We start from the raw sequence: 72,089 nt of genomic DNA on the forward strand, positions 1-72,089 counted from the left end.
GTAGTATCAAATCAATTGAGAAGAAATGGAGAGACTCTCAACAATGAGAGAATTTGCAAGAAAATTTTGTGATCTTTGGATCCAAAATATGATTATATATTTGTAACCATGGAAGAAACAAAAGATTTGAAAACCATGTCCGTAGTGTAACGCCCCGGACCCGCCACATGGGACCCGAAGTGTTATGCGACCAACACGCGTCTCTGATACCATTCACGCAGTGGAAATAATTTAAACAACCTCAAACATAATACCAGCGTTCAATATTCATATAAGCAAACCCATAAAGTACAACCATGTCCTCCATATCACATGACCAGGATAATTAAATATAAAACTATACATATCTATTTTATTTATTTATTTATTTACTCACAAAACTACCCCGCCCTGGAACTTTCTAAGCTCGATCAATTGGAAGACCTGAAAAGATTGATAAATCGACAAGGTGAGACACCTCTAAGTAAGGAAGAAATAAGTTACAACAGTGTGTGGCTGAAGTGCTTAATATATAATGAAAATATACACACAGTTGTACTCCACTATCCATATTTGCCAAGTAAACCATTCATAAACACATCATCGTCAACTTCTTCTCTGTCACCCAATCACATACGCACAAACATAAGTATTTTTATTGATAATTCCCCAGAATAGGGAAGTCTACCCACCCATACAAGTAGATTCCCTCTACTCTAGTGCTAAAACTAAGGCACTCACCTTTCTCAGTAAGCCCTCTGGTTATGTATCCAGATAAAGTCTCCGAGAATAGGGAAGGTCACCTGCCCATACAAGTAATTTTTCTCTACTCTAGTATCCACAAATAATTACCAGAGTACTCGCCTTCCTCAGCAAGCCCTCAGCAAAGTTATCTACTTTACCATAAATACTTAAGTAGTTAAAATTACACGCAACCAATGCCAATCATTTCACACAGTTCCACACATATACGCATACCACAATCAATCCACACAGGATCTACACATCATCCATTCTCACCCACACAGGGTCCATATCCACACAGAATGCAACGTCCACATAGAACTCTAGTACACACAACATACATGTTCACATAGGACTGGTCCACATAGGACAAATCATCACACAAATTACAGCACAAACACCTTATTCATGGTAAATAGGTAAACAAACTCCTCATATCACTGTCAATGTTTACCCCTCCAATATAAATGCTCATATAACGACTTCCTCATACCACTGCCAATGTTATATGACGGTTATATCAAGTATGATATAACGACCTCCTCATACCACTGACAACACTATATTGCAATTTACATGAACCACAACACGAATCAAAAGTAAATCCAACCACTCAAGCACATCCACACAATCCAACCATAGTATACACAATCCAACAGTATCCACAACCAACCAGTATTTCCAACCAAACAAAAATCGCTGTCCAAATAGTATTCACAATCACAATAATTCATCATCCATAGTACTCGCAACCATTTAATTTTTAAAATTATCTTCATGCCACACAATTTTCCTTATATATTATATATTCAAAAATAGTATTTTCAATACCTATACGTTTAGAAAATTATATCTAAATAGGTAGAATTTATACCCAAAATTAGCCGATTTAAAATTAATAAAAATGTTGTTATAAAATATTTCCCCTTGCCAATTCCTCGGCATTCCTGCTTAAAACGAACAAAACGAGGCCCTGTATTCCAAAAATCTCAACTTTCTCAAGTCTCAGAAAAATACCCATTTAGTACTTCCTAGGCTCCAAATAACTATATTTATTAAAAGAAATTCTAAAATAACTCACTTACCCTGATTTTGGGATGTTTCCCAAACTTCTCAATCGAAATTCTACTTTGCCCATGTTGTAGAGAATCTTTCTAGGAGTCTCGTGGTAGCTTCCGATCGTCGAACCAAGCTAAATCCGAGCCGAATTCGAAGAGAGAAGGCAGAGGGGCCATTTTTAGAGAGAGAAACTAAAGAAAAAATGAAATCCTCCGCTAAAATTCTAAGTTTTGCTTATTTATAAGCAACTTGCCATGTGGCCTCGTCGACGAAACATCTGTACTCATCGACGAGCCCAAGAACACTGCTCGTAGACGAAATTGGGAGTTCATCGACGAAATTTAGATATATGAGAACCTCTCTCAGTAAACCCTCGTCGACGAGACATGCATACTTGGCGACGAGGCTCAGAAAATTGCTCGTCGACGAGAAAATCCAATTCGTCAAAGAGTGCCTGCTTGTTACCCTTTTAAAATTTCTTTTCCCTTTTCTTCTTTTTCCGCTTTTCCTCTTATTATCTTTCTTATTATTTTAAATAGTTAAAAATTTTCGGGTCGTTACACGTAGAAGAACTTGTGGGCTCACTCCAAGCCCATGAGCATGAAAGTCAACAGAAGGAGTGATGATAAAGCACTGGAGCGAGCCCTCCAAATGAAGTTATCTCTCACTATAGATAGATACAACAAAATGGGGACGTCACAACGAGGAAGAGGATGAGGCCGAGGATCTCGTGGAAGAAATTATGAAAATTTTGACTCCAGATAAAGTGGCAGAGGCGGAAGAGGTCCCAATAGAGAATGACGTAATAAACAGAACTATGTCCCACAAGATAGAGGATAAAGAAGAAGAGAGGGATACAATAACCATCCGAACGCAAACAAAAGAAACGTTCAGTGCTACAACTACCACAAGTACAGACACTATAGGAATGAGTGTAGAGGTAATCCAAAAAATCACGAAGTAAATGAAAATGCTAACTTTTCAGAAAAGGAGAAAGCCAAAAGAGAATCGTTGATGCTACTGGCACACAATTCAACCTGTAGTGATCCAAAATAAAATAAATTAAATTAAATTAAATTAATTAATTAAAATTTAATTTAATTAATTTTTAATTTTAAAATAATTATTATTATTAATTAAATACTATAATATTATAATAATATACATATATATTATATATAATATGATAAGATTCAATCCTGAAATTGAAATCTCAGGATTGAATATACAGAGTCGCCCACTTCGTCTCCTCCGTCTCTCTCTCCCACTCTTCTCAATCTCTTTTCCAATATTCGGCTGATCAGAAATCTGAAGATACAACTGGGTTCCTATCACCGCCACTGACAATCCTATTGGAGCGGAATTGTCGAGGGAGCGGCGTAGGCATATCTCTTATGGTAAGGCCAATTTTCACTCTTACCTCAATTTTTCTTAAATCTAAAGCCCAATTAACAAATGGAAATTGTCAGGAGATTCGTGGGAGAAATTCTCTACAATCTAGTCGGAGCAGGTTTTTGAGTTTGAGCTCTGGGGCACCAACCTTAAATTAAGGGTAAGTTTAACAATTTAGGCTTTTATAGGCTATTTAGGGTACTCAGAACCTAGGCAAATTTTAGGAAAAGTTACTCTGAGATTGTGATGAATAATGTGGTAAAGTTTGAATTTTAGGATTTTAGGGGTTTTGACCACCGTGGGGCGTAGGTCGGGGTTTTATCGGGGAATCAGGTAAGGGGATTAAGTTAAGTCAGTAATTTTATCGAAATTGAATCAATTTAATTGTTATGTTTAAATATATATATATATATATATTTAATAATTTAAAGGTTATTTTGAAAACCAACCGTTCGAAATGGATTTTACAAACTTAGGATATATGGTATGGTATTTTTGAATAAATGAACGCTGGATAGCTTATTTGTTTATATGGTTGTGTTAAAATGTGGAAATCATGTGGAAAATGATTTAATTGGTATGGATTATTGTATATCTGGATTTGGGATTTTGAAATACTAAATTGTTTGTGAAATACTGAAATTGTTTGCAAAATACTGGAAATGCTTGTAAATAATGCAGGGATTTGATGTGACGGCCGATGACTAAGGTTTTATTTAAATGGCTGTGAGTCGAATTGTATTTGTGGCCAGGAGCCGGGTTTTTGGAATAACAGGAAATATATGTGAATTGATGTTTTAAATTGTGATTTCTATTATCTAAATTGCATGATATGCTTTAAGAATCCTAGGGACTATTGTATTGTGAGCACAGTACCGTTGTTAGGGATCTGTTATGTGGCCGTGTGCACCCACACCTGTGCTGAGAGGTGTAGGGTTGCGTTATTCGATTTTCCTACTCGAGATGAATGTACCCCCTAGGGTGAGGGCAATCGGACCAGCAATTGGAGCTGCATAGACCCGCGGAGTATATTAGCGGAGAGTACGGATGACTATTGTCTGGGTGGATTCCTCAGGACAATAGTCCAACCTTCGGGCTGCACAACCCATGCCATGGGGAAAGTAAATGGTGTGTTGGTCACAAGGAGTGTCTTATATGCATATCTGTTAGTTTATGTGAATACAAATATTTAATAAGATAACTTCGAGGGCTTGCTGAGAAAGGTGAGTGCCCTAGTAGCAGTAATGGTATTAAAGCGGAGGGAAGATACTTGTATGGACGGGTAATCTTCCCTATCCTCGGCTAATTGTGTGTGTGAGTGTAAAACAAGAATGATTTCATAAATGTGTTTATCTATGTAGTGAACTTGTTATTTTCTGTACACTAAATGCATACTTGCCACACACTGACATTAATTTAGTCTTTCCCTTACTGAGTTGTGCCTCACCCCTACTTTACAAATTGTCTTTTTAGGAAATCCTAGAGATCGGGTCTAACAGGCTAGAGGAGCCGGGCTAGGGGTGTAAATTTATGTAGGTGGTGTGCATGGACAGAGATGTTATTTTTGTATAGTTTTGTGGGATGTAATGATGTGAAAGTGGTGATATTTGTATATAAAGATAGTTAGAACTTTGGTAATGTAATTTGAGGATTGTATCTTTTATTTATGCTACATTTTATATGATGAGTTTGGGTATCAGGTACACAGACATCACTAAAGTAAAGCTTCAAGCCCACGTTGCGGGTTAGGGTCATTACAGGTGGTATCAGAGCCTAGGTTTGCTAGGTTCTGCAGACTTTGAGGATTGATAATTACCAGCGTATAGGTTGAGATAAGATAAGGATAGGAGTGGGTAGGTTAAGATAGATTTTGATCTGGAAGCTTGGAGGCAAAAATCTTTTGATGGACTTCTGTGATTTTCTGAATCAGTCGCGAGTTTCAGAAAACCATTATAAATCCATCGATGGTTTCGTTTCTAAGTTGAGGGATTGGAAATCAAAAAATTTAAGTTGGAATGTTAGGGTGAGTGGGTATGTGTGTGAAGTTAATGTGAGGATGGAGATTTTTACCTCAATGGTTTTGTGATAGAATTAGAATATGAATTATTAAATTAGAACCTGTATATTATATCAATTCCATTATTCCATATTTGCATTAATTATATTAAATGTAAAATTTCTAAGTCAGGTTATATCCTATTTACAAGATGGATTCTAGGGGAAAAGATATTGTGATTGGAGGGGATATCTCTAGTGAGGATGATGCTGATGCTTCAGCAGTGCTGCGAAATATAGCGCGGCAGGTTAGAAAAAAGAACAAGAGTGACTCTAGAGAGCTGGATCAGCTAGTGGTTGCTAGGGGTTGCACATTTCAACAGTTCACCCAGGCAAACCCACTGACTTTTGCGGATGGACCGAACCCGATCGCAACCGAAGATTGGGTTCAGGAAATAGAGGAGCGGTTAGCGGTGTTGGAGTGCACTGAGGAGCAAAAAGTGAAGTATGCCACTTACAAACTAGTGGGGGAAGCAAAGAGATGGCAGTGATCGGCGAAATGGGTGAAGGAGCAACGCCAAGGGCTGGCGGCTATCACTTGGAACCAGTTCAGGGAAGTTTTCTTCAACAAGTATTTCCCCATTGCTACTCAAACCGCTAGGGTAGAGGAATTCATGTTTCTAACTTAGGGGCCCATGACTGTGCAACAGTATGCATCCATGTTTGTGGAGTTGTCCCGCTTTGCTCCACACATGGTCCTGAATGAGCTACTGAAGGCACATATGTATGAGAGGGGACTTAGATAGAGCAAACGCGCGCAGGTGGTGGCGTTGTTGACTCAAAGTTTTTCTGAGTTGGTGGATCGGGCCATGGCAGTTAAGGCTAGTATCTAGGAATAAAAGAGAGTAGTGAACCAGAAGAAGAGGCCCTTGCCTCAGGGGTTTCAGACCAGCATTAGTCAGGGCTCATGGAAGCGGCCTAATAAATTCTCGGGCTAGCGACAGGAGATAGGGTACCGAGGCCATCAAGGGGGTCCCCAACATCCTATCTATTCCATATGTCATCAGAGGCATTAGGGTGAGTGCAGGAGAGGACTAGTTGTCTCCTACGGATGCAGTGGGGTAGGAAATTTGGCGCGGGACTGCCGCGCGACATTGAACTGTGCACCTCCATAGCCTCAGTATCTGGGAGGTAACCAAGCACCCCGATGTGGTCACCAGAGGGGCACCGCCCAAGTGCGGGTATACTCACTTATGTCGGATGGTGCAGAGAACACGGGCGATGTGGTGACAGGTACTATTTCCATACTGACAGATAGTGCCATTGTATTATTTGATTCAGGCGCAACCCACTTATTTGTGTCTCAGGAATTTGTTAAACTATGTGGGTTAGGGGCTCAACTATTAGAGACTGAGTTAGTAGTGGGTACACCGACAGGGTCCGTGTTAATATGTACTAAGGTGATTAGGGATTATCCAGTTAAGATTCAGGGAAGAGTGTTGCCTGTGTAACGACCTACTACTTATAAAATTTATATATAATATAAATACCATTTGTCTTAAATACTACTGAAAATATCTCAAGCTCAAAGGAGCACTGAGGAAACTCTGTACGTCACACATACTTAAGCAGCGGTATACAAGAAACCTAAATTGTTATTTACAATACTAGAAAACTATAAATCTTATATTGTATGTAAATATTACAAAATACCCAGTGACATCACCAAAATCTGGAATCTACCCCAAACCACTGGTATCATAAAAACACCTACGCTTCCAGTAAAGGTAGCGTCAACAATCCTCTACCTGCGAGTCTGATCTGCTCGCCTAGTTGGATCTCTTGAAAAAATAGTAAGTCACTGGGATGAGACAATGCTCAATAAGAGAAAATATGTTATTACTAGTGTGTGGCGGCTAAGTTACACATTTAATATACAAATATAATATTGATACTGTAAAACAAATATGCTGGTATAATATGCTGGTATACTATACAAAATTCTCGTAATATAATTTAAAATATAACTACGTATTTGAGTTTTCTACGCATACATACTTCTAATATTATAATATATCTGCTGCTGTGTGATATATCTGTACATAGGAACTTCTGCTAATACCTTGGGATCTGTATGTCATGATTTAACCCCTCATGACAGGGTTGTGCAGCCCGTAGGTTGGACTTACTCTGGTTGGCGTACCAGGCAAGTCAATCTATATCTCTATCATTCACCATTCTGACCCACTGCAATTTATCTGGGCAATCTCAAAATCTAACTCGTCTAACTGGCCACCTCAACCCAGCTTGCTAGGGAGACTGGAATCTCTCCTGACGCAATTAGACGGAATCCACATTCTATCTGAGTTATGTGGTTGCACTCTATCTGTAATAGCAACGGTACTATGCTCTGCTGTCTGTATCTGTCTGTAATATCCTTAGGGATCTGATACTATGTAATATTCACTACAAAAAATCAGGGTATTAGTGACGGATAAAATCCATCACTAATAGTCATAAATTCGTCACTAATAGTATTAGTGACGAATTTATGAGTAGTAGTGACGGTTTTCAAATAGTTGATATATGTGCCGTCACTACTAACTTTTTGTAACGAATATAATTTTCGTCACTAATAATGGAGTATTAGGGACGGATTAAATCCGTCACTAAAACCCTAACATCGTCACTATATAGTATATAACGGCTCAACTCAAATTCGTCACTAATAGTAGGGGTATTAGTGACGAATTATAAATTCGTAACTACTAGTAGGGTATTAATGACGACTTAGATATTCGTCACTACTAGTACGGTAATATTGACGAATTAGAAATTCGTGACTACTAGTATGGTATTAGTGACAAATTAGAAATTCGTCACTACTAATATGGTATTATTGGCAAATCAAAATTCGTTATTAATAGGAGCTGTATTAGTGACGAATTTGAAGCCTTCACTAATAATTAGAAAAATTACTTTTATACTAATTTTATTTAATCATGAATTCTTATATAAAAATCTATAATTAAATTTTCAAATACATAAACTAAAACCATAATTACTACAAAATTCATAAATCATTCAAAATTTCGAATTTAAATACAAATTCAATTAAAATGAAGAAATAACATATGTTCAGATAACAAAAATTATGTAAAAATATTCAACATTCAAATACAAATACTAATACAAATTCAAATTAAAATACAAAAACTTCATTTGTTCAAATAACAATAAAAATTATAAAGAAATAGTCAAAAGTTGTATCTGACAACTGTAGTGCATGCATGCATAGCATCATGCTGATATTATGATAGCTGTGAATCCTATAAATTAAGAGTCATTAAAAAAAATTAAGTATACCAAATTGAGGAGAGCTGACGCTAAGTATAATTAGGAAAAATAATTACATAATATAACAAATTGGCAAAGATTTCATAATCATGCATATTACATAATTTGTACGGTAGTAATATCAATAATGAAAAATGAAACGTTGTGTTCAAGAGCATAGATTTTGAAAATTTGAATGGATTTGGAAAAATTTTAATATAATTTAATATTACATTTTATTTAAATTCAATGTAAATTCAAGTCCAAAGTGTCTCGAAACACGAGGAGCATAAAATTATATTGAAATTTATTAAAGTCTATTTAAATCTAAACTTAAGATGTAAAATGCATGCTCTGGAACGCAGCATGAGATTAGTTTATGGGGGATTTGTACAATGACTTAATGAGGTATTAGCATTGCGTGGGGAAGGGGATGCAGCGAATAAATCCAGCCGGGGACACGTGTCCAATTAGCATGCTTTACTGTTTCGTAGACAAGCATTATTGCTCTACTTGAAATAAAACTCTAAACAGTGATTGTGGGATTTGTAGAGGAGGGAAATGGGAAGATTCATGGAGAAAAAGGTCATGAACTGTCATGAGCAAGTGTGTATCTTTTCAAGCCTTAATGAGAAAATATTAGAACTAAGTAAAATATGTCAGTCAAATGGACATGAAATTGGTCATTTGTTTGGTAGCTGAGAAAATTATGGAAAATAAAATATACCCTAGGCGCTTTCATCGGTGATCTCATGCATGGACCATTTTTTTCCACTTTTTTTTTGTTCTTTTTTACAGTGACATTGCAACCCATATGTCCAGACGAATCCCTAATTATGTTTTTTTCAAATAATTATGAAAGTGATGCTCCCTGTGAGTTATGTATATATTCAACTTATGCGTTTTTCAAATTTTCAAATCCTCAGCCAAGTGTATATAATATTTTCAATGATTTCGGCACGGTAATGAATGCTTTAAGCTTATTGGACCAAAAACATATAAATGAATATCCGTTCTAAATGAACTAAGTCTACATTGCCTCATTTATTATAATTCCTAAGTTTCACTCATCCTTTCAAAAATAGTTTAACGTTAAACTAAGCCTATCTTTTGTTTAGGACTTTGGAAAATTTTAACGCAATTTCGGCAGCATGCTGGTCTGTAAATTGGACTTTTTCCTATAAAACTTGCACCTGATAGGTTCAAATAGATCATTTATAAGAAGTTGAAGGCACACAAGAACCTATATCCACTACCAGCATGCAATACACATCAACTACATCCGCCTTGTAGGGGGCATTCTAGACTAGCATGCAATCATGTAGCATATTCACGATAGTAATACATGTAACCATATCTTAAATTCAGAATTTAAATAAAAATTGTTATCTCGAGTCATCCGATAATATGCTCATTGAAAATATTTTAAATGACTTAAACATATCCTGAAAAATCGATGTGAGACCCAAATAGAGCATGACAAGAACACATCTCATGTCAAATTTACCCACATAAGACATGAATCTGCTTTGCCACTATCGTACTATATACAAAATAACATGCCTCCGAATCATCTGATTCATTCCTCTCGTATCATATAAGATCTATACCCATATAAGTATAAAAACATAATTTAACATGAAACTCAATTTGTGATCATAATACCTTATAATTAATCAGAGGAGCCACCCGTATCATCTAGTCCAGATTGGCGCATCCTTTCCTCTAACCACATTTGCCTATCCATCATGGCTTGCATCTGGGCTCGAAAGTTGGAGACCTCCGATCTCAATTCCACGTTCTCCATTTCCATCATCTGCATCCATCGAGCCATCTCCTGCTTATCATACTCGGCCTCTCGACGATGTTGTTCCATCTCTGCACGAGCCGCCACAACCATGGATGATGATGCTGTTGGGGCGATGTAACCACTTCCAAGACCTTTCACCCAGCCCCCCACTCGTTGCCCAAGCACTTGGGAAGTGATCTCGAAATCTGTCATATGCTGACTCCCCTCTAAAACAGGTGCATCCCTTAGCTCGACCATCCGTGCCTAATTTCAATTATGAAAATGATAAAAAGGAATAAGTGTGACAACCCGAATAATAATGGGATTTAAAAAATAGAAAGGAAGGGAAATGGAAACAGTAACATAATGAGGAAGTCGACGACATTGTACTTTGGAAGGAATAACCGAGGGGAAACATCAGGGCTTCGTCGACGAATACAAGGGATTCGTCGATGAGGGTTTTAGAGAATTCATCGACGAATACAGGGGATTCGTCGATGAGGGTTTTAGAGAATTCATCGACGAATACAGGGGAATCGTCGACGAAGAGTTACCGAGAGAGGTTTTGAATTGACTGAATTTCATTGAAGAGGACTGAATTTTGTCGATGAAATTATTGAAGGACTCGTCGATGAATGACGTGGCTCGTCGATGAATCCAGTTCTATAAATATGAAAAATCCGGTTTTTAACTTCTCAACTAAGCAACACTCGCCTCTCTCTCTCCCCTTCGGTTCTCTCTCCCTCTTTCGTTGATTTTGGGTCAGATTTATGCCGAATCGACAATCCAAAGTCACCACGACACTCCTGGGGAAGTCTCTCCAAATTTTCCAGAGCGGATCATTGGTGAAAGCAAGTTGGAAATCATCCCTGAGTTAAGGTAAGGCTTTTGAAGTCAAATTTGGTCTTGTGATAGTTATAGGAAATGATATACACGCGAAAATACTGAGGTTTAATACTGGGAATTTTCAGTTTCAGGGTATTGATCAGGAAATCCTACGGGGGTTAGACCAGAAAATTTTAGGGGCTTTCTTAGTAGTCAAGTAAGGGAATAAACTAAAACAGTTATTTTTCATGCAAATTATTATTAATTATGAGTAAATTTATTTTTAGAAAAGCATATGTTATATTTGTATATTATGGATGAAATGTACGTTTGGGAAATACTGCTATTATGTTGAAATGTATATGTATGTATGAGATGCCAGAAAATTATGATTTTAGAATAAGAAGTATGATTTTATACAGTGCATGTGTGGCATGAATATTATTTTACGTTAAACGTATTATGATATGAAAGATTTTATGAGCAAAGTATGTTTTCAGGTATTATGAAAAGATATGTTATGTTATGATAATTTTGACGAATACATGATAATTGATTTATTTTTAGAATGTATATATCTAAAATGAATCCGGCGCGAGGCCATAATTATGATATGTTCGGCACGAGGTCGTAATTATGTTATGCTCGGCACGAGGCTGTAATTACGATATGTTCGGCACAAGGTCATAATAATGTTATGTATAATCATGTATTATATGTTATCAGAACCCGGATGTTAGTTTAGTTCAGTTCAAGGGCTCGATATCGTAGCTATATATAGATCAAATATCTATGTTCAGATTAGTGCTATCCACCCCACGAGGGGGTGAGAGATGGATAGTCGATGTGGCTTTCAGTAGAGTGTGGACGTCTATCTGGTAGTCCAGACCAAGGTGTGGCGGGCCCATCACACTTGCAGACATATTTGACTCGGTTGTGGTCGACCAACCATTGTCGGGTCCCGCCTTCAAGCTACACAACCCGTCATAGGGGGTAATACATGACACCAGCTAGCTATTCATCTTGGGTATGTTTTCAGTATAATCAATATAACAGATGTTTACGTACGATATTATTTATCAGCAATTATGAAAGTATATGATTATTTAGTATGTTATGATAAATGTCTACAGATATATGAAATGTACCGTATATGTATAATTACATTAAATATTCATGTTGCCACACGGTTATGTTTAGTTTATTTTCCCTTACTGACAAGTGTCTCACCCCCAAACATTAAATGATTTTCAGGAAACCCAAAGAGACCGGTGGGTTAGGGCCGCCATTGAGTGATTGGAGCTTCCCTACTAGAAGGGTAAGCATTGAACTAGGATCGGGAGATTTTTGTTATACGATCCTAGTGTTATTTTGACTTTTTGGAGGTTGTATATAGTAATAGTACTTTGATGATATAGTAAACTCTGGTATTAGGTTTTATGGTTGGATGTTCGAGATTTTATGTTTGCTGTTGCTTAGGTTTCCGCTGTGATTGACAGGTGTCCTCGTTACCCACGGGTTTGGGTTGACTTTTTCATTTAATTTGTTACATTATATATTGAGAATTTGAGGTTGTTACAATAAGTAAGACTACAACTTTGATGTTTTGAATAAAGTAATAAACTAAATTTTTTGCTTCACGTACATGTCTGTCCTACGCACCCTCGCACCACTCCCCTGATCGTCATTGGTGTGTTCTCTGATACAGATCCGGCAGCGGCTCTTCTACGCTAGTCTCAGGATCACGTTACATTATCATATAAGATATCATTAGTTTTATGTCATGTAATGGTCAGATAATTTTATATATAGTAATTACCTGGCGATGATTTACGAATAGCCTCGATCCATTGCAATGCGTCATAAGGAGTTTGCTACGGTTCGCAGCATTTGTTTCATATATGCCCTACAATGAAGATGTAATGACGACTTATTAGCGACATCATTGTGAAAAATTAGTGATTATAATACAAATACATCACTTGATAGTGCGGGTCGCGGAAATGGCAACACACCACGTCCCAATCCTCTTGGGATATCTTATCATATGACCGTGCTTCTGCTTCATCTCCCATCGCTCGAAAATAGGAGCGCATTTTTTAGCGATAGCTCTTAAATTTATTACACAATTGGACGTCGACCGCCCTCCTCACATAGTCATCCTCGAGGATGTCCATATCAAACTCCTCCTACATATATAGGTAATACAATTACAATGTTAGACAATTGTTAATTGGCTAGTATATTAAAAGTTAAAAAAAACATTTAAATTAAAAACAGCTTTATAGGGTTAGGGAACTTACCAAAATGCATATGTAAAGAACCATGCGCTGCTCCTGAGTCACCTACAGCCAGCTGAATATGGTGACTGGAGCATACTGTTAGCATATAATGTCGAGCTCCCTCGTCTACACGGTGCACCAATTGTTCAGCAGGGCAGTGTATCCTGGAGGAATGTCAATCCAAATGCACTGTTTAATCTTATCCAGGTGCTTCTTCAACAATATGTTCTTCGCTGCACCACAGCCTGACCTAACCATGGATGTAGATGCTGAAAGTAGAGTTAATTTAAGAACAAGATTATAATCATACACGTGAATAACTATCATCAACAGTTGACATGTAAATAAATTAATCGCATCCATACCAACACTGCTCATGACAGTCGGCAACTCACCCTGCGTATTAGTTGCGTAAGTGGTATCCATGTCTGGCCGAGGTGCCGATGGCTCAGACAATGGTGCCGCTGCATTAGGATCGACAGGGTCCACTGGTCTGGAGGATGTCGAATCATCCTCATGCAATTTACTCGTGTGCCTGAAAGGATTTCTCCAACGTCGGCCTCCTGGTGCCATATCTGCAAATTAATAGACAAGTAAATATAAGAAGTACAAATATTAGATAGATGCAGCATACTTCTATTTTTAAGTTATTTACACATGTCAGATACATAGTGACAAAAATAGACAAGTAAATATAAGAAGTACGAATATTAGATGGATGCAGTGTACATCTATTTTTAAGTTATTTACACATGTCAGATACATAGTGACAAAAATAACATGCTTACCCCCTATACATCCTCAATATCGGTATAATCCTCACTTTCTAAAGTGTTTTCCTCTTCACTACAGTACTCGGCCCCTATTTCATCTTCCCCATCAATTTCCTCATCGTCGATGAAGTGACCGTCTACAGAAGGTTCAATTGTAATGTCAGCAGTCCCTACGTGTTCTGCCCTGGAACCATCCCTATGTAATGGTATAGGATCGGCGCCTTCTTCGACAACATCTACAACAAATTGCGCTACTGCATGGACAGATGGCTCATCTTCTTAGAATGCAGTCTCACTGGCATTCATCTCACTATTTACAACTTCTGCAATAGCGTACAAACTTCGAGGAGGAATCTTTTGGGCAACATGTCATTCACCCTTCAATTTGGTGTCTTTAAGGTAAAACACTTGTTCTGCCTATGTCGCAAGCACGAAAGGGTCATTTTGATACCAGGTCTTGCTAAAATTGACACTGGTGAAATAGGCATCGGTGTTTATCTCAGTCTTTTTTACTGCCGATGTCCCTTCAAGTACACTTGAACAGGTGGGCGACTCTGTTTGCTCCATAGCTAAGCTTTATAATGTCATCCAACACAACAAAGTAGTCAATTTCTTCTTCTCCTTCTGTGCCTAGCACCGCAACCCCACAATTTTTGGTTCTTCTATGCAGTTTGAGGGACTTTGTATGAAATCATAACCTGTTGACAGTGCAACCGCTGTAGCGGTTAACTCATTGATCAGGGCCACATGCCAACACGTACAAATATTTACTTGTCGTTGGTTCCTTATTGTAATACATGAATTTCATCTATTAAATAAACAGAAGTTTAGAATAATAAACCGTCAATAGTGAAAACATACATTGCTTCTCACTCAAGCAATTTTTGTTACTTACTCGACTCCCAAACCAGTTGATAAATTCCTTCTTATGTCTTTCATCAACATTCCGTTCATTTTGGGCCAGGAGTTTAGCTTTATGTTCACTATATGCAACAGTGGTACATGTTAATGTCAAGTAAGTATATAATTATGCATATGTAAATACAATGCAAAGTAAGGAGTTTGAAACCACGTACTCGATATATGGAACAATTTCATCACAATTGTTGAGGACGTAAAAATGAGCATTTTCTAGGTAGTCCATATCAATAAAATCGTAAACTCGTGCACCGAGAGGCCGAACATTTTCTCAAAATATAAAGCTCATGGGTTCTTCATCTTCGACATTAATAGCATGAACGTCTGCATTTCGCTCATCACGAGTGAACATTGTGTCAATATTATGTAGATACATTGAGCAAAATGCAAGACATTCACTGTCAATATACGCCTCAATGATTGAACCTTCCAGTTGTGCCTTATTGCGCACGTACCCCTTCAAAGTGAACAAGAATCTGTGCATTTTACATAGCATTATAGACTTGTAGACACAATAAAGAAAAATAAAAATAAAAACAAGGAAATCGCGTGACCATTATATAAGGACTTTATACTTTACCTCTCAATAGGGTACATCCAACGATATTGAACTGGTCCTCCAATTATGGCCTCCCTTGGTAAATGGACAGTTAGGTGGACCATCACATCGAAGAATGCTGGTGGAAAAATTTTCTCCAGCTTGCATAGTATGATCACGATGTCATTCTCTAACCATTCAAGTATGTATACTCAATTTTTTTTAGCACAAATGCCAAAAAAAGAATCCCAGCTCAATCAGCACCGAGCGAACATCTTCAGTCAAGTGTCCATGAAGGAAAACAGGTAGAACCCATTGTAGAAGGACGTGACAGTCATGACTTTTCATTCCTAGCAACTTCCCTTCCTTCGTGTTTATGCATTGAGCTATGTTCGATGCATATCCATTGGGAAAGTTCACTGATTTCAACCATTTGAAGAATTTATTCTTCTCATCCTTTGAAATGTGTAACAAGCTGATGGCATGAGAATTTTGTCCTCATCAAGAAACAGGTGCAGTTTCCTTGTAAGTCGTGTCAACGGACTTGATAAACTGGAGAAACTGTCAAGAAAAACATTGGTAGTAGCCTGCCAATCCCAGAAAACTCCTGACTTCTTGAACATTCCCTGGCCTTACCCAATTCATTACTGCCTCTATCTTACTCGAATCAACTGATACACCTGCCTCGGAGATCACATGACTGAGAAAAGAAACTTGCCTTAGCCAGAATTCACATTTCTTGAATTTCGTATACAACTTTCTCTCTCTCAATGTTTATAATATCAGCCTTGAATGATGCTCATGCTCCTCAAAACCCTTTGAGTAGACTAGTATATCATCAATGAATACAACTACAAACTGGTCCAAGTACTGATGGAACACTCAATTCATTAAATCCATAAATACTGTTGGTGTGTTAGTCAACCCAAATGGCATCACTAGGAACTCGTAATGCCCATATCTCGTTTGAAAAGCCGTCTTTGAGATGTCTTCTGCCCTCACTTTCACCTGATGATAACCCAACCGCAGGTCAATTTTAGAATAAACCTGGATCACTTGAAGCTGATCAAACAAATCATCAATCCTGGGAAGAGGATATTTATTCTTAATTTTTCGTTTATTTATCTCTCTGTAATCTATACACATCCTCATGGTCCCATCTTTCTTCTTCACAAATAGAACTGGTGCTCCCCTGGGTGACACGCTGGGCTTGATAAATCCCTTATCCAAAAATTCTTGCAATTGATCTTTTAGTTTTTTTAACTCAACTGGGGTCATTCGGTAAGGTGCTTTAGACACTGGCGCTAACCCTGGAAAAAGATCCACAGTAAATTCAACTTCACGATTTGGTGGCAAACCAGGTAATTCTTCTAGAAATACATCTGAGAATTCTTTGACCATAAAAATATCAGCTTGTTCCAATTCTTCTACTGGCAATTCATTTATGTAGGCAATAAATCCCTGGCAGCCTTCTTGAATCAGTTTCCTCACCTGAATGGCTGACGCAAGCTGTGGTAAAGAACGGATATATGAACCAAGAAATCTAAATTCTTGCTCACCTGGAGCTATAAAAAACACTTCTTTCAAGTGACAATTGATACTAGCATGGTTAATTGTCAATCAATTCATACCCAGAATTATATCAAACCCCTGCATATCTAACATCACAAGATCAGCTAGCAATACCTTTCCCTGAATAATCACTAGAAAGCTCCTGAGTACTCTCCTACATCTCACCACTGATCCAATTGGCGTAGCTACAGCCAACCCAACGTCCAACAAGTGTGCCTCATATCCCATTAACTTAGCATATACCGATGAAACAAAAGAATGGGTAGCACTTGTACCAAATAAAACAACAGATTTATATGAAAAAGCAATAAGGGTACCTGTAACTACACCTCACACCTATCGTGAGGCCTCCACTATCCCTTTGTGGAAGATTGCAACTAAAGAGGAACTTGATGCATTATCTAAGAGTTATACTTGGGATTTGGTTACTCTCCCTCCTAGACAGTATGTTGTTGGTTGTAAGTGGATCTACAAGATCAATACTCGCTCTGATGGGTCCATTGAGCACTATAAGGATCGTCTTTTTACAAAAGGTTTTACACAGGAGTATGTGATTGATTATGAGGAGACCTTTGCTCCAGTTGCTCGTATCTCATTTGTTTGTGCCCTCTTAGCTATTGCTGCCGCTAGTAAGTGAGACCTTTTTTAGATGGAAGTCAAAAATGTCTTCCTTAATGGGGAGTTAGTGAAGAAGTTTATATGCAACCTCCACCTAGTCTCTCTGTTGAACCAAACAAGGTTTGTCAACTTTGACATGCACTTTATGGTCTTAAACAAACTCCACAAGCTTGGTTTACCAAGTTCAACTCCACCAAATTTCGCTTGGGTTACACTGTCAGTCCTTTTGATTCTTCCTTATTTCTTCGTTGAACTGATAAAGGCACCATTTTGCTTATCCTATATGTGGATTATATGATCATAACTGGTGATGACCTCAGTGGCATTCAAGAACTCAAGGATTTTCTCAATTAGAAGTTCGAGATGAAAGATCTTGGTCATCTCAGCTACTTCTTAGGTCTTGAAATCACTCATTCCACATATGGTCTTTACATTTCTCAAGCCAAGTATGCATCTAAACTCTTGTCTCAAGCTAGACTCACTAATAGTAAGACTATTGACACTCCAGTTGAACTTAATGCGCATCTAACTTCCTCAAGGGGGAAATCATTGTCTAATCCCTCTCTTTATAGACACTTGGTTGGCATCCTAGTTTATCTCACTGTCACCCGTTCAAACATCTCCTATGTTGTTCACTAGGTGAGCCAGTATCTGTCTACTCCACGATCGACACACTATACTTTTCGATATTTGAAGGGGACTCTCTTCCATGACCTTTTCTACTCTGCTCAGTCTTCCCTTGTTCTCAATGCATTCTCTGATACTGATTGGGCAGGAGATCCCACTGATCGCAGGTCCACCACTGATTATTGTTTTCTTCTTGGCACTTCTCTAATTTCTTGGCAAAGTAATAAACAAACCCTTCTGGCCCGCTCTAATACTGAAACAGAATATCATGCCCTTGTTGATACCACATCAAAGCTCCTTTGGCTACGATGGCTTCTCAAAGACTTAGGTGTGTCCACATCCTCTGCTACTTCTCTTTATTGTGACAATCAAAGTGCCATTCACATTGCTCACAATGACATCTTCCTTGAAAAGAGTAAACACATCGACATTGATCCGTCATCATCTTGTCCATGGTACTCTCAAGCTCTTCTCAATTTCTTCTAAAGATCGGTTTGCAGATATCTTCACCATGTCACATCTTAAGGGACGTCATCGTGCTTTGGTTGACAACTTCAAACTGGTCTCCCATCCACCTTGAGTTTGAAAAGGGTTATTAATGTGTATTCGACTTTGAACTAAAGCTCAATCCTTATTTACTTGTACTACGCTTGTAGTGTACTCCTATTATACTACACTTATAGTGCACTCCTATTTACTTTTACAGGCTATATAAATAGGTAATATAATAATATGCTTGTTCATTATTTCTAGCACTCCACAATTCCATAGTAAGAACTTGACTTATAGAGAGAACCCATAAAATTCATTCTTACGCTTTTTATGCACGGAGTGCCTCCTATATAAATAGGCACTCCTATATAAATAGGCACCATGTATACTCTTTTACATAAGAAATACAATAATACTAGTTCATTATTTTTAACACTCCACAGGTCCATTTACAAAATCCTAATTAGTAAAAGTTCTCTTACGACTTGTTGAGAGAACCCACAAAGTTCTTGCGCTTTTTATGCATGAAATTTTCTTATTTAAAAACTCAATTAATATTAACGATTTGTAGAGAGAGAATCAACAAAGTTCTTGCGCTTTTTATGCATGACATTTTCTTATTTATTTAAAAACTACTTCTATGCATATATGCCCATGCATGTCCAATAAAATTAAAATCATAAACATAACATTGATATTAATCGACAGTGTGGGCTGTAGCTCGATAAGTAGAACTAGCTAGAAAAGAAGCAAACTTATTCATAACGTTTCCACCCATTTATTCAAACAGTACGTCCCCTCATTACATGCATGCCAAAACGCTGCGGAACACATAAACCTCCATACAAAAACAGGTAGGAGTTTTGACTCTTGGAACTACAAACATGTACTCACTACTATTAAGTACCGGCTCAACATAAGCTTAAGAACTACCACCCTATCTACGCCCCCAGCAATGTGCCGACCCAAAAAAAAAAATTTGGAGTACGTCTACGAGACAGCATGCATATTCCTGAGCTCTATATTGTATAGATATAAATATTATATGGTCTCGTTTAGCCTGGCAGCTGTAGTCACAGTCTCCGCCACTCCTCCTGGGTAAGTGGTAACAGTGGGTTTGTTCCTGAGCTCCGCAGTCAGCACTCCCTCCGCATCCTCCCGCGTCGCCACCTTGTCCAACGGCAGCTTCATAGTCGCATCCTGCATGCATATGCATGCTCCCAAATTTCAAAACCACATATATGCTCTTGCGTGTGTGTATATATATATATATATATTAATGATACGTTAATCTTATCTTACCGCTAAGACCTCAGTCAGCATAACCTTGTCCTCCTCCAGAACCACTTCATCGTTGAGAGAAGCTGCCGCTTGAGCTGTGGCGCCGACGCCCCCGGTGGGCGTAGCAGAACTCCCCAACGCCCTGGCCTCCGCAGCCTGTATTGCGGCGGCATCGCTCTGGTCAACCGCCTTGTGCCCCGCAGTACGTGCCGTCGCCTCCAGCGCCTCCCCTATGGTGATTGACCGCTGCTGCACCCGAGTTCCCACCGGCTCGGTCATCTCCTGCGGCGTTGGCTTCGCATATTGCTCCACCACCTACAATTATATATGCAACTCAATTCTCAAAACAAAAGAACAATTTAAGCTCATAACAACCTTTAAAATGATAATATTAGGTTTCTCAAATGACCTGTCCGGCAACTGATTCTGTAACAACGTGCGTTCCTGGGACATCGATCTCGGCAACGGTGACGCCTTCTTCTCCCGTGACGTACGTGAGGTCACGGTGACCGACGTAACCGGCCCTTTCGTTGCGGTCGGCGGCCGACTGCATGGTGGAGGCGGCGCCGCCCTTCTGGGTTTGCCCCAACACCTTGGCTTCGGCAGTCTGCATCATGGACGCGTCCTGCGGGGCCACCTTCTGGTCGGCCAGCTGACCTTGGACGGGAAAAACGTCGCCGTACTTCATGGGTTTTTCTTGCTGGGCCTGAGGCCGCTGTGGCTGCTCCTGGCTCATTCCGCCGCTCGGGGTGATTCAATGAATTCTCACTTCTCAGAGTCTGCTACTGAACGGTGTTCGACAGTATTTTGGCAACGTACCTAATTTGCTCGACTGGCTAGTTTGTCTGGAGAATTTAAGGAGAGTGGGGGCGGTGAGAGTTGTGGTGCCACGTTGTTTTCTGGGAACACGTGGCTGTCGGACAAGTAGTATATTACACGTGGCGGCAGGACAGATCGTCCTCGTGACAGGTTTTGCCGGCACTCTACCATGATGCTACGTGTGGCAGAACTCCTTGGTTTATCCAAACTGTAAGCCATCTGGAATACATACTTAGAGAGTCAACTGTCTGAGTAGTGAGTAAACGTGGCTTTAGATTCTGAAACCTCACTTTTGTAATAGCTCAGGTGGTGCTACGTTGCTTCTGAAGCCTGCCAGACTCGTCATCTCATTTGTCATACATGTCAATTTAAAATTTTAATCACTAATTTGAGCATTCTAAGACAGTTTTTTTTTTTTTTTTTCATGATTTTGCAAATTGACCAAAAAAAAAATTTATAAAATTTGAAGTTTACTTCTTCCTTTTTTTTTAATTCAAAAACTCCAACCACCACGACATCACTTTAAATATTATGGGGCGATGCTAAATTTAGGAAATAAAAACATTCACCCATTGACATATCTATAGTAATTCATCAGTAATAAACTCTCAACGGGGAATCAAACTCATGACCTTGGAATTACTAAAATCATAAGTCACCCTTATTATTTGAGCCAACTCGATTGGACAAAATTTACTTATTATTTTTATATTGAAAAATAAAAGTGTTGGAAAAATTGGCCTTGTGGCCCTTCTTCCTAACTTAGTCTAAGTACCTCTCTTAAGATTTTTGTGCATATGTAAAAATTAAATAATTTTGTGCCCATTTATACTGTAGTAACATTTGTATTTTGACTTCTGTTATTTATTGATTCATAGGACATAAATAATTTTATTTAAAATAATTTACTTCACTTAATATATATCTTATTATTGTGTATTGTAAAAATTAAACTAATAACAGGATGAACTAAAGATAATAGAGGGAAAAAAAATATTGGGTCATATCTCATATTATGTGCACATGGAAGAGCTTAGATACTCGCTCCTAGTTCACAAATCTTAAAAAAGTTTCAACAAATAAAGAAGTTTTCAATTATTTAAATAATTAATAAGAAACAATAAAAGAAAAACTTTTAAAATATTGCTTACAAAACACCAATACAATGTGATGCAAATTTAAACATGAAAAGCATTGGTACTATGTATTAATATATAATATACAAGAATAAAAAAATTTGAATTAATTAACATGTGCATGTCTAATTAAATATTAATAACAATTATTATTATTATTATTATTATTATTATAGTTAATGATTCATATTTAGGAAGGTTATACAGGAGCAATTTGAAATGCTCTCACTACGAGAAATTTGGCTTCCACCACTGATTTTAACAACTGGTAAAGACTAAAAAATCATTGGTGTATGCATCGTCAACTATTTTAGTTAATAAAATTGCTGGCATAAAACTATCAGTAAAACTTTTTACCAACAATTTTTTAAATCGCTGTAACAAGTCTTATATAGCAGCAATTATAAAGACCGCTTATGAAAGGTTTTACAACCTCTGGTATATGGAAAATTCTAACATTTATATAGCAATAAGAAGACCGCTGCTCAAAGTAATCAAAAATGAGGAAGACCTGTAGAATTGGAGACCAGAAATGAGGAAAGGTGACCGCGGCCTGCAAGAAATCAAGAGAAGGCCGCGAGAGTGCTCATTGATGAGAATGGTGAAGGCCTACGCCATGGCAAGACTCTCTACGCACAGCCATTCTAGCAGTCCCCTAGCAAATTGTGTAATCTAGGTTTTGAATTTGGGTTTATTAGGAAAGCAAAACGAAGTCATTTAGTGCAAGATGACGTCGCATAGAGTAATTTGTGGTAAAAAATTTGGCAAGATATATTGGTGCAAAACTTAATTTTTTATTAGCAGTTTCTAAAATGGAAATCAAATCCATTGATAAAAATGAGGTTTTACTAGTGGATTAATCTTCTAGTATGACTCACTTGCCAAATACCCTCTATGCCAGCAGTTGTTTTAAACTTCCAGTAAAACATTGCTAGTATTGAAGCTTAATTGTATAGAATCTTGAGCCCTCAATGCACGAAACCTTCATATTTACATAAACCAAGCATTGTAAGGGTGTCAGATAGTTTCTATTGTAGTTTTTACATGGGACTATATATACCTTGTTGAGTTATGTGCCCTTAAGCCCTCCATGCACAAGATCTCCTTGTCTGTTTAGACTAGTTAAGTGGGGGTGCATTAGGGGGTATTTTGGGATTTTCATAGGGGGCTATATATATACATTTTATCCAAGAGTTAAAATCTTAAAGCAGTCTTTCATTTGATAGTAAAAATTGATCAAGGATTTCATAGATGTAGACACATTTCTAAACCACGTAAATTCATGTTATTCTTCTCGCTTTTAATTTTTTTTTAATTTTCGTATTTGTTGTGCATGCGCACATAATTGTAGGGCATAATTTCACAACAATTGGTATTAGAGCACCAATTTCATGCTAGGTTTTCTAGGGTTTGCATCTAGATCGTTGCAATGATGAGCAAGGTGATGACCAGATTCAAAAAATTTGATGGTAAAAGAAAATTTAGCTTATGGCAAATCCGGGTAACCAATCTACTAGTTCAACAAAAGGTTTATAGGGCAAGGACAAGAGAGAAACTGGAGAAGATGGATGAAGAGGATTGGATTGAACTAGAACATATCACCTTCACTACTATTCAATTTTAATGGCAAATTTTGTCATATTCGATGTGTTAGAGGAGAAAACTACTAAGGATTTGTGGGCAAAATTGGAGAGTCTATATGTCAAAGAGCAATACTAATAAATTTCTCTTGAAAAAGTCATTATTGTTCCTCCGAATGCCCAAGGGGGTGGAGAGCTGAATCAACATATGAATCAATTCAATTATATTCTCAACAATTTGCTCTAGTGTATGTAAGGATTGAAGACGAAGATAAAGTGTTGTTGTTGTTATATTCTCTTCCTTCTTCATTCGAACACTTGGTTATGATACTATTCTATGGGAAATCTACTCCAAGCTATGAAAAGGTTTCTAAGGTTCTCAAGTCAAAGAAGGCCAGAAGACGACTCAACAAAGAGGACCATGAACCAAAGGGCATGGTTGCAAAGGCCACACATAGAAGAGGGAAATCCAAGGAGAAGTATTAGCATAGGGGAAAATAAAAATCTAGATCAAGGTCCAAGTATGTTGAATGCTTCAAGTGCAAATACAAAGGGCACTATAATTGAAATTTTCCTCTTTGGAAGAAAAAGGAAGACAAGAAAGATAGACCTTTAAGAAGTGTTGTGGCAGATAGTTCAAACGATGAAGAGCTTTTTTTGGTTGCTTCAAGTAACAATTCTTTTAAGGTTACTTAGACTATGGATTTTGGTTGCTCCTTTCATTATTGTCCATAGTGGTTTGATAATTGCAAGGAATATTATGGTGATTCGGTAGTTCTCGAGGATGATCATCCTTGTCCTAATTGGAGTTAGTACTGTGAAAATTTGAATGTTTTATGACATTGCTAGAACATTACAAAATGTTAAACATGCTTCAAAATTGAAAAAGAACTTGCTTAATTTCTCTGGGTTACTTGGAAAAGACACTACATGGGCTTTCAACAACTCTTAGTGGAATCATAAAGGTGTCAAAGGATTCTACAATTGTTATGAAGGGTAAACGAGTTGATAACAATCTGTACGGCTAATAGGTAACACAGTTACGGGTAGTGTAGTAGTCGCTTCATTAAATAGCAACACAGTTGACACTTAGCTCTAGCATATGCACTTAGGACATATGAGTGAGCAGAGTATGATAGAACTCCATAAGATAAAATTTCTAAAAGAGTTGAAGTAGTGTGGAGTCGTTTTTTGCAAGTATTGTGTTTTGGGTAAACAATGCAGAGTAAAATTCAAGTTAACGTCCCAAAAGAGCGGAGTATTATAGATTATATTCACAGTGATGTTATTGGGCCTACAAGGGTACCAGCTAGGAATAGAGTTTTATATTTTGTTAGCTTCATTGAAGATCACGCTAGGAAGCTTTGGGTTTACTTCATGAAGGAAAAGTTAGGGGTATTCTCCAAATTCAAGCAATGGAAGGCAAAGGTTGAGAAACAAATGGTAAAATCAGTGAATTGGCTTAGGTCAAGTAATGAGGTAGAATAAAATTTTGATGAGTTTATGAACTTTTGCAGGTGTGAGAGAATTGTCAGACATTTTATAGTTCATCAAACTCCACAACAAAATGGGGTGGCTGAAAGGATGAACATGACCCCACTTGGGAAAGTTAGGAGTATGTAATTCTATGTAGAATTGCCCAAGAATTTGTGGATATAGCCTGTTATATTATTAACAAGTCACATTCTACCACACTGGATTGTAAAGTAGCTGAGCAAGTTTGGATAGGTCAAGAGGTCCACTACTCTACATTGAGGATCTTCGGTCGTCCATTATATGCTCACATTCCTAGTGAGCTTCAATCCAAACAAGACCCTAAATCTAAAAGGTTTATTTTCATTGGTTATGAAAAGAGGGGTTAACGGGTTCAAGTTATGAGATCTAGGGTATAAGAAGGTATTCATGAGTAGAGAGGTGGTGTTTGATGATAAATCAATGCTGAGATATAAAAAAGATGGACAAGATAGTAAATACAAGAAGGATTTTGAGGTGCAGATAGAGCTTGGTAAACTTCAAGGCCATTAACCAAAGGTGCCCTAAATTGAGCAGCATGGTTAGCGGAAATCAAATGACCACAATCTAGCTAAAGACTTACCCAAACACATTACTCATGCACCGTAGAGATATAATTTTGAGAATATTGTCTCCTTTGCTCTAGTTAGTGGTAGTGGATATCTATATTATTTCTAGGATGCAGTTTCTAGTCCAAGGAGAAATAAGTGGATGGAATACTACAAGAAAACTGGTTTTTGGTGACGGAGGTATTAGTGAAGGATGAAATTTTGTCACTAAAAATTCAGTATTAATGATGGTTTTTTAAAACCGTCACTAATAGTTCAGGTATTAGTAAGGAAATTCAATTTGTCACTAATAGTTCTTTTTGTAATGAGATCAAAATTCTTATCATTTTTCATTGTTTTTTTTTTTTTTATATACAATAAACATTCCTATGCAGCGGAAACACAAATCATAAAACCATTTATACATAAACTGTACAATACCAGATTCTAGAATATACAGACCATACAAAATGCCATTCTAGTATCATCTATCCCAAAAACATACACAACTCTGCCAAAAACTCACCCTACAACCAAGGTGATCTGAGCTACACTCTATTCGCGAGCCTGGTCTGCTCGCCTCACTGGCTCACCTGAAAAATGTTAAAGTAATGGGGTGAGTCGATACTCAGTAAGTGGAAATATGTTATCACTAGTGTGTGGCAACTAAGTTAAAGGTACTTTAAAATATAGCAATTGAACTGTAATGCAACAATCTGTAAAACATATCTTTCAAACATATCTATCTTTCTCAATTTAAAATACACTGTATCATCTGTATTTTTTACTTTTCATACTGATAATATATCATACTATTCTCATCATATACTGTAAAACTGTAAATATATATAACTGTGCTTTTATCCCAGGGACTCTGTACGCCATGATTTAACCCCTCATAACAAGGTTATGCGGCCCGTAGGCGAAACTCTATCTGGTCGGCCCTCCAGATAAGTCATCATACTCTACACTACCTCAACCCGGCCAAACTGCATCATCTCCTAAGTTTGGGACTGGATACTACCTCGTCAAACCGACCCCCTCAACCCAGTGTACTGGGGAGCTGCATACTCTCCGAGCACGGCTGACAGTACCCACATACTATCTAAGATATGTGGTTGCACTTTATCTGTATCTAGCAACGGTACCGTGCCCTGTAATATGTATCTGTCTGTGTACCTTTCCTCAGGGATCTGTTACTATATACATATATACTTTTTTACTGTTTTCATCATGTTTCCAAAATTACCGTAACGCTGTCTTTATGTACTATATATATACTGTAAAATTGTATACTGCATCTGTAGCATCTTGATGCTACCTCTGTATTTCTGTATGTATATTACGGTAATAGGAAACATGGCATAACAAATTCTGTATAAAGTTATGGTATAAATACTGATCTGAATAATACTGTATACATGTATCTATATATATGTATATATATACAGCATTAGTGACAGGTTTTGCACATTCGTCGCTATTAGTCCCTTATTAGTAACGGTTTAGAGAACCGTCACTAATAGTTCTTTTATTTTTAAAAAAATGAAAAAAATTTATTTCATAGTAGTAGTGACGATTTTGGATTTTCGTCACTATTAGTGTCTTATTAGTGACGGTTTAAAGAACCGTCACTAATAGTTCTTTTATTTAAAAAAAATTATTTCGCAGCATTTGTGACGGTTTTGCACATTCGTCAGTATTAGTCCTTTACTAGTAATGGTTTAGAGAACTTGTGACGACCTGCTTAATTTCCCCATATATTTTTTTTTCCAAAATATAATAAAATCAATATCACAAATCTCAGTAGATCATAATCAACCTGGACCCGTGGGTACCAGGGATATATCAGAAACACATCATGGAAGCCTTTACAGCAGGAAACATAAATCATAAACACCTCATTATACCATACATCACAATACCAGAGTAACTACAATCACTGTACACATATATACACAATACTCAACCTAAAAAGATGTCTTAGGGCCATTTCCACAAAATACATCCGACCCTAACAAAATACTTACCCTTCTAGAAGGGTAGATCTACCGTACTAGATCAGCGGGGCTTTACCCGCTCTCTTATCAGGGGCTCCTAAAAAGTTTATAAAATTTTGGGGTGAGACACCTCTCAGTAAGGGAAATAAACTAATACCAGTGTGTGGCAACATGAGTATTCCGTGTTATACATATACCATACAAAACATATTCAGTAATTGTTTGTCAAATCTGGGAAACATATATATTATCAAAACATGGTAGAACATACTGCATTTTCATGAACATATTTCATCTCATATAATAATAATAACAAAAAAACATTCATGGTAGGTTAGCTGGTTGTTGTCATGTATTACCCCCACATGACTAGGTTGTGTGGCCTGAAGGCGGAACCTGACAATGGTTGGCCGACCACTATCAAATCAAAAGTACAGTCTGTAAGTCTGATGGGTCTACCTGACCTGGTCCGTACACTAGCGGCACTCACACCCTTCTTAAAAATCACATCGACCATCCAATCTCACACCACTCCGTACAGCGGCGTTAACACAGATATCATGATCATGATGATCATGGACACATAGCAACGGTACCGTGCAAGTGCTAGCATAGACCAAGCCAACCAGGTTCTAATATCATATGACATATACTGAAACTGTGATACATGGATATCTCATATCATTAATTATCAGATCAATCATATCATTTTGCATATATACGTATATCATGAAAAATCATCAGCTCGTACGCCGGTATTTCACATTTTACCATAGCTCGGCCCATAAGCCGACAAATCATAGCATAGCCCGTACGCTGGCAAATCACATCCATAACTTGACCCGTACGCTGGCAAATCATATCATAGCATAGTCAGTACGTTGGCAAATCACATCCATAACATGGCTCGTACGCCGGCAAAATATATCCATAGCTTAGCCCGTATACTGGCAAATCATACACATAGCACGGCCCATACGCCGGCAAAACATATAAAAATGTCAGCTCGTACGTCAGTTTTCCATTATAAAAATTTGTATCATAATCACATTTCCAGAAAACAGTATTTCAAAACAATTTCTACTCATACCACACTAACAGGTTTTTCACATAGTCAACATACCATCATTTTAACAGTATTTTCTCAGATATAAATCATATATAAATATATTTATTTTCCTGAAACCAAATGCTATAACAATATACATATTTTTCATAAAATACTAACTTAGTTTATCCTTTTACCTGATTCTTGAAAAGCCCCTAAGAAAATCTGTCCCGCACCCGCAAGGTTCCCAACTCAACACCCTGGAACAGCATTCCCCAGAACTAAAGTTTAGTATTTCTACGCGTATAATACTTTCTACAACTGTCAAAAATCCAAATATTGAGTAGAAAGTCTTACCCTAGATTTGGGATGGTTTCCACCTCAGCCCCACCAACGATCCGCTCCGGTAGGCTTGTAGAGAACTACCCTAGGAGCTTCGGGGTGGCTTCAGATTGTCGAACCGGTGGAAATTCGGCCCGAAATCGAAGAGAGAAGGAGAGGAAGCCGAAGGGAGGAGAGAGAGGGAGTTCCTGCGCTAAAAAATGACTAAAAATCACGTTTTAACCCTATTTAAATTGTGGCCTTCATCAACGAGCCACGTCACCTCGTCGACGAGGTCAATACAAAATTCATCGATGAACTCTCCCCTTCGTCAACAAAATTCAGAAACCCCAAAATCATCCTCTTGGTATTTCCTCGTCGACGAGCCCAATTATATTTTCGTCGACGAATCCTATCCTCGTCGATGAGCTCCTGTTATACCCTCGTCGACGAGTCCCCTGTATTCGTCAACGAGGAGCTGAAAAATTCATGGGATTTTTCCTTTCCAAAATGCAATGTCGTCGACTGCCTCCTTCTATTTCCGGTTCCCATTTTCTTTTCTTTTATTATTTATATACCATTATTCTTCGGGTCATTAAACTATTCCCACCCTCCAGATGGGTAACGCTCCCCCATTCCCATGGAAATACTACTTTTTGAACCAAATTGCAGCCCTATTTTAGTGGGTTGGACAACAATGCCCCTATAATATAATATTATCAAACTATTGTTACATTCAAAATAATAATTTTTTGAAAGGATTAGTGAAAGTTATACGAATATTAAACTTCATCCTTTATGTGAACAATATTGCAGATTACTATTCATAATGCACCAAATGACAATCTTTCTTATGGATGGTATTATGTTATAGGAATTGTAAATTGAACTACTAGAATACATGTTTGCGTTAAATGCCAACTGCATGGCTGATGCAGTATATTGTAAATTGCATGCTAGTAGTGGATTTAGGTTGTTGCATGCTTAAAATGATTTATTTGCTGAAAACAACTAGGTTTCAGGTACAGGTTTTTGAGAAAATGTCCAATTTATAGACGGCATGCTCCCGAAATTTCATTAAAATTTTTCCAAAATAAAATCATATGCAAAGATAATTATGATAAAATGAATGTTAAAATATTTTTGAAAGAATAAGTGAAAGTTAAACGAATATTAAACCTCATTCTTATGTGAACAACATTGCAGATTACTATTCATAATACACCAAATGATTAAATTTTTTTATGAACTCATCAGTAATTCCTCCGATGTACGTTTCCCATAATCGCACTTCAATTATTATACTTCTCTCAAGTCTTCTTCTTTTTTTCTAGTTTTTTCTTTCGCATTAGTGTCCGAATATCCGATTATTTTGCCATCAAATCATTGATACTTATGGTACGTATACATATATGTTCAAAAATCGTATACTAATTTTTTTTTTTAATTCATAGTTTGTAGTGTTTGCAACTATCACAACATCAGCACGATGTCATGCACTATAGTCGGATGTAGCTTTTGATAATTTTTTTGTATTTTTTTTGTTATCTGAAAAGATAGAATTTCTGTATTTTAATTTGAATTTGTATAATGCATTTGTATTTGAATTTGAATTTTGAATTTTTTTGTATTTTTTTTTTTTTTTTGTTATCTAAACAGATGGAATTTCTGTATTTTAATTGAATTTATATAATGTATTTGTATTTGTATTTTTGAATTAGAATTTTGAATTAGAATCTTGAATAATTTATGAATTTTTTAGTAATTATGGTTTAATGTTATATATGCAAAAATGTAATTACAGATTTTTATAGGAATTAATAATTAAAAAAATATTAATTTTAAATTATTAGTGACGATTATCACTAATAATTGTCCATTTTTTAAGTATTAGTGAAGGTTTCAAAATCATTACTAATAGTAGAATATTAGTGACGAATTTCAAAGTATTAGTGAAGGTTTCAAAATCGTCATTCATTGTAGAGTATTAGTGACAAATTTCAAAGTATTAGTGACAGTTTTAAATTCGTCACTAATAGTATATTATTAGTGACAGTTTTAAGTATTAGTGAATGTTTCAAAACCATTACTAATAGTAGAATATTAGTGACGAATTTCAAAGTATTAGGAATAGTTTTAAATTCGTCACTAATACTCTACTATTAGTGACGATTTTGAGCCAAGCCAATGTAGAGTTTATAGTGACGATATTAGGGTTTTAGTGATGGTTATAATCCATCACTAATACTCCATTATTAGTGACGATTTGTAAAATTCGTCACTAATAATTATTAGTAACCGCAGTTATAACAACTGATTCAAAATCGTCACTAATACTTATAAAACCGTCACTAATACTATTAGTGACGATTTCGATCTTTCACTAATAACCTTATTTTTTTATAGTGGAAGTTACAATGGAAAAGGGGAAGTCTTTGCATAAAAATTCAGACTTGAGAGTTAGTAGAACTTCCTAAGGGAAAGAAAACAATGGGATGAAAATGAATATTCAAGAAGAAAGATGATATTTCAGAAAGAGATGGTAAATGATTCAAGGCCAAACTAGTGGCAAAAAGGTACTCTCTAATGGAAGGGTAGTGTAACGCCCTAACCCACCACGTGGGGCCCGGGTGCTACTTTAGTAACCACTGTGTTCCTGATACCATATTCATTATATAAAAGCAACGAAAATAAATGATACATCCTCCAAATACATTACCAGAGTTCTAAATTGCTAACATACATAGAAGTCTTCCAATATCCATATTACATCCCAACCAAAAGAAAGAAAACTAATTCAGTTCATATGACCATATTACATATCCAGGGACTTCAAACATAAATTAAATGCATTAGAGTTCTTACAGACACTCACAAACCGAATCTAGGTATCACCCCGCCCGAGAGCTTGCTAAGCTCGATCTCGAGATGGTCCTGAAAAATGATTTGTATATTGGGGTAAAACACCTCTTAGTAAGGCGAATTATATTATTATCAGTGTGGCTAGCATGAGTTCCGATGTGAATATAAAACTTCCATTATTTAACTGTATATGAAATGACATTTAAACTGTATTAATCTGTAATACTGAAAATACATAAGTTCTGAATAATGTATTGTCGACTCAATATAGCCCATAAATAGTAAATTTGTCCATATATGCATAAAAGATACAACCTGGACTGCTAAAATAGCGTCGTCATGCTTTCACATACTTATACGATATGCTTCCCCCCATGACGGGTTGTGCGGCCCGAAGGTTGGACTCAGCATATGGCCGGCCGACCATAACTGAGTCAGAAAAGGTTGTAAGTACGATTGTGTCTACCCTTAACCCAGAATTGCATTGAGAAGGGTCACCCGAAACTGCTTCGTATAGGGTCCCCGGAACGGCCTCGAGGTAGTACTGTACCAAGGTCTCCAATCAACAATCTCGTATCACACTTCCATCCCTGTGTGATTGCACCACCTCCCAAATCTAGCTACGGTACTGTGCTCATAATACAACATCTCATATCCACAAGGTTCTAAAATCATATATGGCAATTTACATAATAATACTAAAATCATAATTCATTTTTCATAACACTGTACAAAACATAAGTTGTTCATAATTCTTTCATTTTCTGTCTCGATATAAAATCAGCATATCAAATCATGGCATCTAGTTGTCATATCAAATCTCGGCTTATAGTCGTCACGTCACATCTCGGCTCATCATACTGTGTAATATCAGTTAAAACATTCTGTTCATATATGTCATTTAAAAACTGTTCTCATGCCACATAATTTTTATCTCATAAACCATAAATAAAATAAACTGACTGGGAAATATGCAAGTTGCTGAAAATAGGGGTATAAGCATCTCCATGGTTTTATTTAACTCAAACTACATATTTTATTGAAAATAAGAAATATTCAAACCATTCACATTAATTTTCCCCAAAAATGTATAAAAGTCAAAACAACCATTTTCATATACCCGATTAGTTCAAAAAATCATATATACCGTTTCTATAACATAAATTCGCAATTTAATCGGTCCATATTTCAAAAATAACTGACATAATATAATCCCCTTACTTATTCCTAAAGAAAAAGCCTAAAACCTTCAAAACCACGAAATCATAATCGCTCGAACCTGCCGAATATCGTCGGCCTACGTGTCAGAAGAAGGGAGAGAAGACCGAAGAGCACTCGAAGATGATCTGGAAGGCTTAGGAGAGAGAGAGAGAGAGAGAGAGAGAGCCTTCCAAAACCCTAGGTTAGAGAGAGAGAGAGAGAGAGAGGATATGAGAGTTATGAAGAACTAAAACATAACTTAACCCTTAAGTAAACAGGCCTGCACGAAAACCATCGATGGTTTTTCTTGGCTTGACAAAACCATCGATGATTTGGCCCTTAAACAGCTTTCGGTAGTTCGCTTGCATGAAAAACCATCAACGGTTTTTCTGATCCTCACGAAACTGTCGACGGTTTGGTCCTGGTCAAACCCTTTTTCCTCTTTTTCCTTTTCCTTTCTCTTTTCTTTTATTTATTCCTTTATTTTCTTGGTTCGGATTACTACAGGTAGACTATGATTAGGTATTTTCTCTTGTTATCTAATACACCTCCATTTAAGTTTTATTGGCCATGGTATCTCGGTTTGATTTGGAGTTAAAGTAGTTAGATGTTAAAACAACATTTCTTCATGGTGATCTAGAATAGCAAATTTATAGGGAATATCTGAAAGGTTCTATAGAACCTAGGCAGGAGAGCTCAGTTTGATTTGGAGTTAAAGTAGTTGGATGTTAAAACAACATTTCTTCATGGTGATTGAGAATAGCAAGTTTATATGGAATATCTTAAAGGTTTTATAGAACCTAGGAAGGAGAATTATGTTTGTAGATTGATGAAATCATTATATGGTCTGAAGCAATCACCAAGACAGTGGTACAAGCACTTTGATTCATACATGATGAGTTTCGAATATACCCATTGTGAGTGTGATTGTTGTGTTTAATTTAGAAATATATCTAATGGTTCATTTATTTCTACTATTATATGTTGATGATATGTTGATTGTTGCAAAGAATATTTATCATGTCAATGGTTTAATGTCCTTATTAAGTAAGGAAGTTGAGATGAATGATCTTGGTGCTACACATAAGATCCTTATGATAGAAATACAGAGAGATAGGAAAGATCGTAAGCTTTGAGTCTTTCAAAATGATTATATAAAGAAGATGTTGGAGAGATTAGCATGAGCAATGCTAAACCAGTGTCTACCCCATTGGCAAATAATTTCAAGCTATCTTCAACATAATGTCCATAATTAGAGGAGAATGCGGAAGAGATGTCAAGGGGTAATATGCCAATGCAGTAGGTTGCTTGATCCATGGTTTGTACTCGTCCAGATCTTACATATGCAGCTAATATGGTTAGTAAGTTTATGGCAAATCTAGGCAAGGAACATTAGAGCGCTTTGATTTTTGAGTTGTGGCTCATATTCAAAGGGTATAATACACTTGAAGGTTGTTACAAATTGGACGGCTCAGGGGCCTTTATGCACAAGACATTCTTTTTTGTTTAAACTAGTTAAGTGGAAGTGCGCTGGGGGGTGCCAGAGGAGGGGAGGGGTGCCCTTGCGGTACAATATAGTATGTTTTAAGTCAAAGTGTAATCTAACTGTATATCAAATGAAAATATTTTAAGATTTTCACATAGGACTATATATACACATGGTAACCGAGGGTTGAAACCCTAAAATAGTTTTTCATTTGATAATGAAAATTGCACAAGAACTCCGTGGATGTAGATACATTATCAAATCACATAAATTTGTATTCTTCTCCTTTTTTATTTTCTTTAATTTTCGTATTTGTTGCCTACGTGCACACATAATCTTAGGTGATCAATGGTTCAAACTCTTTGCTCAAAAACTCCATAGATATAGGCGTACTGTAAAGTCATATAAATTCCTTTTAATTTTCTTTATTTCATATTTGCTATTTGCGTGGGCATAACCATAGGATGCAATTTGACAATAATTTCACTTCAAACAAAAAAATTAATGTTATTTATTGGCCCGAGAATAATTTATTTTTCATGTTAAATACCTTCTCATACTATAAATTGGAATATATAATACAGATAAATTCTAAATTCTAACCAACTGTAATGTTTTCTTAGAGACTTAGTTTACTATTATCATTCATTCCAATAGAATTACCGCGCGATGAACTGTCAAGCCCAAACGATCGAGAGTGATGATAATAGTCCCAAAGGAGTTTCAATAGAGAGAGAGCCAGCCACTATCCATCCCGTCGTCCCGCCTCGCAATACAACAGGGCCATCAAAAAAAAATTTCCTGCTTACAGCATACAATTTTTTAGTGTGAATAATGGTAAGGAAAATGCTTAATGTAACAAGTTTTGTATCATCAATTTTTCTCACCTAAGGAAATTGCCACTTGTGACTTGTTGGGTTATTTTGAGGAGAAAACCAAAGAATGGCAACAACAGCACCATTTAACTGGAGAACTTGACATTTATAGAACTCAAAGTAGAGGAAGAAAGTGCAAAAGCTCATACAGCAGCAAACAAACACTACAGCTCTCTAATTACACCAAAGGCATTTTCATCCCCCAGTAGGCATCCCTTGGCGTTTACGTGCCCTCCATTATTTATTTACAATGCTAGAAGTTGAACAGCCCTCGATATCTAGTTTCATGCAGGCCATTATATATTTACAATGCTAGAAGTTGAACAGCCCTCAATATCTCGTTTCATGCAGACTCTCGGCTCACAATCTCCAACCCATTGCCTGCAATGCAATACGACAAAGATTCATCAAATACTCACTCAAAGGCCATAGATACAACATTAGCACCCTAGATTAAAGAAACTTACAATCAAAAAGCCAGTCATATATTCATTCATCTTTCAACTAGAAAATTTCTTGCAAGTAATGCCATGAAAGGAGCATACCGTCAGGATCGAAGAAGAAAATTTGCTTGGTTTTCCCATCAGGAAGGGTTTTCTCAAAAGTCTCAATGCCCTTTTCCTGTATTAGCCGCATTCGAATTAGCTACTGTAATAAAAGCAAACAATAGTGTATCCAAACTGGGTTGGATCTTGGAAGAATTGAAAATGAAAATCTTCAGTAACAGTTGCAAGCAGTGTGCATATATTTGCAGTCAATTTTTTACCTACCTCTTGACTTAACCAGTGATGACAAAGAAGTCAAATTCAATAAACTTGTTTTAGGCCAACAAAGAAATAGATGCAAATTTAAATTTTGACTTCAAAACAGTACTCTCCAGAAATGCTGACCTATATAGTATATAAAATGGAACTTAAACCAGGCATGAATTAACCTAGTAATGGCACGCAACTACACAAAGATTCTTCAATCATGGCTCAGAGACTGTTACGGTACCCAAAATGAGTACACAACTGGAATATGGTACAAATAAGGTAATTGTTTCATTAGAAAGTAGAATGTGAAGACAGCTTCAAATGTTTTGTTTTCATTCTAACAGATGAGGATACAGGAGACATCATATTTGGAATGCAACAATCTTTCTATAGTAGCATCTAATATTACACTGGTGTTTGTCTCTTATTTCTGCAAGGATCATGATTTATTGTGTTCTGTCCATGGTCCTTTTTTCTTTAATACTTCTAGCCATAAGTAATAAGGAGTAAGCTGAATTTGCTATTCTTTTTATTAGTAATGCCTCAGGATCCCAGATAAAATGCGAGAAGATGGAAAAGAACCGAACTCTAAAAACATTATGGATGAATAGTGTGTGACCTGCCAAAAAGAAAATTCTTCACCAACCAACAGCTAGTCTCTATTGCTCACTGCACCAAAAATAAAAATTACCATTAACAAAAGATGTATATCCATTGGATGTATATCCATTGGAAAGTATTAATGCAATGCAGTTGAAGTTGGGATCCTGCCTGCACTCTATGGGACGTTTATGGGACTGGACCAGGATCATATGATCATAAGATAAAATCCTCCAACCAGAGGAAAAAAAAATACATTGAAATCTAGAAAGGATTGGGGACAGTCAATTTAGCATTAAATGATTTGAAACACGTGCCGAAATCTAGAATAGGATAGGTTAGTGTTGTGCAAATTAATGCGCAGCGGAAACAAACAAACCGTTCGGATTAATGCAGCAACCAACAATGAACAATACGAAAAAACCAATCACACAGATTATAAGAAAGACAATAAAACAATGACACAAAGGATTAAAGTGGTTTGGCAATGCCTATGTCTACGGGAGCAAACGGCTGTAATTTTCACTATCTTCAAAATCAGGGTTACCGCATTGTAAATGTGCTAACCCTTACATACAGAGTAGTTAGAAAGTTCCCTAAATACTCCTATATCAACCCCCGGAGGTATTCCCTCCGAAACCCCAACCTATTCAACTTCCCAATTCCAAATTCAAAAACAACACTGAGCAAAACTGTCGATGGTTTCAGACAAACCATCAACGATTTCTTACTAAGACTGAAACCATTGATGGTTTTAGACAAAACATGAAACCGTCAACGGTTTATTACCAAGACCAAACCGTCAATATAACCTTGCAAAATTGTCGACGGTTTCTTCTGCAAACCAGCTTCTCGGTTTTTCTTCACCATGCTTTCTTTATACATGTGTTCCACTCAAAATATATGAGTCACATATTACAACAATTTTCACCTTGGTGAATATACACCATTAGGAGAAAACCAAAAACATAACCAGCAGCTCCACCTGGGACAATATGCTGGAACGCCTCCCGTCTAGCATCTGGAGACGTTGATCAAGTTCAAGCAATGCTTGAACTTATCCGTGGAAATAGACTTTGTCAACATGTTTATTGCATTCTCAAAGTGTTAACCTTCTCAAGCAAGAGTTCACCATAAGAAACCAATTCTCGGATCCTGTGAAACCTCACATCTATGTGCTTAGTCCTCGCATGATACACCTGGTTCTTCACCAAATAAATGGCACTCTGACTATCACAACGCAGCTGAACTCCACCTTACTGAATACCCAGCTCCTTGACCAATCTTGTAAACCATAATGCTTCCTTGGCAACTTCGGCCACTGTCATATACTCTATCTCAGTTGTAAATAGTGCAACTAGAGACTGTACCATGGACCTCCAGCAAATCATCCCACAAGGGTGAACACATACCCTATTGTAGACCTCCTGTCATCCAAGTCCCTTACATAATCTGCATCCACATCCCACAACTGAAGGATCACTTCTGTTACTTGCCAAACATGATGCCATAGTCTGTAGTACCCCTAAAGTATCTGAAAATCCACATGACTGCATCTCAATGTTGCCGACCCGGATTTGAAAAAAATTTGTTCACCACGTTGACAGTTTGTGCCAAATCTGGCCTTGTACAAACCATAACATACATCAAACGCCCAATTGCACTGGCATATAGAACCTTTGACATGTCACGAACATCATCATCCATCTTTGGGCACTAGACGATAGACAATTTAAAATGATTCGGCAACGGTGTACTCACCGGTTTCGCATTATACATGCTAAACCTCTCCAACACCTCAACATAGCTACCCTAAGATAACCACAATCTCCCTATAGCTCTGTCCCTGCGAATCTCCATCCCAAGAATCTTCTTGGTTGCACCCAAATCCTTCATGTCATACTTTTGCTCAACAGAGTTTTCAACCGATTAACCTCAGTCATACTTTTCGCAACAATCAACATGTCATATACATAAAGCAACAAAAAAATCACTCATTTTCATCTTATTGCTCTCTTCCCTTCTAGAAGCTCCACCAATTCTCACGTTTGATTCTTATGCAGAGACTCCATCTCCTCCACCATAACACCCATCCATCTACTTTTCTTTTCACTATGCACCGCCTCTTGAAAAGTAGTAGGATTCTTGCTACTATTAATAAGTGCATAAGACACCAGATCATCAAATTCATACCTGGGCGGTGACCTGATAATGTGTATGGGTCTGTGTATAGCTATACTGTGATGCTACTGGTCTCCCGAGTTAGAATTTCCTACATTCTGAACATTGTCATCTCTGTCCTGAGTCTCAAACTCCACCTGCACCACATGTTCATTGTTGCTGCAATTTTATGGCACCTGTTTCTCTTCTTCTTCTTCGTGAGTACGCTACATCATGACTTTCTCATCAAAAACCACATCTTTACTGATCACCATCTTATTTGTCTTCGGATCCCTAAGCTTGAACCCACCATTCTAATACTCCAGAAAGATACATCATCTAGACTTTGCATCAAACTTCGATCTCTCCTCACTAGAAACATGCACATAGGCTAGACATCCAAACGCTCTCAAACCAGAGTAGTCTACCACGCTGTCTGTCCACATCTCCTCTGTAACTTTCCCATCTAGTGATGCCTTTGTTGATCTGTTAATCAAGAAGCACGCCATATTTACTGTCTCTGCCCAGAAGTTCTTTGCAAGCCCTGCATTCAACCTGAGACACCGAACTCTTTCAACTATAGTTCGATTCATCCTTTCCACCACACCATTCTGTTGTGGTGTCTTACGTATTGTGAAATGTCTCCTTATATCATGTTGCTCACACAACCCCATGAACCTCGAATCAGCGTACTCGGTTCCATTGTCTGACCTGAGGCATTTAATCTTCCTCCCGGTCTTTTCACCTCAGCTTTCCACAATTTGAACTTGGCAAACATCTTTGACTTGTGCCGCATAAAGTGCACCCAAACCTTTCGTGAGTAATCATCGATAAAACTCACGAAGTACAAATGTCCAACCTGTGATGCTACCCTTATTGGCCCCCAAACATCTGAATGAATATAGTCAAGAATTCCTTCCGTCCTGTGTGTGGCTATCTTGAACTGCGCCCTACTTCGTTTCCCAAGAACACAATACCTACAGAAACTCATTCTGCATGTTTTGACACCCTTCAAAAGATTTCTCTTATGAAGCTTCATCATTCCACGCATACCCATTTGCTCTAACCGCACATGCCACAAGACAATATTATCTGACTCAACCTCTACAGCTGTAGCTTCACCTACAACTGTGATACCCAGTTGTGCATAGATATTTTCTGCTAATTTCTATCCCTTCATCACCGTTAAGACACCTTTACACACCTTCATCACCCCACTTTCAGACATGTAACTAAACCCATTACAATCTAAAGTGTCCAATGAAATCAAATTCTTCCGTAGATCCGGTATATGTCTAACATCACATAATGTTCTCACAACACCATCAAACATTTTAATTATGATATTCCCTATTCCAACAATTTTGCATGAAACACCATTTACCAATAGAACAGAATTTATTGACCTGTAGGTGCTGAACCAATTTTTATTTGGTGTCATGTGATAAGAACACGACAAATCCAGGATCAAAGAATCTGTGAGACGATCTAAACCCAAAGAAATTGAAAGCATATCACCATCACCGCTCTCTGAGTCTCCTTCCACTACAATCAAAGATTTTGATGAACCCCATTGATTTTCTCCATTCCCCTTCTTCCTCTCTGGACAATCTGGTTTTATGTGCCCATTTTTCCCGCACTTAAAACACCGCATGTCCTTCTTCTTCCTGGACTGAGACCGATATTTCTAGCTACTTAGTCTGCTCCGAAACTTGCTTCTCCCACGTTCCTGGTTACCCTTCATCACAAGCCTTTCACCTTGTGAAATCTCTTCGTTGGCTTTCTTCCTTTGATGAAAACCTAACAGAGCGCTTGTGATCTCCTCCAAATTCAGGGTTTTTTTCCCCACGTCAGAGTTGTATCCAAATTTTCATACATATTAGACGCAGATAGAGAATTCAGTAGCATCAACACCTTGTCTTCTTCCTCGAACTTCACATCAACCCGCATCAAATTAATGATGATTTTATTGAATATGTTGATGTGTTGGTTCAAATTTGAACCCTCTGTCATCTTAAGTCAATACAATTTCTGCTTAAGATACAACTTGTTCGTCAACAACTTGGACGTATACCGACTTTCCAGTTTCCGTCAAACTGCGGCCGACGATTCCTCATCTATGACGTGATAAATCACGTAATCGGCCAGACAAAGTCTAATAGTCGCCACAACCTTCACTTCCAATTCCTTCTAACTTGTTTCGTCCATGTCTTTCAGTTGCCTTCCGTACAATGCCTTCACCATATCCTGTTGTACTAACATATCTTTAACCCTCCTCTTCCATAGTCCAAAATTTCTCAATCTGTCGAACTTGACAATATCAACATTGTAGAAAAAATCCCAATCATTGTAACCAATTGCTCTAATACTAATTTGTTGTGCAAATTAATGTGCAACGGAAACAAACAAACCATTCGGATCAATGCAGCAACCAACAATGAACAATACATAAAAACCAATCACACAGATTATAAGAAAGACAATAAAATAATGACAAAGGATTAAGTTCGACAATGCCTACATCCACGGGAGCAAACAGTTGCAATTTTCACTATCTTCAAAATCAGGGCTATTGCACCCTTATATACAGAGTACTTAGAACTCTGTTAGAAAGTTCCCTAAATACTCATGTATCAACCCCCCGGAGGTATTTCCTCTGAAACCCCAACCTATTCAACTTCCCAATGCAAAATTTAAAAACAGCGCCGAGCAAAACCGTCGACGATTTCTTACTGAGGCTGAAACCATCGACGGTTTCAGACAAAACGTCAACGGTTTATTACCGAGACCAAACCATCAATGTTACCCTGCAAAACCGTCCACGTTTTCTTTTGCAAGTGAGTTTCTCTGTTTTTCTTCACCATGCCTGCTTTGTACATGCGTTCCACTTAAAATATACAAGCCACATATTACAATAGTTAGGATAATTAAAATATTCTTAATTTATGTTATTTAATTTAACATCTAAATTTAATGGACTCAAGGAAAAATTAAATGGCAGAAGATGATTCATATGCCAAACTACACACAGCAGAATTTAAGGCCATTGTAATTGTAGAGCTATATTGAATCAAATTTCCATTCTTAATAATATTTGATATAGAGATAAAATACAATGGAAAATTGATCTCCTTCATTTTTCTTTTCCTTTGTTTTCTCAAACAAAGTCTTGATCCAAATGGAGCGTAAAAGAAATTTTGGGAGGAAAATGGCAAAGAAATACATTATATGCTTTTGCTACTGCAGGGGGGGGGGGAGGGGGGAGGAATGTAATCAAGGAGGACTAGCAACACAACTCTGTAAAATAGAGGAAATTCAGAACTAACAAAGCAACTTGTGATCAAAGGCTGCAACGGTTTCTATCATTTACCAATGAAAAAAATGTTTCTCTCTATCACACTATTGAAGCTTGTGCTTCAATCAGAAAATGGACCTTTTTAAAAAATTTTGTGGCAGACTTGGGCTTATCTCTTTTATTGGATCATATGAAGCTTGGAAAAACAAAAGCTATAAAATAAGACTGAGAGACCCTAGGATTCAAAAGTTCCCACAATCCTAGTAGGTATAAAATAAGACTGAGAGACCCTAGGATTCAAAAGTTCCCACAATCCTAGTAGGTAAACCACAATCCCATAGGAATCCTGCTTCTGAAAGATTGTAGGAATCGTATCCTTTTCTGATATTTGGACCATAGAATTGAAAGATCCTAAGAGCTGGGTCTGAGATTTTAACAAAACTGCATATATGCGTATTTTTCATAAAAATACAGTGTCTCATGAAGGAAATAGCAAATTATGGTACCAAAGCAATACCAAATTATAGCTTCATTATTACAAATTTCAGTTATTATCTTCACTAAAAACTGAAATGTCACACAAAAATGATGATTGAACCAAACTTCCTTCACATATACAGTCACAAAAGGCAAATGCAAAAGACAAACCATTGACACCCAAAAAGCAACACCATACACCACAGATAATTCTTTTGTTACATCTGTATATCATCGACTAACGATTAAGAAAATGAAAAAAGAAGGAAAAAAAAAAAACCACATATATCAAATTAAGATAACAGAAGAAATACAAAATTAAGGAAGAAGAAGAAGAAGCTGCATGCCTCAAATTTAATAGAAAAACGATAAGGTAGAGGGTGGGGGATACGTACCTTGAGGGTTTGAACAACTGAATCAAAATTGGAGACAGAGAAGCAAATGTGGTGTCCTCTGGGGAGGTGCTTGGGGTCGGCGACAGCGGAGGTGGAGCTCCAGGGGCCCTCCGGCAACCTGGATTCTGGGTCCCTCTGGATGAGATGGAGGGCGAAAGCAGGGGGCAACCTCAGCCATATGACCTCCAATTTCCCAAAGTCTGGATTCTCAATCTGCTCAAACCCAAAGATCTGCAGCACACCGCCACTTCCATCTCAACAAAATAATTATTAAACCCAAAACCGGTAAGTGAATGAAAGTGGAAGAGGAAGGAAGGAAGGAAATGGGATAAATTTTTTTTAGGGCAAAAATTAGAGGACCTCTTGGTAGAACTTGGCGAGGCACTTCACGTCTGCGGATTCTCTGGCAATGTGGTTGATGCAAACGTCCTTGGCTGCGGCCATTTTCGGTGGAGCTGGTGAGCTGTTTTCTTCTCTCTATCGGGTCTGGAGAAATCTTGTATTTGGGCGGTGGCTTTGGAACTCGGAAGATGATATGGGAAGCAGATTGTAAGTCTGCAATCTATCAAACCGACAAACGGGAAAACTACACTCACCTCGGTGGCTTCATCTTTGATAATGGCGAGGAGCAGTACATTTTATTCGCCATGCCCATAAAAAAATAAAAAAATAAAAATCACTATGTTATTATTAGTTTTAATATTTGCTGCAGTTTTTGAGTGATAATTATAATAAAATAATTTTTTAAAAAATAATAAATAAATTATCAGTAATATATTAGTTTAATAAAGTTATGTGTGATTAGAGAATTTTTTGGAATATACATGAATTATGAGACTTTTTTTACAAATTTTATTAATAATTATAAGGATATTTAGGGATATTAAAAACCAAGAAGAGAGAATCATCTTTCTAATATTATAAATATTATTTTTTAAAAATTATATATAATCTTTTTTAAATATTTATGAATAGTTATAAGAATATTTTATATAATTATAGTTAAAAATTAGACAAAGAAAGGAGAACCTCCTTTCTAAAAGTAGAGATATTATTTTTATTAATAAGAAAATTAATGGATAATGGTGTATGGGAGAATAGATTTTGGAGATTGAAATTGAATTTTTAGGAGTTTGAAAAAAATTAATGCAATCTTATATTATATTTTATTCAAGCTTATATAAATTTAGGGGTGAAAATTCTTCAATTGGGAATGAATTCATTCAAAACAACGTTTAAATAAGAGTATTAATAATAGATGAATGTTTTATGTAGAAAAAATTTCGTTATTTACTTATTCATGGAACAAATAAATAAAAAGGAATTTTAGGTGGTAGAGATTTTTCCAATTTTATTCTTATGTCTTTGTTAGTTATTGAAATTTTAAAAATTAATTTATGAATTTTTAAATAAATAAACGAGGAACGGAAGGTAGAAAAGGGGGCATTTTATCTAATAAAAGAAAACTTTTTTATTATTTTATAAAGAATAACAAAAAGTATTAGAAAAAAAAGAAAAGAAAATATGAAGAATTTTATTTTATATTTGATTATCAAAGAAAATTTTAAAAAAATTTACAGTCTAGTTTAAGTTAAAAAGCATTAAAGAAAGAAAAGAAAAACACAAAAAAATGAAAAACAAAAAAAGAAAGTAAAATATGAGCAAATGCATGACCAAAATTCTAATTTTACAAGTTATTAACATTTCAATATTTAATTTATAAAAAATATTACAATATATTTTTATTTTTAATAATATTTTATATAGAAAAAAATACAATGAAAGTAAATTTCCTAATTATTTTCCTTTTCATTTCTCCTCAAATTAAAATCTGGATCCAAAAAGAGCCCAAAAATCTAGCAAAACAACACATAGATACACAACACGAAACTTTATTGTTTCTTAAGTTTTAATCATATCTGATTAATATATATAACGGGACTTCCCTACTATCTTTTTCTTTCTTTTTTTCTCTTCTTTCTCCCCAAACAAAATCCTTAATCAAAGGTAACCCAAACACAGCCTAAAAAATGAGTAGAAACCCACAAACATAATAACTCAACCATTTGAAGAGCATCCTTCTCTTAATAATAATAATAATAATAAAAGGGTGCCAAGAAACTAGGAATTGTATCTCTCTCTTTTTTTCCACTAAAATTCTGTAGCTACAATTTCAATTATAGGACAAGTGTTTTTGGGATTCTAAATCATGAAAAAAAAAATGTTAAAAAATTTAAATGATCACCAATAATCTCCACAAGAGCACAGATTATCCCTGAAGTGATGAAACCGATTATTGTCTCTTACAATAATTTCTCTGGCAGCAATGCCTGAGATGAACCTAATGGCACTATGGCAATCTACACAGATCCTTAGATTTTTCGTGATCCTAATAGGGACTCCAGGGGGAATTGATATAAGGCCAAAGGCAAGGGCAATTTTCTCACTGTGGTACCAAACTTCTGCTTCTTTCTCTTCATCTTCCAAATCATAGAGAGCGAAATTGGTGTTAGGTATGTAGCCAGCTGCCGTCATCTCCCTCCTCAGCTTCGCAAGCATTGCCTGAATCTCAGCATTCTTCTCATGGGAGGCATCCTTCGCTTGGAAGACATGAACTGCATTTTTTACGGTGATCCAACTGCATCCTGCTCCCTTTTTAATTCCCACATCTTTCATATCCTTCCTCACAAGGTTAGCTTCCTCCCATCTGCATTGATCATCTAAAGGTAATTAGAAACACTAAATATACCTGAAATTTTACTGACCCGGCCACTAAAATGTAGACAACAATAGTAACATGAGAACAAGAAAATCCCCATCACTTGGGAGGTTGATATTGGTCTTCACATATCACAAGGGGCGTGGCCAAGACTGAAATTTTTACAATGTCTAATTTATAATTGGGATTTACTCTGAGATGAGCCTTGTATCAATGATAAGGTTGCTCCTTCATGATCAAGGAAACAGCCTGTGTGTGTAAAAGTAGGGATAAGGTTGCGTACACTGATCATCCTACCCTTGTACTCACAAAGTGGACAGCCTTGTCGCCCTTTAATGGGACTTTACTCTCCAGGGATTCAAGGAATCTCACTGGTCATATAGAGCATGACATTGTGGCCACTGAAAATCCTATAAGATGTGTGCATCAAGAGAAATAACCAAACTGCACCGATAGTTCAGTGATAATTGGGCTATGTGTGTTGACGCAGTTTGAATGACATTTAAATTGTAAGAGTTCTGATTTTTCAAGCTCCAGAGTAACGATGTTCCTGTTTTATCATGCACAAAACAATGGACACAGATATCTAGAATACTGCTGAACAGATCAAGCTGGGAGACTTGTTTTATAGATTTACAAAGACTAAACAAACGATGCCCAGTGTACGAGACTCTCACACCAGGCGGGATCAGAAGAGGACTCCATGTAGACAGCATTACTTGGAGAGCTTGTTTCTATCACTTAAACCTAACAACAACAACAACAATAAAACGAAACTTAAATTCCATTAGGTGGGATCAATGCCCCTTGAACCCATAACCTTTAAATTTGGTTGCAACGCCCATAGTGTGTGGTCAAGGCTTGCCCTTTTAATGAAATTGCTTTAGATGTCTTATCAGTTCCCAGCCCACATCATCAATTATGTATCATGTGCGGATGCCACTTGTACCAGCGAGGTTTAAAATACCAAGACACCCAAAATTACACCACTACCAGTCTCCGGAAGCATTAGTGATTGAAAGAAAAAAAAGAAAAAAACATATTTTTGGAATATGAAGGAAGTGGGATTTTTTTTTTTTAAACGAACTTAAAAAATTGAATTAATTTTTGAAACTTCAATAAAGTTCTGTTTGAAAAGAAATCAGAGTTTTTAATAACGGGATTACCTGCCAGCAGCTGCAAACATATTTGAAAGCAGCACATGATTGCCAGGGTCATGTGGATCTAGTTCAAATAGACTATCAGCGGCTACCTTTCCCAGCTCTGGCTTTCCATAAACTCTACAAGCTCCTAAAAGAGCTCCCCAAACTGAAATTGTTGGGCGAATTGGCATTTTCTTTATGAACTCATAAGCATCCTCTACCCTCCCAGCTCGCCCCAGCAGGTCCACAACACACGCATAATGCTCTGCACCAGGTTCAACCCCATACCTTTCTCTCATTGACTCAAAAATCTCCATACCCACCTTGACTGACCCAGCCCTACTGCATGCCGATAATATGCAGACCAGTGTGACATAATTCGGTACTACCTCGCAAATGCCAGATGTCATTTCCTCAAACAAGACCACAGCCATGTCTGCATGCCCTTGATGTGCATACCCACATATCATTGCATTCCAAGTAATTAAATTCCTCTCTGGCATCTCATCAAAGGCCCTCTCTGAATCCTTTATGCTTCCACATTTTCCATACATGTCAACAAGTGCACTTCCCACAAATATATTCCACTCTACGCACGCCTTCACAGCCAGGGCATGAACTGACCTGCCCAATTCAAGTCCAGCAAGCCCCGCACAAGCACTAAGAACACTTGAAATCATGAAATCAGCAGGCTTAATGCCTTCTTTCCTAGAGCGCAGGAAGATCATGCAAGCCTTCTCTTCCTCGTCATTTTGAACATACGCAGCCACCATTGAGCACCAAGAAACATCATTAGGCTTAAAGATGTCAACAAAAATCATTTCGGAAGATTCAACCTGCTGACACTTTCCGTAAAAATCAATGAGCCCATTTGTAATTGAAACATCCGCCTCAAACCCACATCGAATTACAAACCCATGCAGCTGTCGCCCAAGCTGGAGATATGAAGCATCAGAACACGCATTGAGAAATGCACACAGCGTTATTGAATTGGGTTCCCCGTCCACATTCCGAAACTCAATAAATGCAGCGATTGCCTTTTGGGGTCGGCCATCCAGGACCGAGTTAGTAATAAAAGCATTCCATGTTACAATGTTCCGTTCAGGCATTTCATCAAACAGCTTACAAGCGTCTTCTCTGAGACCCGTTTTACAGTACATGTCGAAGGCGCCACACCCCACAAAAACATCGGCAATCTGACCAGCCTTTACTGCGAGCGCATGAAGCTGTTTTCCGGTCACCGGCTGGAAGAGCGACGCGCACGCCTTGAACAAACAGGGGAATGTAAAGTCATTGGGGAGGATGGACTCGCGGCACATGTCGGAGAACTGGAGGAGGGCGGAAGCGAAATAACCGTTCTGGACGGAACCGGCGATGAGGGCAGTCCAGGTGACGACGGAGCGGGACGAGGCGGGGGTGAGGGAAAGGACGAGCGAGGCCGAGTCGAGGAGGCCCAGCTTGGAGTACATGTTGACGAGATGGTTGGAGAGGAAGGAAGGGAAGGGAGTGGGGAAGGTCTTGACGATGCAGGCGTGGGCGGCTCGGCCGGAGAGAGAAGAATGAGCGGAAACGGCGGTTTCGACCAGGACGGCGAGTGAGTTGGGGGTGAGGAACGGCATTGCCAGTGACTCTGGACATGATTCCTAATAGGGTTGTGACTGATGCATGAAGGAGGAGAGGAGAATTTAGCGGAAGCAAGAAGAATGCAACGGTGTCTGCCTCGCGAGATGCCGGATATTTGAATCTTGATTACTGTTAATGCAGAACCATGCGTGCTTATCCCCCGTTGTCGACGGCGAAGCCAACCCATCCACCATTTCGTTTTTATATTAGGTACGGTTTGAAAGAGGTTTTTCCGTATTTAATTTTAATTTATTTAAATATATTTAAGAAAAGTTCGAAACGAATTTTATTTCCTCATCCAGCTTATTTAAAAAAAAAAAAAGACGTTAGATGGTTCAGTATTTTTTAAACAAAATACACTAAATACTCCAACGTCTACTTGGGGTAGCATGAGTAATGTAAAAAATGCTATTGCATGGCTCATGCAACATTCAATAATTGAAATTTCTTTTGTATTAGGGATTATTTGAAGATTTGAACAATTTTTAACGTTTTTCTTTATATTAGACATCAAAATCTTTGGAATATATAAACTAATTAGTTTTAATTTTAACTCCTAATTTTTTTTATCACTTTCAATAACAATGATTGTATTCTAAAACTTGAAAAATGAGTCCAATAAATCCCATTATACTTTTACGTACCGAAGGTGCGGTTTTAGTTTATAGTGGATGAAGTTCAATAAATATTGTCATGAACTAATATATGATATAATCTTGTGAGCAAACTTTGCACAAATAATTTTTTTCATTTCAAACTATCAAAATATGGAAGAAAATAATGATAGAGAAAAGTTCACCAATATTAATTTAAAAAAAAAATCCAAATTGCCTACACAAAAGGAAAAATGTAACAACCTAAAAATCTTAAATCAACAAAAATAAACTACTTGTTGCAATGGTATAAAATGATTCATGTAATCGACCCAGACACCACCAACTAGGATTTAAGGCATGATTATTTTTTTTTTATTGTTGTTGTTGTTAGTGGCGGTGGTGGTGGTGTCTTGGACAAAAAGGCTTGCTTTCAAACCATTAACTTATAAATAATCTTCAAAAATGAATATTAATACTAGTTACAATTTTTTGGTCATTACAATAAAGAGTTAAGCAGCCAAGATTAAACAAGAATAAGCTATTTCGAAGTGATCAATTAGCAATGATGGAAAGTGTTCATTTGAAAGATTGAAGGTGTAGTATCCGGAAAAAAATAATAATAATAAAATTTAATTTAAAAATATATATATGTATATATAATAATAATAAAATAATAAAATAAAATTAATTAATTAAATTAAATAGTAAAATGAATAGTATGATAAGGAAAATATATATATATATATATATAAGTAAGTTATTATGATATGTATTTAACATAAAGGTTAAAGGTGTATATATATATATATATAATATATATATAAAGTGGGAAGCTTCTTCAAGAAGCTAAATTGGATATTTGTGGAAGTGCTCTATCTCTCTCTCTCTCCTCTCCCCCCTCCTCTCTCTCTTCCTCTCTCTCTCTCTCTCCTACGACTCCCTCTCTTCGATTCCGAACTAGTTTTACGCCGGATCGACAAACCGAAACCACCACGACGCTCCTGGCGAAGTTCTCTACAAGTCTGCCGGAACGAATCGTCAGGAAAACGAAGTTGGATTTCATCCCAAATCCAAGGTAAGGCTTTATATTCAATATTTGGATTTTTGACAGTTGAAGAAAGTAATATACGCGTAAAAATACTGAACTTTAATACTGAAAATTTTCAGTTCCAGGGTATTGATTGGGAACGTTGGGAATCATCCCTAAGTTGAGGTAAGATTTTTTAAGTCGAATTTGACTTAGTGGTAGTTATAGAAAATATTGTACGTACGAAAATACTAAACTTTAATTTTGCGAGTTTTCATTTTCAGGGTATTGAGTTGAGAACCTTGTGGGTACGGGAAAGATTTTCTTAGGGGCTTTTCAGGAATCAGGTAAGGGGATAAACTAAGCTAGTTTTGTTTTGAGAAAATGTATGTATATATATATAGCATCTGGTTTCAGGAAAAATAAATATATTTATATATATGATTTATATTTGGAAAATACTGTTTAAATGATTATATGTTGAATACGTAGAAAAATTTATTTAGTGTGGCATGAGTATAAAAATGTTGTGAAATACTGTTTTTTTTTTTTGGAATAGGGACGATATGGATTTCTATGATGAAAAACCGGCGTACGGGCCGAGATATTTTTATATGTATATGTGATTTGCCGACATATGGGTCGTGCTATGTGGATGAGATTTGCCGGCGTATGGGTCGTGCTATGTGATTTGCCAGCGTACGGGCTGTGATATGTGATTTGCCGGCGTACGGGCCGTGTTATGTGGTTTGCCAGCGTACGGGCTGTGCTATGTGATTTACCGGCGTACGGGCCGTGCTATGTTAAAATGTGTAATACCGGCGTACGGGCCGATGATTTTCATGATACACGTATATATGTGAAATGATATAATTGATGTGAAAAAAAATGATATGAGATATTTATGTATCACGGTTTTAGTATATGTATATGATATCAGAACCTGGTTGGCTTGGTCTAGGCTAGCACTTGCACGGTACCGTTGCTATGTGTCTATGGTCCTCGTGATCATGATATCTGTGTTAACGCCGCTGTACGGAGTGGTGTGAGATTGGATGGTCGATGTGGTTATTTTCAAGAAGTGTGTTGTTATCGCCCCTGGTGTACGGACCAGTCTGGGTAGACCCATCGGACCTACAGACTACTGTTTGACTTGGCAGTGGTCGGCCAACCATTGTCAGGTCCCGCCTTCGGGCCACACAACCCAGTTATGTGGGAGTAATACATGACAACAGCCAGCTAACCTACCAGGATTGTTTTATATTATTATTAGTGTATGAGATGAGACATGTATGTTTTCCCAGATTTGATAAACAGTATTGAATATGTTATGTATGGTATATGTAGAACACATAATACTCATGTTGCCACACACTGGTATTAGTTTATTTCCCTTACTGAGAGGTGTCTCACCCCTAAATCTTATACATTTTTCAGGAGCCCCAGATAGGAGAGCGGGAAAAGCCCCGCTGATCTAGATCAGTTGTTTGCCCTCTTTGGAAGGGTAAGTTTTTGGTAGGGACAGTTAGGTTTTGTGGGGATTGTCCCTAGATTTCATTTTTGAGATGTATATACTGTGAGATAGTAATTGTAGTGACTCTGGTATGTGTTATGCACTTTATGATGAGATGTATATGATTTTATACTTTCTGCTGCGTAGGCTTCTGCTGTATGTTTTGTTATATCCCTGGTGCCCACGGGCCCAGGTGGATTGTGACCTGCTGAGCTGGGATGTATGATGTGATGATAATTTATTTATATATAAAAAAAAAATATGTGAAAAAGGAGCAGGTCGTTACAGAAGGCAATCATATGCTCTTTGGTTCATTGAGTTCATCAAAGAAGTAAAAAGATGCCTCTAACTGCATGAGAACACAAGTCTTGCCAAGATAAGGGAAAGAAGGTTTTGATGCAAGGGTCTAGCTACATAGATCCTTTTATAACAACCTAAGAAGATATACATTGGAGCAAAAAGAGTTTGAGCTCCCAACATCAAACCATTATGAGATGATTGATTTAAACTATTGTACCTCAACCCTTACACTTGGGTAGAAAAGCGAAGCAATGTCATTGGAGAGACATGTGACTTAAGCCCACTCAACATAACCATGTACATTGGGGTAGTTCGAACTAGGATTGTAACGACCTACTTAATTTCCATGTTTTTTTTTTCTTTTTTACTATAACATTCTACATGCTCTGATACCATGATAGGGGTAAACCCAACATTAACCTAAAGAGCAAGAAGTAGAAATCAAGTAAACATAACCATATGTAAATATTTACAATACCATACAAAACAAATACCAAAGTACTACATGTTTCCCAAAATATACACATATCACTGTTTCCCAAAATACCCTCAACCATGCTGGGATATACAAAAACACTCCCAAAACATACTCACTCTCTGATAGGGCACCACTGAAGCCCCTCTACCTGCGAGCCTGATCTGCTCGCCTACCTGAATCACCTGGAAAATGATTCAACACTAGAATGAGCCAACACTCAGTAAGACGAAATATGTTATTACTAGTGTGTGGCAAATGAGCTACTATATAATGAAAATTTGTTTTCAAATAAACATGTATAATTGAATATATAAATAAAGTATAAGTGATAAAATTCACCACCCCTGCCCCTATTGCTTAACATGACAGTATTGGAGATTATTATACAAAATACTTCTAGTATAAGTAAGTATGTTCCCTGTCTCTGCAAATCTATATATACGTAATAATAACTAAAAATGTTCCTTGTGGATATCTGTATGTCATGACTTACCACCTTATGACAGGGTTGTGCGGCCCGTAGGCGGGATTTACCCTGGCTGGCCAACTAGGAATAAATCACTATACTACCTCGGTCGATCTGCCCACCTCAACTCATATCTGATGGGAAGCCTACCACGTCAAGGACCTAGGTAATCGACCTACCACGTATTATCTAAGTAGGTGGTTGCACTCATAATGTAACATAATATCTGTAGCAACGGTACTGTGCTCTGTAACTGCATAGTCCAACAGGGTCTGCTACTATATAATGTATTTCTATATACAACTATCTGATTTACCATGATTCTGAAATAATCGTAATAGCTATGATGCTGCATAAATTGTACTGTAATTCATACGTCGTAATACTGAGAACTGTATAATCATAACACTGAAACTGCATAATCATAATACTGATATTCGTATAATCATGGTACTGAAATTCATATAAAATCATGCTATTGCAATATTGTAAAATCAAAATACTGAAATATCGTAAAACATATTTTCGTACTATATTCATATTCACAAGTCACACGATAGTTTAATACATAATTTTCATCATTTAATAAACTGTATAATATTTTAAAAATACCCAGCATAGCATATTTCTCTTACCTGACTACTTGAAAGCCCCTATGGTATATTGGCCTAACACCTGCAGGGCCTCCTATACAAAACACCCTGAAAATAATATTTACCATAACAAAATATCAGTATTTCTCCGCCTACATCATTTCCTATAACTATCATAAGGCCAAAAATAGGCTAAAAGGCATTACCCTAAATTTGGGATGAAATCCAACTTTGTTTCCCCAACGATCCGCTCCGACAGACTTGTAGAGAACTTCGCTAGGAGCGTCGTGGTGGCTTCGGATCGTCGATCAGGCGACTGGAGGGACCAAAATCTAAGAGAGAAGTGAGAGAGGGACGTACAGAGAGAAAGGAGAGAGAGAGAGAGAGAGAGAGAGAGAGAGAGAGAGCGGCATTAAAAATGGATAAAAATACGGTTTTTAACTATTTATAGAGCCAGATTCGTCGACGAGACATGTCACTTCGTCGACGAATCCTTCAGTAAATTCGTCGACGAAACCTTGTATTTGTCGACGAAATTCAGAGTAGCCCAAACTGTTTCTCGGTATTTTCTCATCGACGAAACCCTGTGTTCGTCAATGAAATCCTACAGACCTTCGTCGACGAAGTTTGGCAAATGAGGCTGCAGACCTTCATCGACGAAGTTTGGCAAATTTTTCTGAAATTATAATTATCCCCCAAAATGCAATGTCGTCGACAAACGCAAAGTATGCTATCTCCTTCTACTCCTGTTTCCATTTTCCTCCCTATTTACTATTAAAATAATATTATTCTTTGGAATCGTAAAATCAAGATACTGAAATATCATAAAACATATCTTCGTACTATATTCATATTCACAAGCCACACGAAACTTTAATACATAATTTTCATCATTTAATAAACTGTATAAAATTTTAAAAATACCCCGCATAGCTAACTCACTCAAAAAATGAGTAGCTTGGAAGCTATCCCAAGTATAGGAACTATGTCGTGTAATACTCAGCTCAAGGGCCAGATCGTCTCCTCAGGGAATGCGTTTAATCTCAGATTTTACGTTCAACCAATCGAAAACAAAAAGGTTACTGAACTCGGTTCAGATTCGAGATTTTCAAGATTGTTCAATTTTACTTCTGATGAATTAAATGGCACATAATTTAAAAATCTTAAAACTAACATTCACTAAATTAAAAAAAAAAAAAAAAACAAGTATGGAAATCCTAGTCTACTTAAAGAAATACCTAAACATGCATTATTAAATATGGCAACTACAAATAAGGAATTAAAACATGCAATGGAAACTCAATCAAACACACACACACACTAAAAATCAAACCTTTAATACGGATCAATAATTCAAAGCAAGAACTCAAACAAAAATGCAAACACATCAAAAATCTAAACTTTAAATGATACCGAAAAATAAAAATACGAACTTTAACAAAACTGAAAAATACGAACTTTGACAAAACTGACCCTAACTAAATTAATTAAATAACTTGGAACATTAAACTAATCTACGAAAAAAAATTTAACCGAAAGAGAATAAAAAAAACAATTAAACTTCAATAATAATGAAACACCCCAAATAATATTCAAAATCTAAAAATAACAATAAACTCAAATAAAAAGTTAACAATATTCAACTGATTAATTAGTAATAATAAAAGAAAGAGAAAAGATGAGAGAGAGAGAGAGAGAGAGAGAGAGAGAGAGAGAACAGAGCAGGACTGCTGGAAATTGCAGCAGTGATAGGGGCTGGCCAAGAGGGCTGCTGGAATGAGTCCTGGCCGAGGGTGCGCTGGAGAGTGGCAGCTAAGGGCTGTGAGGATCTGCTGCAGAAGATGGAGGTTGGTTATGCAGTGGTTGTGCTGGTGTTCTGCTGTGCCATGAAGAATCTCCTCAGGTCTCCTTAGACAACAGCAGCAGAGTGGAGTTAAACTACTGTGGCTGCTACTGGAGGAGTGCTTGGCCGAGAGTGGAGGAGTTGGTATTGTTGAGGGGTTCGGCTGCTGGTGCATGCTGCATCAACTCTCTGCTGGAGCTGTGTGTGGTGGAATAGGGAAGGTCTCGGAGCAGTGGTCTGCTATGGAGGATTACAGAAGAGTTGAAGTACTCGGGTATGGCTGCTGGCGGGCTGGCGGCTGATGGAGCTTGCGGGAGAGAGAATAGAGGGATTGGGAGAGCTTAAGTGAGACGACTCGTAGAGAAAAACAAGGAGAGGAAGACCAAAAGGGGAGAGAAAAAGGGAATGGAAAGCAGAGAATAGAGAAAAGAGGGAGAGAGAGAGAGAGAGAGAGAGAGAGAGAGAGAATGGAAGGAAGGACAGGAAGAGAAACAAGACAAGAGAAAGAACATAACAGGGAAGAAGAAGAAGAAGGAGAAAGAGAGGAGAGGAGAGAGTGAGAGTTGGCTGGGGGCAGCGCCCAATATGACAAAAGGAAGAACAAGAGAGTATTTAAATGGGAAAAAATTGGCTTGCCCTAGACCCACGAGACCAACTTGACCCAACCCGAATTATTATTTTATTTTTTTTTATTTTTTTGTTTCTCTGTTCATCGCAAATCTGACCCTTCTGGAGCCCGTTTCTCGCAAAATGAAAAACACAAAAGTTGTAGACAATCCTTTCCTATTTCTCCATAAATTTGAATTGTCTCGATCAGAGCTTGAACGAAAAAGTTATACATAAAATACGAACAGGTGTTGGTTTTGGTTCCCGGGATTTTTCCTGCGACAAAAAAATTACCAAAAATTCATAAATTGTGTAATAAAACTCAAAAATGATAATTTTGGCACTTTATTAAAATATTGGAAAAATTTTGACATTTAATTAAAAATATAAGCCATAAAGAACGGGTTAAAATGCCCAATTACACACTTTTCACGCGTAATCATAGTATATTTCCCTTACCTGACTACTTGAAAGTCCCTATGGTATACTGGCCTAACACCCACAGGGCCTCCTATACAAAACACCCTGAAAATAATATTTTTCATAACAGAATATCAATATTTCTCCGCTTACATCATTTCTTATAACTATAATAAGGCCAAAAATAGGCTAAAAGGTCTTACCCTGAATTTGGGATGAAATCCAACTTCGTTTCCCCAATGATCCGCTCTGGCAGACCTTCAGAGAATTTCGCTAGGAGCGTCGTGGTGGCTTCGGATCTTCGATCCGGCGACTAGAGGGGCCGAAATCTAAGAGAGAAGTGAGAGAGAGACGTAGAGAGAGAGAGAGAGAGGAGAGAGAGAGCGACGTTAAAAATGGATAAAAATCCGGTTTTTAGCTATTTATAGAGCCAGATTCGTCGACAAGACACGTCACTTTGTTGACGAATCCTTCAGTAAATTCGTCGACAAAACCCTCTATTCGTCAACGAAATTCAGAGTAGCCCAAACTGTTTCTCGGTATTTTATCGTCTACGAAACCCTGTGTTCGTCGACGAAATCCTACAGACCTTCATCGACGAAACCCTGTGTTCGTCGACGAAGCTTGGCAAATTTTTCTGAAATTATGATTATCTCCCAAAATGCAATGTCGTCGATGAACGCTCCGCATTCGTCGACAAAGTCTCCTGCCTCCTTCTGCTCCTATTTCCATTTTCCTCCCTCTTTACTATTAAAATAATATTATTCTTCAGGTCACTACAAGGATGTTCATCAATGGACCGAGTAAAGTCAAGATTTCATAGGTCAAGTCAATTGCATCATAGTGTTTGGTTTTGCATAATGCGTATTTTAACTTCTTTGGAAGTCCATAATGCTCACGGATTCATAAAAGAAAGCTTTGAAAAAGCAAAATGAAAAATCAGTCAATTGCCTTCTTTATGAAAAGAGACTCATAGGAGAAGCACCTCATGTTTAGATTATGCTACTAGGTCACCTCTTTTTCCTTTTGATTTAGGCATTTATTTTGCAAATAAAAGCCCCAAATTTCAAGAAAATAAAAGATATCATCCAATTTCAAAATCTGAGACTAATGTGTCTTCACAGTTCAACTTGGGACATCATACTTCAAGGAGCATGGTTTTCTTATGAAGTCCTTCAAAAGCCCCTTTTTTAAAATTGAAATTGAATTTCCACTTTACACTTAGTTCATCCATTACATGAGCTCTAGTTCAAGAATAATAGTTAAGCTTAACCTCATCTGCATTAAGTAAATCATTTACATCAAGTTTGACATTTGCATTTGCATAGAATTGGCACTTGCATCTAGTTTAGTTTAAGATTAGTGTTTCCATATATCATTTCATTTGCATCGTATTTCACACTTACATCATCATGAAAATCAAAACCAAACATCATTTACCTACTTTGAAAGAACATTTTATTTTCATGAAATCCAACATGTTAATGACATCAAATTTAGTCTATAAATATCACATCACTTCATCAAGGCTTAGAAGGAAACAAAAGAAATTATAATATATGACTATCATCGACAATCGATAAAAGTATTTTCACAACTTTCATACAAAACTATATACATTCACACTACATCGACTTTTTGTAAAACTTTCAGCAGAGTCTCCTTTTAAAATCGAGTATACCCATCCATGCTTGCACTTGTTCAAAGTAAACAATTTTCATCGGCAATTGATAATAGTATTTTCACAACTTTCAAACACAACTGTATACATTCACACTACATCGAATTTCTGTAAAAATTTCGGCAGAGCCTCCTCTTAAAATCGAGTATACCCATCCATGCTCGCACCTGTTCAAAGAAAACAATTTTCATCGACAATCAAGGAGTAGGTAAGGGGAAATCTTTTAGAACATAATTTTTATTAATTTTAAGTCAGCTAATTTTTGGTATAAATTCTACATATTTAGGTATAATTTTCTAAACCGTGCAGGTATTGAAAATATTGTTTTTTGAATTTACAATATATTAGGAAAAATTGTGTGACATGAAAATAGCTTTGAAAATTAAATGGATGCGAGTATTGTGGGATGATGAATTATTGTGATTATGAATACTATTTTGGTTGTGATTTCTACTTGGTTTGAAATACTGGCTGGTTGTGGATACTGTTTGGTTGTGTATATTGTGATAGATGTGTGGATGTGTTTGAGTAGTTAGATTTGCTTTTGATTTATGTTGTGGCTCATGTAAATTGTGATATAGCGTTGGCAGTGGTATAAGGAGGTCATTATATCGTACCTGATATAACCATCATATAATATTGGCAGTGGTATGAGGAGTTTATTTTACCTATTTACCATGAACAAGGTGGTATGTGTTGTAATCTATGTGATGATTAGTCCTGTGTGGACCAATTCTGTGTGGACATGTATGTTGTATGTATGATAGTCTTGTGTGGACCAGTCCTGTGTGGACGTGTATGTTGTGTGTACTAGAGTCCTATGTGGACGTTGCATTCTGTGTGGATATGGACCCTATGTGGGTGAGAATGGATAATGTGTATATCTTGTGTGGATTAATTGTGGTATGCGTATATGTGTGGAATTCTATGAAATGATTGGCATTGGTTGCGTGTAATTTTAATTACTTAAGTATTTATGGTAAAGTAGATTACTCCGCCCGAGGGCTTACTGAGGAAGGCGAGTGCTCTGGTAATTATCTATGGATACCAGAGCAGAGGGAAGATACTTGTATGGGCGAGTGACCTTCCCTATTCTCGGGGACTTTACCTGGATACATAACCCAAGGGATTACTGAGAAAGGTGAGTGCCCTAGTGTTAGCACTAGAGCAGAGGGAATCTACTTGTATGGGCGGGTAGACTTCCCTATTCTCAGGAATTATCAGTAAAAATAATTATGTATGTGTGTCTGTGATTGGGTGATAGAGAAGTTGACAATGGTGTGATTATGAATGTGTTTCCTTGGCTGCTATGGATAGTGAAATGCAATTGTATGTATATTTTGTAATTATATTAAACACTTCAGCCACACACTGTTGTAACTTATTTCTTCCTTACTGAGAGATGTCTCACCCCGTCAACTATTTAATCTTTTCAAGTCTTCCAGGTGATCGAGCGTAGATAGCTCCAGGGCAGGGTTAGTTTTTTATGAGTGGTTACCAGAATGTTTATATGCATAGTTTTATGTTTAATATATTTTATCCTGGTTATGTAATATGAAGAATGGGATTGTATTTTATGGGTTGCAAATGTAAATATAGAACTCTAGTATTATGTTTAAGGTTATTTAATTATTTCCGTTGCGTGAATGGTATGAGAGACGCGTGTTTGGTCTCATAACACTCCGGGCCCCACATGGTAGACCCCACTATGAAATTCCACTACTCTGATATCTTCATATATAAAACTAACCATTCACCTAAGTGGCAAGAAGTTGAAATCACGTAACCACCACCACATATAAATATGTACAATACCAGGGTGCTAAAAAACTCCCCTGAATATACATATAAGGTTGTATGTCCACAATCTCTCATGACAAACTAGAACTACACAAAGAAAACCTTTCCCAAAAATACTCACCCCATCAACAAGCAGCACTGAAACTCCTCTAACAACGAGTTTGGTCTGCTCGCCTCGCTAGATCACCTGAAAAATATAAGTTAAATGGGATAAGGCGTCGCTCAGTAAGAAGAAACATGCTATTACTAGGGTGTAGCAAGTGAGTCCTATGCTTAGAAATTATGATTTAAGAAAATACCATAATTAATAAAATCTGAAGAACACTCACATGTCTATTACAGTATATCATACACCTATATTGTTTAACATAATCTGGTTTTTCTAAATAATCTGCTCATAATACTTTTAAATATCCAAGTATGACTAATTTTCTGAAAAATCTGATCATGCATATATAATAAAACTGAGAAAATTCCCTAGATGGATAACTGAAGTCATGAATTATGAGCATGCATGTGTGTGTGATTGGTTGAAATGCTAGTAGGAACGCGGTTTTGAAATTGTTCCAAGTACTGAGAGTGTCTGGCTCTATATCCGAGGGCATATGAAATCGCTGGCCATAGATTGGCAAAGGTTTGGCTCTATATCCGAGGGCGTGAGCCTATTCCGGCAAATCAGGCCGAAGGGTGTGGATCCACCAATTAGCGCCGATACAATGCCATGGGAGTCGGGGACTAACCATGTGCCGGTGGCGCCGTGTTCACGGGTTGGCTATGAGTCAATGCCGTATGTCACAGGCCAACTTCGGGCCGATGGGTGTGACGACACTGGGATTGCTAATCATGTGTGTGTTTGTGTGTGTATGAACTGTTGTGAAATTAGTACTAGAACTGCATTTAACTGTGTGTATGTTGCATCATGATAGCACTCAAATTCCACACACCGATATAACATGTGTTCTTCCTTACTGAGAGGTGTCTCACCCCTATTGTACGTATATTTTTACAGGTCCTTCGAGTAACCGGAACTAGCGTCCTGGTGTGGGGAGTATAATGGCTGGTGTACTGTGGTTAGCGCTTGGGTAAACGCTAGGACTGTATTTTGGTGGGTTGCTATTTTGAGATGTATTTGGGCACCCGTTTGTACATTTGTGATAGAGCCTTGTTTCTGCTCTTTTATAGACTCTGGTATGGTACCGCATATATATAGAGAATGACCTTTTCCGCTGCGTATATTTTGTTATGATTGGATGTGTATAGGGTGCTTAGGAATCCTACGGGGTCAGGCCCTCATCCCTTATCATATATCTTTGGATGTTTTGTATGACACAGAGACTGATTGGTTTACATTTTCACCCCTGGGTCCCATTTCTGGGTTCGGAGCGTGACACCAAGTATCAGCTAAGTAACTGGAACCTATAGTAACAGCCAAAAGATCCCCATAAAAAACTGATGAACTGCTCTCCACTACAGTAGCCTACTCAGTCTTCTTCCTATTTTTTTCCTCCTTAGACAGTCCTTCTTCATATGCCCTTCTTTCCCACAATAAAAACAACCACTCCTCAAGTTCCTACTCTTACCCCTAGACTTGGATTGAGATTTCCATCGATTCTAATTACCCCTGCTAGAACTCCTGCCCCGCTGTTGACTAGACTCACCCTTAGCCACCAACCCTTCTCCATGTCTTTGATGATTTGGCTAGTAAAAATTCTCACTCTCCAGAATGGCAGTAGTCACCTCATCAACTGTAAGAGTCTCCTTACCTAACAGTAGTGTGGTTTTCAAAGTATCAAGTGAACTAGGAAGCGAATACAATAGAATCAGTGCTTTATCTTCCTCCTCAATTTTTACCTCAATACTCAACAACTGCATGATTATCTTATTGAAATAATTGAGGTGGTCTCTGACTTTTGTGCCTTCAGTCATCCTCAATCGATACAATTGTTTCTTCAAATACAGTTTATTAACTAGGGACTTGGACAAATAAATATTCTCCAATTTTTTTTCCAAAACTCAGCTGGTGATGTTTCATTCGACACACTGTATTTAATTTATGGAGCTAAACTTAAGCGAATGGTACTTACCACTTTCATTTTCAGCTCCTCCCACTGATCATCTGACATGGTCTCTGACTTTTTGTTTTTCCCATACAGTGCCTTAACCAGTCCCTATGGGACCAACACATCCTTCACAGTGCTCTGCCACAGACTGAAATTATTTTTCCCATTAAAGGGCTCCGCCTCAAACTTGGCCGTCGAAGTACTCGCCATTAAAAAAATAAATTTTCTCTACTTTGACATCAGCAATGACGTCAACACCTGTTAAGATGATGTCAGCAACAACGCCTGTGTTAGCTTCTACGTCAGCGTGACCCAATTCTAAATCCGAGTTTGTGACCCAATTCTGGCACTGTTCATCATGTTCTTCATCTGCGAAAATTTTTTTTTTCTTCCGAATTTTTTTTTCACACCTTTAATTGAAAAAATGATCCTCCTTCAATTGAAAATTTTCGGAATAATTTTTCCAGCAACTGATCTAAATCTTTGCGTACCTCATTCCGATCTGAACGAACTGCTCTAATCTTGAGCACTCTCGCGGAAAAATTTCAAATCCAAAAAATTTCTTTCGATTTGATCTAATTTATCAGATCTGCATCCAATCGAATATGCTTTGATACACTGTGACAGGCAACAATTGTAATCTTTCCAATCAACAACATAACTTAACAAAAAGAACTTTACAAGAAAAATGGAGACAAAAGATTTTACAGTTCGGCAAAGGTTTGCCTATGTCCACAAGCGTGCAACTAAAGAAAAATCCACTATGAAACTATTGGTAAGTACAGTCTAATCAGTCTCTCCCCAATCCCCGATCCCTGTACACCCCTTCACATTCAACCTGTTGCCGAAAAGTTTCTTCCTAGAGAGAACCCTTCTTTATCTCTCCTTGCACAAAATACAACCAACTCTATATATTTTCTCATGACTACACCACAAATCAGTAATTCTATTGATCCCCGGTTCTAACCCAATACATTAGTGGACATTAAATTTTTGATAGAGATGATGCCAATGAGGAAAACGCTCCAATCCATTTATGATATCCAGAGTTTACAACCTCATATAACAACATATCTCCAATATATTAATTAACAGCCTAAAAATTGCTAAAACAGAAACATAATATTTAATATGCCTTTCAATAGCTCTGTCTATCACCACCCATGAGCTCCACTACGCTACTTCTGCTTTTGCTAAGCTCCCTCAGTATCGAAATTATGAAATATTTCGATGAGACACCTCTCAATAAGTATGGGACTAGTTATGTTTAGTGTGTGGCTAGAAGATGAGCTTAACATTGATAAAAATCCATTTTTAACATTTTCCTTTAGTACAAATCGCAGTTGTAAACTAACTCACATATAATCATACCAATACTCTTTTCTCCAAAAAGATCATTCAAGCCTATTATGTGGCCACAATCAAATAATCCAACATTGTGTTAACAAGAACACTTCTGGCCAGTGCTGTCTGTTGGACTCAATGACGGGTTGTTCGGCCGAAGAGTCGACTTAGCATTGGTTGGCCGACCAAAGACTAAGTCCAAAGTTTATTTGTGTAAGATCAGTTTGACCATTCCCACTCCTCTCTAAAACGTTGGGTAACAAGGAACCCGTACTATAGGGCTAAATTAGAACTGACTAGCACACCGGCCACACTTCCCACAACAGTGTGACTACACTATGTGTCTTGCTGATACCTACGATACCGAAACATCCACCCCAGTATCCGTCCCGCCCATCAGGTTTTCAACACTCTATTTCAATTTAGTCACTAATCACAATATAATACTCTCGAGCAAAGTCCACAAAAATTCATAGTAAATAACCTCATCAAGTATTTTCCAATGTAAATTGTACATAATCATCATTTCACCAATAAAATCATATGAATATAGTTGTCACCATCCAAGAACATCCTAAATTTTCTCAATTAGTACTAACAACATAACTCATGTTCACATGATATTTTATAATATTTCCCCTTTTCATAAATTACCACTAGGGATTCCTCATAAATAGAGACGTGTACCATTTAAAACAAAATGCGATATGATCAACTTCCCGTATTTAATATTAATTCTCCCAATATATTTAAGCAACCCATGATTTAATCAATTCTCGTAGTATAATTTTAACCTAGAACCAGCATCTTATATAGGATTAACATTATCGTAGCAATTAAGATCAACCATAATTTTTAAAAAAACAAAGTCTGAACAGATGAAAATTATTTTCAACTTACCAATTTAAATGTCCGACATATTTTAAAGTACATAAATGTCTAATTCAAATCACGTTACTTTTTTTCAAATTTAATCGGGAATAGTTTTAAAATAAACCTGACATAATCTAGTCAACTTATCCTAACCCAAGAGTGATAGTCTATGACGTGCGGATGATGAAATCTCTCTGATTAAATCCTTGGAGAGCGGAGCTGGGGCTCGAGATAATGTTCGTTTTTCAATTCAACCAAGAAATGCCAAGAAAAATTAAGAGAGAGTTAAAGAGAGAAATGAGAGAGCAAAGAGACATGAGAAGGGGGTGGTTTCAATTCCTCCTAATACATTCATATATATATATGATATTATTATATTATATAAATATATTATTATTATTATTAATATATTTAATTAATAATAATAAATTAATTATTATTATTATTTTTACACTTCCATGCATATTATTGTTGGGGTCGTACACCTAGAATCACGGTGTATTTACACTTGATTTGCCAATACTAGTGAAAAAATTGCTTTCTCTTTATTTTTCTTTGAATTTTAATTTATTCAACCAACTATTATTTATTTGGTTAAAAAATGACTATCGACAATTAAATGTCATATATCCTAAAATTGAGTTTATTGTTTCTATCTAGTCAATTAGCAATGCATATATATGGATAAAGTCAAAACTAAAATAGTTTTTTATAGGAAAAAGAAAATTTTCTTTTTTATCTTTACTAATCTATCATGAGTGTTCATTGGGTTGTTGAGTACCTTTCATAGAGCAAACACTCCTTCTAGGGGCTATTCTTGTTACTATCATGACTGTAGAGATCCAAAACTGTATAAGCTGGGTTCATCGACGAAGGAGTCGCGTTCGTCGACGAAGTCCTTCAAAGCCTCATTGACGAAATTCAGAGCCTCGTCGATGAGTAAAAATCGAGCGGGTCAGAGAAATATCCAGAATTGGGCTCGGCGACGAAGGACTGGCTTTGTCAACGAGCTGTGTGGCGGATTCGTCAACGAAGATGCCGCCTCGTCAACGAGATTGACTCGGTCAAAGGCTCTATAAATATCCATTTTGGTTACTTAGAATCTAAGTTTCTCCCAAAGCTCTCTCTCTCTCTCTCTCTAAACCAACGAAATTCCTCTCTCTCTCTCTCTCTAAGATTCTTCATCGTTCGACGTCCGTTTCTAAAAACGAACGTTCCTACGTGGATCAGAGGAGGAAGTTCTACAACTTTAACGGATCAGATCGTTGTTTTAAAGATTTTCGGGTTTTCCCAAAAATCGAGGTAAGGATCTGAATTCAATTTCAATTGAATATTTGGATAGTAGTCAAAATTATAGTAAGATTATGTTCTGTGGTTTTTAGGTTTTGAGGATCCCGGGTTGTCGGTTTGGATCATTTCTCTACGTAGTTTCGTTTTGAGTTTAAGGTAAAGGGAATTTGATAACAACAACATTTTTTGAAAACTAAACCGCTAAAAAGTTAGGTTATGCTTATATGTATGATTTAACTGTTTATTTGCTAAATTCTACCGAGTAGAAATGTCGGTTTTACGATTTTTTGGTTTTTGGTAAAAACGAGGATTTTAGCGTATGATCTCCAAATTTTACGAAAATCACTTTTTTGCATTTATACTATAATAGGAGATGCTTGAATCCTTTACTTTTTCATTTAAATGATGTTTACTGGATTTTTATCATTTAGCAGATATTTTTGGACTAAACTTGTGTGATATATGTTGAAATGGAAATGTATGATTTTCTATACTATGTATATGAGATATGAGAACTGGAGTTCCAACTTGTTATACTTGAAATGTGGAAAATAGAGGCCGGTTATACACCGAGCTATATCAGTGAAAAAAAAAGGGGTAAACCGAGTGGATATGCGCCAATTTGTACCCGATGTGATTATCTGAATTTGTGAAAATACTGGAATTGCATAGGTTACTATATCTTGTTATAAATTGTATATATGATACTGGAATCATAGCTTGCTACCAAAAGAAATTGAAAAAACTTCAATTGTGGGGTTGAAAAATACTCTAAACTATTATAAGCACGGTTCCGATGCTGGCAGTACAGTGCAACCATACATGAGGGATTAGTGTGGATACTTGAGATAGTCGACCTATGAGGAGTTAGTAAGCTGCTGGTAAAAATAAACCAAGGGGCGGTTGGACTATAAAAGATGCTCAGCTTTCTCTGTACGAACTGGACACTGTTAGAGGTATCAGTGCAGAACCCGTGCCACAAGGGTAAACAGACAAATTGTCATACCAAGCTGGAAGTTGTTCTAATATTCATATGCATGATTTAAATACTTGAATGTGCAGAAAAATCCTATATGTTACAGTATTATATAAAAATGTTCCATATGTATGAGTTTTTATGAAGATATGCATATATGCAGTCACACACTGTTGTAACACCTTCTTCCTTACTGAGAAGTGTCTCACCTTATTATATAACCTTTGTTTTTAGGTCCATCAGTACGTCGGTCCTAGTAGCTAAAGAGACTGGGGAGATTGTTTTTGGTTAGCTTACGTAAGCGTTCAAATAATGTATTAAACTTAGTTGAAGTTCCTTTTTGGAGGGTTGTAATAACAGGTTATGTTCTATGTCTGGATTTATGTACTTGAGGATGTAATAGTAAACTATGGTATAAGTCTAGCAGAAATCCCAATGAATGTTTATGTTTTTCCACAACATTTACATTGTAATTATGTATGGTTTACACCCGTAAGTCTCTATTTAGGGTGGGTTGTCTACGTATCTTGAACAGGTAGAGGTATTTTGTATTTGGGTTAATGGTGCTGGTTTGTATAAAGGGTCGGGTCGTTACAGTTGGTATCAGAGCCCTTAACCAGTAGGAAGTGTGTTTTGATGCATGCTGTCTGGTTAGGGATGTGTTTAGGACTTAGGAGTTTCTAGTTCTATAGCCTAGAATATACCAGAGTATAGGACAAGAGATAAGACCATGGATTTTGCTTTGTATATCTAGAGGCAGAATTCATTAATAGACTTCTGTGTTTTTTTGGTTCATTCGAAAGGTTAAGAAATTCACGGCAATCCATTGACGGTTTTGTCCTAGTAGAAGGGTGGAATTCGAGTTCAAATAATAATGTCAAATTAATGGAGTATATCAATATTGGGACTATCTTAACATGCTTATTCTATAAAAATCATAATACTCTGATATAACATAATTTTCATGGAAATTTATACTCATGCCACACAAATGTGAGCAATACTCTAAACATAAAATCTGATCTGAAATCATATTTTCTGATAAAATGTATTAAATCTATTTTCCCGTTCAACAGCAGTATTCTCAAACATTATACTATAACATACATAATTTCTGAAAATAAATGTTATATATTAATAAATACTTTCATAAAAAATGCTGACTTAATTTATCCCCTTACCTAACTTATTGAGAAGCCCACAAATCTAACCAAACCTACTCTTGTGTGTTCCCAGCTCAACACCCTAAAATTTACATTTCCCCAACAAATCAACAAACACCAGTATAATACCTTCCAACACATTCCCCTCAATCCAGAAATACCCAATAACTTATAAAACTTAAAATGACCAACTTACCCAGATTTTGGGATGGTGCTCAAATACTCAAAATCAAAATTCTAATCCAGCAATATTGTAGAGAATCTTCCCAGGAGTAACGTGGTGGCTTTCGATCGTCAAACCGACGAGAATCGAAGCCTAAAATCTAGAGAGAAGTTAGAGAAACCGAGCTAGAGAGAGAAAATATGAAAAAATCTAACCTTTCCTCGCTGAATCCCAATTTTGACCTATATATAGAGTGTTGTCCACGTGCCCTCATCGACGAGACACGTGGCCTCATCAATGAGACACGTGGCCTCGTCAACGTTCCCAATAAGGGAGTTTATTAACGAAGGCTATCGATTCGTTGATGAGCCTACATGTCCTTAAACATGCTCTTAGTTTCTCTTTTTCGGCGAGACACGTGTCCTCATCGATGTTCCCAAGAAGGCCACTCGTCGACGAATATTCTGCGTTCGTCGATGAGACCCTGCTGAGCCCCCTTGGAAAAATCTTTTTTCTCTCTTTTCCTTTATTATTTAATTTCTATAATTCTTCGGGTCACTACATATACAGATTTATGAAATGATGATTATGAAATGAGATCATGTTTATAGATATATTATATAAACCGTATTATATGATATCAGAACCCTGGTGGATTGAGTATGTTATGAGCACGGTACCATAGCTAGCTAGCAAGATATGATAGTGAAACCTCCCTGTGTCTGGCCCAAGAAGTATTGTGGAAAGCAGGATGGGTTCGGACTAGGCTGGTTGTAGAGATCAGTCAGTGCAACGACACTTCTTAGATAAAGTGTTGGTGTTGGATAGTCGATTGGCTCGTGAAGTGTTGCGGAGAGTAGGATACCCCTTGGGACCTGCCGGTGAAGTGTTGCGGAGATCAGGATGGGTCTGGATCGGGCTGGGTGGGAAATCATACTTACAAACTTTATGTTTGGCTTAACGTAGTAAGCCAACCATTGCTGAATCCAGCCTACAGGCCACACAACCCGGTCATGTGGGGTTATTACATAAAGAGATATATGAATGTTCCGGGAAAAAGTTATGTATGTAGAGATATATCAGACGATTTACGTACATAGAGAAATCTATTACGATAAAGTATGTTTATGTAGAACATATTTGCATGATTTACAGTTAAAGTTAATTATTTAAAGGTTATAAGTTATGCTACACCGGAACTCATGTTTTCACACACTGACAATAATCTATTCCGTCTTACTAAGAGGTGTCTCGCCCCAATAAATATTTTAATATTTCAAGACCACGAGGGGATCGAACCTAGAGCTACATGACAGGATATAGATAGTATTATTTAAAGTAAGTGTTGGTGAGATCGATTATGTATATAGTGATATTTTTGATACATTTGGGGGTCGTATTGTAGTATTATTTTTAGAAAGTAACCTATGTAATTATGATGACATTAGTCCTCTAGTATTGTATCTAGGATATTATGTATATGATTCCGCTGCATGGTAGATATATGTGATGAATAGGTCAGCCCAGTACCCACTTAGGGTTCGGGATATTATAGCATGGTATTAGAGTTTAATATGTGGAAAAAAAATATAACAGAATTTTCGGGCCGTTACATCCTGAGTCTTTAAAAGAAATTTCAATCCCCTAAGACGCCCTACAAGCTGTTCATTCCCTCCATCCATCCTCTCTCTCTCTCTCTCTCTCTCTCTCTCTCTCTCTCTCTCTCTCTCTCTCTCACACACACACACACACACACACTCAATTTCTCTGCTATTTCTTAGCCAAATTGAAAAATGAACATCCTTTTCGGGTTCTAGCTCCGCTCCTCAACATTTTAGCTAGATAAATTTTGTTGTTTGGACGTCGTAGGCACCACTCCAGGGTTAAGGTAAGGGGAATAGATTATGTCAGTTTATTTTGGAATTGATCGATTAAACTTGAGAATTTGGATACAGAAAAATTATATTGGATTTTCTGAATGAATCAAGCATAGAAAATTTATGATTTTTGGTTTATTATATTCGTATTTAGGAAAAATGAAAGTGTGTAGGGTGATCATCTCTTTTTTTCTTGTAATATATATATGAGTTAAATTAAGACTGTAGAGGTGATCATACCCTTATTTTCAGCAAAATATACCGAGTGTATTATGACATACTTTCTCCGGTTAGATTATGATATAACACTCAAATTGTGTGGCATGAGAATAATTTATTATATTGCATATTTAAACCTGTTGGAATTTTTATGGTATTATATGGCAAAAGTTGTGGCATTGTACTGATTTCTAGAATTGTTGGGAATAATGCAGATATTGTGAATTTGATGGTTTAATACCGATCACATGGATGGTTGGAAAATTTTAGAAAAACTATTGTGAATTGTGTGTTGAGAAATTGATTGTTGAGAATGATAGGGAGAGATTATTGCGAATTATGTGTTGAGAATTGAGATCATGTTATTTGTTATATTATGTAAATTTCATTATGTGCTCTAAGAATCTTGATGGACCAGTGGATGCTCGGTACTGTAGCTACATACGAGAATCAGTGCAGCCACACTGTTCTGAGAGTGTTGGTGGATGAAAAGTTGATTTGGCCAGAGAAGGGTTGTGTACCCTCCAGGAGTCTGGACTAGGAAGTGGTAGGCAAATCGAACTTACAAATGAGTTATTTTGATTTAGTCTTGGTAGGCCAACCAAGGCTAAGTCCAGTCTTCGGACCGCACAACCCAGCATGGGAATTAAACATATTGTTAGTCCAAAATAAGAGGTTCTTTTATACATATTTGTAGATTTGTGTAATTGGGGCTATTATTAAGCTGGAGTTATTAATTGAAAGAAAATAAATATTTTTTTTTACTATATAGGTGTGAGTTACATTTTACAAATGCCATTTTTATTTAAAGTTAAATTAATGAATGTATTTTGCTTACAAAAAAACTTATTTTTACCACACATTGATAATAATCTATTCCGTCTTACTGAGAAGTGTCTCACCCAACTATTATCATACATTTCAAATATCTTGAAGAGCATAGTTGAAATCAGAGTAGCGCAGTGGAAGCGTGGGTGGGATTAGAAAGAGAGGTTTAGATTAAATGTTAATTTTGTAATTTTTGGTTTATCTTGAAATTTCCTAATGATATTAAATTTGATACTGGAGATATTGTTGCAATTAAGGTTATTAGTGCTCTGGTAAATAAATTTAAGGTCTTACGCTGTTGAAATTTTTAGGTCTTTACAATTTAACTTATTCTATCTATTGTTGTCTCTCGTGGTTGGTGTCTGCATCAAATTGACATTGAAAATGCATTCTTACATGGTGTGCTCACTGATGATGTCTATATGCTACAACCTCAAGGTTTTGTGGATCCCTCTCGGCCTTCCCACGTCTGCAAGCTTGAGAGAGCTATCTATAGGCTTAAGTAAGCACCACAAGCGTGGTTTGCTCAGTTAAGTTTCTGACTTCTTAATTATGGCTTTATTGCTTCTAGAGCTAACCCATCTCTGTTTATTCTCAATTGCAATGATCTTCATATGTACTTGCTCATATATGTGGATGATATAGTCATCACATCCTCCTAACAGTCCGCCATCGCTGATCTCATTCATGATTTGGGACTTGCCTTTCTAGTAAAAGATCTTGGTCCTCTATCTTTCTTTTTGGGTATTGAAAATGATTAAATTGCTTATGGTCTTGTCTTATCTCAAAGAAAATATATCAAGCTTCTTCTTAGCCGTAGTAATATGCTTCATGCCAAACCAATTTCCTCACCAATGTCTGCCACCCTAAAATTGTCTAAATTAGATTCCCCACATTTTGAGGACGTTACTCTATATCGCAACATTGTAGGAGGCTTGCAATATCTCTCTGTTACAAGACCAAACCTCTAATTCTCAGCCAACAAGGTTTGTTAATTCATGCATTCCCCAAAAGAATCTCATTGGAGTGCTGTGAAGCGTATACTCAGACATTTGAAAGCCACCATAAATTTTGGTATATTTTTTTACCTCCAAATCAAGTCTCACTCTCCAAGCTTACTCAGATGCCAATTTGGGGGGGGGGGGGAGTTGTCCAGATGATCTTCATTTCCATGGCAAGATTTTACATCTATCATGGCAA

General features: G+C 37.0%; 3 protein-coding genes across 4 annotated transcripts; all 3 read right to left on the minus strand.

The window, feature by feature from the left end:
- Window positions 1-19,694: 19,694 nt before the first annotated feature.
- Window positions 19,695-21,244, minus strand: LOC131151844 (late embryogenesis abundant protein D-34-like). Its single transcript, XM_058103294.1, has 3 exons — window positions 20,630-21,244; window positions 20,242-20,535; window positions 19,695-20,139 (listed from the first exon to the last, which is right to left on the minus strand). Exons 1-3 carry the CDS (start codon window positions 20,954-20,956, stop codon window positions 19,981-19,983), a joined length of 780 nt encoding a protein of 259 aa, XP_057959277.1. The 5' UTR covers window positions 20,957-21,244; the 3' UTR covers window positions 19,695-19,980.
- Window positions 21,245-35,692: 14,448 nt separating this feature from the next.
- LOC131150707 (lactoylglutathione lyase) lies at window positions 35,693-43,952 on the minus strand. Its single transcript, XM_058101595.1, has 4 exons — window positions 43,650-43,952; window positions 43,290-43,520; window positions 36,153-36,228; window positions 35,693-35,988 (listed from the first exon to the last, which is right to left on the minus strand). The coding sequence occupies exons 1-4, from the start codon at window positions 43,731-43,733 to the stop codon at window positions 35,951-35,953; spliced, it is 429 nt and encodes a 142-aa protein (XP_057957578.1). The 5' UTR covers window positions 43,734-43,952; the 3' UTR covers window positions 35,693-35,950.
- Window positions 43,953-45,408: 1,456 nt separating this feature from the next.
- LOC131152252 (pentatricopeptide repeat-containing protein At4g14850) lies at window positions 45,409-49,003 on the minus strand. Of its 2 annotated transcripts, none has more exons than XM_058104011.1 (2): window positions 47,175-49,003; window positions 45,409-45,996 (listed from the first exon to the last, which is right to left on the minus strand). In XM_058104011.1, the coding sequence occupies exons 1-2, from the start codon at window positions 48,767-48,769 to the stop codon at window positions 45,531-45,533; spliced, it is 2,061 nt and encodes a 686-aa protein (XP_057959994.1). In that variant the 5' UTR covers window positions 48,770-49,003; the 3' UTR covers window positions 45,409-45,530. The 2 variants fall into 2 exon arrangements, with proteins under 2 accessions (XP_057959994.1, XP_057959995.1); XM_058104012.1 differs by lacking the exon at window positions 45,409-45,996 and adding an exon at window positions 46,686-46,755 and having other exon boundaries at window positions 47,175-48,947.
- Window positions 49,004-72,089: the final 23,086 nt, after the last annotated feature.

The sequence above is a fragment of the Malania oleifera genome, chromosome 3, assembly GCF_029873635.1.
Source record: "Malania oleifera isolate guangnan ecotype guangnan chromosome 3, ASM2987363v1, whole genome shotgun sequence".
In the NCBI taxonomy this organism is placed as follows: Eukaryota; Viridiplantae; Streptophyta; class Magnoliopsida; order Santalales; family Ximeniaceae; genus Malania; species Malania oleifera.

Coding starts and splice junctions, on each gene's coding strand:
- LOC131151844 (XM_058103294.1), bottom strand. CDS start 20,956: ATGAGCCAGGAGCAGCCACAGCGGCCTCAGGCCCAGCAAGAAAAACCC. Junction 20,536..20,629: donor CAGAATCAGTTGCCGGACAG/GTCATTTGAGAA, acceptor ATATAATTGTAG/GTGGTGGAGCAATATGCGAA. Junction 20,140..20,241: donor TGCTGACTGAGGTCTTAGCG/GTAAGATAAGAT, acceptor ATATGCATGCAG/GATGCGACTATGAAGCTGCC.
- LOC131150707 (XM_058101595.1), bottom strand. CDS start 43,733: ATGGCCGCAGCCAAGGACGTTTGCATCAACCACATTGCCAGAGAATCC. Junction 43,521..43,649: donor TCGCCAAGTTCTACCAAGAG/GTCCTCTAATTT, acceptor GGTGTGCTGCAG/ATCTTTGGGTTTGAGCAGAT. Junction 35,989..36,152: donor TTTCTTCTTCGATCCTGACG/GTATGCTCCTTT, acceptor ATTGCATTGCAG/GCAATGGGTTGGAGATTGTG.
- LOC131152252 (XM_058104011.1), bottom strand. CDS start 48,769: ATGCCGTTCCTCACCCCCAACTCACTCGCCGTCCTGGTCGAAACCGCC. Junction 45,997..47,174: donor ATGTTTGCAGCTGCTGGCAG/GTAATCCCGTTA, acceptor TGATCAATGCAG/ATGGGAGGAAGCTAACCTTG.